Raw genomic sequence first — 72,089 nt, 5'->3', positions numbered from 1 at the left:
GAAAATAAAACACAATAGAATAAAAATGTCTCTGTGTCTTTGCACGAGGGGCGGAGTCGTGCTTTACTCTGACACACACACACACACACACACACACACACACACCGACTCAGTACAGTGTGAGACTCACATCATAGCAGAGAGAAGAACACCGTTTACTCCAGTAGATGCTGAGAACTCTGGTTGTCTCAAACACAATAAGAACATCCGTTTTTCACTGTTTCATACAGAGTTTGATCATAAGAACAGGCTAATAAATGAATGCTCAAGAAATACTATTTGTTTACATACAACAATAATAAAGCAATGTTGATTCTTTTCTTAATTAACTGTCTTTCTTTCTCACAAAATAATGATAAGGATATATTGAGAGTGACGGGAGCAGAGAGTAAAGGAGGACGGCAAGTCCCGTTATCAGAAACCGAAAATGTTTCCATTTTTAGTCGCCTTATATTAGGAGTATTTAAGATAACCAGTCTATGGTGCCAGCTCCTGCAGCCTCCACCTCATTACGTCCTGGTGTAGCTCCGTGGTTCTGTGGGACGGGGCAGCTCGACCCAGCTGACGTCAGCAGTCGAGGTGTGTGTCGTTCATGCGGTATGATTTCGCCGCCCAAGACTTCACACATTTTCTTTTCTCGTTTTTCCGTTCCGGCTCATCTTCTTCTGTCGGTTGAATCGAGTTGGCTCATTGGTTGGTGATGTTGCTGGGTTGGTTGAACTTTTCACCCCGCGGTCAAAACAACTTCCTCCCTGAAACAGATGCCTGTGGAACAGCGATATTTAAATATCACTAATTCAACAAATATCAATAATAATTAATATGTGGATGGACATTTTGCTTTTTTGCTGTCCCCACCTTTTATTTGTTAAAATGTGGTCGCTAAGGCAACCAAGGGCCAACAAATTGGTTGGTTTGAAAAACATTTTTTTAAACATAATAAATACAAATATGATTTGTCATTACATGAGGTATAATAAATAGATACATTATATTCCATATTCATTTTCTAATCTGATTCCAGGAAGGTTCTGCGTACTTTAACAACAACCTAAAAGCCAGCAGGATGCTCACACTCTTCCTCCCTCCTTCGTCTCCTCCAACGTGTTTATCAACCTGCTCCCTCCTCTCCTCCCCCCTCCCCCTTTCTATGTTTTGATCCACCCCCCCCTCTCACTGTACATTTCCCTGTCTCCCCTCTTTCTTCAAGCATACTTCTCCTTCTCATTAATTCCTTCGAGTATACTCCTCTGTGCCATTCTCCTCTCAGAGCTTTGAATCCCCCCCCTTTTCTGCTCTCTCTCTTTCTCTCTCTCTCTCTCTCTTCTTCCCCCCACCACCACTTACCAAATTGAACCCCCCTCGCCCACTCAAACACATTCCATCAGCTTCATAAACACACACACTTTGCACCAAACACTTAATGGTACTCGGAGGGGACTTCCTCGCATCTCTCTCTCCGTCCATCTCCCCCCCCCCCTCTGTTTCTCCCTCTCTCTTTTCTGCTCAAAGTCTCGGGGGGAACGACAACAAGTTGGAAAAATGAAAGTGGGGGGACAACTGCGAGGTCCCCTCTCTGCGTCCCCTCCAGGGCCAGTGTGAAGTTTTCAGTTTGATTGAAGGCCTCCTTTCTGTGGTGTGCGGTGTGAAAGCTGTCCTAATTGAATGATAAAGTGCCCCGAGATGGAGTCCAGTGAATGGCCAACAATGGCCAGCCTGTGTGTGGTAGAGGGATTTTGGTTCACATCCAGCCTCTGCCTCTCTACTCCGAGAGGGGGGCCTATTATAACGCTCTCTGCTGGACTCGGTCACGTGATGCCGCCTCGCTCCCCGCTATCCCCCAAACCCCCCCGACCACCTCTCCCCCGCCGCCCCCCCCCCTTCAGCGCGGCCTCGGCCAATCCGGCCGCATTGTCGGCCTCCTCTTCGCTCCGCCGCTTTTGGTTGGATGCTCTCATTTTGCCAGCGAGTGACTTTCGGTAGCAGCTATCTGTGTGTGTGTGTGTGTGTGTGTGTGTGTGTGTGTGTGTGTGTGTGTGTGTGTGTGTTAAGTCAAAGTGTGCACCGTCCACCGCTCCCCAGGACACCGAGGTGACTTGGGGGCGACGTAGAAAAACAGGGAAGGAATTGAAGTTTTGAAATCACCAGATTTATAATTAGGGTTAGGGTTAAACTTTTTCACTTGTGACCCATTAACCCATTATTCACCCATCTACTTGACACCTGACATCATTCGCATCAGAATAGATTTCATTCAGTGTGACGGTGGATTTCCGGCGCGTCAGGTGGAGAGAAAAAGTCCCGGAAACCCATCAGGTATCCACAGTGCCTGGACCACATTGGACAACGTGAACACCATCCTGGTTATTTCTGGGGGCGGCTCCGATTCGAAAAAGGTTGAGAACCACTGTCCTAAAGGACCGCAGGGTCCAGCACCACGGGAAGAATAACACCGCTACCGTGACGTCACCTTTCTGTTCTTCCAATCCATATGACCGAAGCAGCCAGTATTTTACTAACTTCTCTTGACTGTTCAATCCACACACAAGCGACGCGCGTCACAACAGCCCGGTATCAAATCTTCATTAGCAACTCAAATGAAGGTGGGAGGGCTCATTTACATCTGTACTCTGAGAAAAACACTCATCAAAATAATACAAAAATAATAAAAAAATGCGGTGATGCAAAAGATTGCCTCTGCCAGGCTTCATAAATACCCCCAGTAATAACAGAGATATTCTATATGTGTTTTCTTCCGCTGTATTATATGTCAACTTTATATAAGATGATTGAAATGGGCTCAATGATCGAGTGTGATGATGCCTTTTTGTTCACCTGTCCTGACGCTGCATATTTAGAAATTAATCCACACAGTTTAATGTAAAACTATTATTATTATTGTTATTATTATTACATGTATATATGTGTGTGTGTGTGTATATATATATGTATATATATATGTATATATATATATATATATATATATAAGCAGTATATGTAAACATATATATATATATATATATGTATATATGTATATATATATATATATATATATATATGTATATATATATATATATATATATATATATATATAAGCAGTATATGTAAACATATATATATATATATATATATATATGTTTACATATACTGCTTTGAACACCTACTGCTCGGTTGTTGTTGTTGTTGTGAGACTGCGATCTTCCTTCATTCTCAGTGAGATGGCAGCATGGCCACCAGAGCCCAGTAGATACGCTGTCAGTTAATCTGATATTTGGGTTCTGTGGTTCCACTGCATGGGTTTTTGGTCCTGACGGGGAGTGGCATTGAGGGGGGGGTGGGGGGTGCTGTGGTACGGGATGCCGGGCAATCTGTTAACTATTTTACCCTTCCGACTGAAACCTAAACCTTTTTCTCAGAGAGCGAGACGGAGCTTCTAACAGAGCTCCTTACATTCCCCGTGACACACACACGCGCACACGCACACACACACACACACACACACACACACACACACACACACACACACACACACACACATTTAAAGTGTTGGAGAGGTAGTGAGGTGGAAGACCACCCTCTGGCATCCTAGTCATTCAAATGAGTGTGTGTTTTTATCTCTGGGGGCTGGAAGAAAGGAGGAGGAAAGTACTGTGTTAAAACGCGTTAATGAATAACTCCTGAGCTCAACGCGCTTTCTGCAAAGAGTCCTGGTCAATTCTTCCTCAGTCCCTCCCAACAAAACCCCTCTTTCTTTTTCTTTCTTTTTCTTTCCATCTGTCTTTCTTCAGTAGATGTGTTTCACCTTGTACATCCACATTGCCTAATATAGGAGAAAACAAAGTGTTTCACTCCCAGTTTTCACTGGATCCGACACTACAGTTTAAAAAGCGGTATTGGTGGTATTGGCTCTATAAAAAGGTTCGCTCCACAGACTGTAGAAAGAAGTGGATGTAGTCATCGTGATGTCACCCATTGGTTTGTGGACTGATGTTTTGAAGCCTTGGGTTTGGCGATTTCGCCGTCGCCATCTTGGATTACGGCAGTCATCATGTTCATTTTTTCGCAACCAATGATCAGAAGTTACCATATTTGGAATGCGGAGGAGTGCTGTAGAGACGCCGTATACGTCTCTGCTAGCGTCAGCTACCTGTCAATCACAGTAGCCCCGCCCTAAAGCATACTCTGCTTTATGGTCTATTTGACTTTAAATGGACCATAATTTACTAAATGAACATCATGCTGTACTGAAGAAGACTTGAAACTAGAGATTGAGACCATAAACTCATGTTTGCAATGTTTACTGAGGTAATAAATCAGGAGTGAAGTAGAGTCATTTTCTCATAGACTTCTATACAACCGGAGGAGTCGCCCCCTGCTGGTCAGCAGAGAGAATGAAAGTTTAAGACACTTTTACATCGGCTTCACTCTGCAGAAACTGAGGTTGCCGCCTGGTTTGATGAGCAGTCAAAAAGTCTTACTAACTAGTTGAAAAGCTCCACTACAGTTTGACCTGCTGAGGACTTTCCACATTTGTTACTTTGCAAAATGAGGGATGACTTCATTATGGTATCAAGGTAGTGCCTCTTGGTGAAACTGAAGGCTGGAAAAATCTGTGGACATTGCTGTTGAGTTTTTTTAAATGTATTTTTTTTTTTTGCCGCTTTGAGCACTGCAAGTCGAGTGATATCTACATCAAACATATTTAGTTTTAATTTGTACCAAGCAGCTGAGTTTGATTCTAATGTGTATATTCAATAACCTTGTGTCCCCTAAATGTATTTTATTAACTGTATAAATTACAGTAAAAAGTTCTTTACATGCGGAGGGCGTAACGAATAAACAACACGAAAATACTCGCCTGCAAATATTAAATGTCTGGGGCTTTTATTGCGAAAGGTAAAAACAGAAGGAGTAGACTTGGTTCATGCTGCCTTTGTCATGGTTGAAAGGAGTAATAAAGTTTGTTCGGACTACGGAGTGTCCTTCATAAATAAAGGCGCAACTCAACCCCCTTTTCACACCTTGGTTGGTTGATGCCTTTATTCGCACTGCGTCAGAAAATCGGCTTACTTAAAAAGTGCGTTTTTTTCCGGTACGTTCAGTGTGAAAGGATTCATGACAAAAACAGAAAATGGCGATATTCTTTATTTTTCTTACTGTCAACAAATTCCACATAACAAATATCTTTTTCCGCTGTTCCATAGAGCTCCATTGCTGTCCAAACACACACCATTGAGCCACTCTGTAGCGCTGGGTGACATGTTCCTTCATCACCATGAACTCTTGGGACTACAGATGAAAAATAGCCTCTTGGCTAACTCTGGCACATTTACAGAAATGTTTGTATTAATGTGCGCTGTCCCTTATCAAATAAACCAATACAAAAATATATGTATTATCAGAAATATTATTTTATATTAATTAATATGTGGGGGGCTAGCACTGTCGCCTCACAGCAAGAGGGGTCCGGGTTCGAATGTGAGCGTGATAAGCAGATAAACATATTGGACGAATGGATGCTTTTTATTAGTGTATTATCGGCTGAAACTAAGAATTGTTTTGTTACTTTTATATCTACATATGGAGTCACGAGGTCCACCATGTTGTACTGTCACGTTTCTACGGAGGCCCAGAACGGACAAACTGTCTTAGCGAGGTCCTCTCCAATGTAACGTTACCTGGCGGTAGAGAGAACTGGCCCTCCAGCAATGTGTTGGGTGGAGAAGTGGGAAATTGCTGCATCCCGAAACAAGTACTTGACTGAGTTGACTGAATCGGCAACTTGAGCAAAAATGCTAAACTTAGCTGGTTGTGTGGATTTGCCGTTTTACTTTGTCACACACTACGTGATGATGAACTGAATATTTGAATTTGAAGCTCTGGGAAATTAAAACAGTAAATTATTCACTATTTTCTGACATTTTATCACAATAATCATTAGTTGCAGCACTATTAGATGTCCGTAAAGTTGCTTCACCAATTTTCTACCGCCCGTCTAACTGCAGGCCATAGTTCTGTAGCTTCCCCTTCTCTTGTGTCCCGTCTCTCGTCTGTTACCCAATAGGTGCTGCTCTGCTTCCAACACAAAGACTCATCTGTGAGCTCTGACACTGGGGAGGAGACTCTCTGTGGTCGGAGCTGTGCTGGTTCCCAATGCGATCGACTCGTGCGAAAAGCCGCCGTTCGGTACCGCTCTGGACCGCTCTGGACCGAACCCCCCCCCCCACCCTCGTATATATGTCGGCGGCTGCTGATTGCGAAAATCTGCGTTATCTGCCCTCCTCCGTCCTTTTTCTGTCTTTCTCACTCTATTCCCGTCAGCTGGCTGCTTTCTCTTCTCTTTTCATCTCGTTCTTGTTATGTTGTTATGCCCCCCCCCTCTTCATTCCTGCTTGCTTGTCACACGGCTGTCATCCACCTCGCAGAGGCCTGCAGCCTCCGATTCTCAGAACGTGATCGAGTTTCAAAAAAAAAATTCAAGGAATGCGAGCTGCCCACTGCCCATTTTTCAAGGCCCTGTTTATGCAAGAATGTTATTTTTACAAGTCTCTACCTTTTAACACCCCTTTTCCTGCAACACCCCCCCCCCCCCACACACACACACACACACACACACACACACACACACACACACTACTTTCCTCTTTTCCCTCTTCCAATACCCTGAGCATTGTTTAAAAATACACATGGAGAGCGGATAGAGAGGGAGCCGGGGGCGTTCGGCACACAAGAAACGAAACAGAGGGAAAGTTAGCGGTGGACCGAGGGAGGAATAAGGAAAGAGGAAAAAGTGGGGAAAGGCTGTGGGATCCATTGGAACCTGTAGATTTCTGTAAACAAAAGCCCATCGAACAATGCCTGTTGTTTTAAGCTGAGCTGACGTTGCCAAACTTAGAGATTGTTTGTTGCTGACCCCATCTGAATCAGAGAGAGCCAGTGGCAGCCTGGGGAAACAAAAGTGTCAGAGTCCCGGCGGCTGGATGGACTGGCTGTGTGTGTTCCAATCAGAGCAGCTAAATGATCTCTGTGTGTGTGTGTGTGTGTGTGTGTGTGTCGGTCTTTTATAGATTCATTGTTGTGAAATGCTAAGCTAGTAGCTGACTGGTCGTCTTTAGAAAGTAATACTAATAGATAAGACGACTGCAGGACAACCACCTTGTTATGGTAACGTGATGGTGACTTAAGTTCTCACTTACAAAGCGTCAAATGCAGATGCTTGATCGGCGGTCCCTCGGCGTCTGATACCGACGCACCAGCCAACCATCACCATTAGACAGTCGGAGCCGCCGACGTAGTATGAAGAGCGAGAAAGTCCATGGAGGGAGAAGGCTGGTTGAATTTTTGGGTCAAACACAGGACTTTCACCCAGGAGACTGCTGTCTCGTGTAAGTCCATGTTTTCTGATTTGAGTTTTGTTACTTAACATACGTACAGTGTGTGCTTAAGCTACGTAACGAGAGTATTTATTTTACGTAACAAACATAACTTATTTTAACGCAAACAACTATTTTTTTCCGAAAGCCTAACCCAATTAGTACCTAACCTATACGTCTCTTGTAACAAAAAAAAAATAAATAAAGATCTTCAAACTAGATAAAAAAACACCAGTTGAGAGTCTTTCAGCTCGTTGTTATATTGTATTTTCAGTCTCACGGGCCTCATAAGCATCATTTCCAACAACTAGAAAAGCGCGCTCAGTAGAGTGCAGATCTGTGCCAGGTGTGTCTGCCACTGCTGTGTTTGATTGAATTAATACAAACCACAGTTTCCCCCCTTCTATACTGCAAGTGTGTTTTTCACTCGCACGTCTCATGCCCCAGATACACTCTCATTTTAATCTACGCAGCTGTCTGTGCAGCTGAACTGCAGTTCACTGTGGAACGCTTCATGTCGACTGTTTTAACGCTTCCTCTGGCAGTCCTTCTGTGTGTTTAGTTCCGTTAGCTGTTATCTCTGTTAGCTGCGTTAGCCCCATTAGCTGTTAGCTCTGCCAAACACGCCACAGGACTCCCACCAGCTGCTAACCATAGCTCTCCTCCTACCGACATGAGAAGACGCGGTCTGTTGCAGTCGGGCGCTCAGTTCAGTTTCTCATTCACTCAGCTATAGTCATGCATACATACAATTGTCTCACCTAAATGTGCAGATCGAGAGAGGAACAATTCGTAATCCCCAGTGGAAATGGGAGTCCCTGTCAGGAGTCGTGAGGATACAGTAGTCCATTAAAACAGTCAGAACAGACTTTCTTTTTTTCAAATGTGAATCGAGGTCCTTGAGCATACAGTCACAAATGAGAACAAAAAACATGAGGCTGATTGGTCCAGCAGTATGCAAGATTAGCCGTGGACAGACGGACAGACACAGAGATGCACACCACACTCACGCACATACGGCCGAATACATTACATTACATTACAGTCATTTAGCAGACGCTTTTATCCAAAGCGACTTATAATAAGTGTATTCAAAATAGGTATTCAAGAGAACTACTAGTCATCAGAAGTCATAAGTACATTTCCTTTTTTAAACAAGCATCTAAGAGCATAAAGCAGAGCAAAAGTACAGTGCAGAAACAAACTAATACAAATACAACAAGTGCAACAAACTAATATGAATACAATAAGTGCTACATGATCTCGTGACGGAGATAACAAGCCACCGTTATATAGAACACAGTATCATTATATCACCTAATTTAGTTGATATACTTACACGTGCACATCGATAATACATGTATCATGTACAATTGTATAATACTACTTAGGTGTCACATCTGATTATGTTGCAGTTATTAATTGTCTGGTAAATATATCAAATGTTCTGGAGAACAGCCCCGTTGGACTCAATATTGCATATTCAATACGGTAAATGTTGTATGGGTTTCGTATGCATGAAAGTGAGGAGGCCCGTAGCTGTAAAAAAAAAAAAGTGTATATGTTTGTTGTGTCCGCAAGGGCTCTGCTCTTTAAACATGTCGGAGAGAAGAAAAAAAGAGAGAGGGGTGGTGGGGGGGGTGGGGGGGCCTTGGCGTGACGCCCACTGGCACCGTGCCCACATCTCCGGCTGCTGTGGAGCTCCGTGTCAAAGCCAGGACTCCCTGCCAGAAGGGCTTTCCCCAGAATCACCTCTGCACACACACACACACACACACACACACACACACACACACACACACACACGCCTCACACACACACACACACACACACGCCTCACACTCAGTCATGCTGCCCATGTGTTTAGTGTCAACATTTTGATAAAGCTCTGCCAAGCAAACGGTGTATCCTGGCTAATGGTCTGACTTGGCAGTTTTCTTGTTCACTTCTTACCAATAAAGAGAATGAAGTGCGCTTTAACGGGCGTTAATATATACATCATGAATATCATCTGATAACGCTTGCCCCAGGAACTCTGCGTTCAAGCAGATGGAACGCCTCGTGCAGATGTCTGACCGTGCAAGTAAAAAAATGTATATATATTTAGTGAAAATATGTGATCGGAAGATTGTCCTCAGTGCTTTTTTTTATTCACCGATCCCTGATAATGCTACGTTGTGCACAACAATCCCATTGAATTTTGGCATGTGGAGCGCTAGTTAACGTTAGCTGCTAGTTAACATTAGCTGTTAGCAGCCGGTTTGCGGTCCACAAACCAATGGGTGACGTCACGATGACTACGTCCACTTCTTATATACAGTCTATGGTTTTGGAGTGATCAAACAAATCTGTTAGACTACTTTGACACAAGCATCATTTTCCAGAGAATGCCAACGTGGTGATGGTGACAGAGATTCGTCTAAGTACAACCACTCACATCTGTTTTCTTTACAAATTAGCAGGGAGAGAGAGAGAGAGAGAGAGAGAGAGAGAGAGAGAGAGAGAGAGAGAGAGAGAGAGAGAGAGACGCCATGTTGGTTTTAATTTGTGGAGCCAGTTAATCTTCTAATTAGTCTCCACCAAACCCCCAATCATCGTTAAAGGAAGGATGTGTGTTACCCAGATGTCTCGCTCGATCCGACGTTAGCAGCCGCGGCCCGGAGAGAGGCTTGCAAATGATTATGATATGGATGAGAATAAAGACAGTGGTGGCTATGATGATGATGATGATGATGATGATGATGATGATGATAATGATGTCTCTATCACGGCATGTTTGATGTGGTTTATGTTGGCCAGCGTGTACACGCACATACACAAAGTGCAGGACTTTCGAAACGAAGCTGCTTGTTTTGATAGGTGCCTCCTGAACGCGTGCCGTCTGCGGCAACCACAGCGGGAGAACGGGGGGAGGGAAACGCTGAGAGTAGAAGAAGAAGAAGAAGAAGAAGAAGAAGAAGAGGGGGAAGATGAGGCTCCTGATGAGCGCGGGGCAGATTTCTGGCTGTTTGAGTTGGCACATGGGACAGAAGGGAGGAGAAGGAGTGAGGGATGGTGGCTCAAAAGGAGATGAAGGAGGAGCGCAAGCTATTATGTACTCTGTTTTCATGTGTGCATGTTTTTGAAACTGTTTGATAAGACTGAGATTTGCCGACCTGTGACTTCATGTGGGAAGTAAAGGCAAGTTCCTGTTGGTGCTTTGTTTGTGTGTTTGTGTGTGTGTGTGTGTGTGTGTGTGTGTGTGTGTGTGTGCTGTGCTGAGCTGAGCTGAGCTGGTGAGGAGGATGCAGGGGTCAACCAGGTTGTTGGGGAGGGTGACACTGAGTCCACGCTGCCTATTTGACACTGGGAATGTGTTAGTTATTGAGACCGCAGGCCACACACACACACACACACACACACACACACACACACACAGAATGGACATATTAACAACGTGTAGTGTTACTTATTCTGTACAATCTCAATAGATAATGTTGTTTAGGAGATACGAAGAAGTGTCCTGAAGCATATTTCGCAAGTTAGTCTCCTTTATTTTTTTGAAAAGAGACATATCGTGCTCAGTTTCAGGTTCATACTAGTATTTGGGGGTTTCCACTATAACACGTTTACATGCTTTAAAGCCGCTTCACGCTTTCAAGTATTGATTTTTGTTTGAAAAGTTTATAAGAAAAATATCATGTGGGTTCTTATGAATGCTTAATTTGTCCAAAACACCTGCAAAACTACAGACATTCTCATCAGCCTCGGCTGTACTTTGTGTTTCCGGCTAACTAGCAAACGCTAGTATGCTAACAGGTGCTAAATGGATGCTGTCTAAATCACATGACAATCAAAGCCTTTTTCTTTTCAGGCAACACTGTTAAATACACCTGTTTCCTGAACGTAACTGTGACTTTTGCTTAAATCCGTGGTCCAAAGTTGGTTCTATGGTTTCGGAGGTTCACATAACCCTTGAAATGCCAAATGCATGTCTTATTCTCTTGTTTAGTTTCTGCCTCTTAAATTGGACAGGAACTGGTCACATGATCCCTTAAAGGTAGCCTTTAAATGAGTGCAGAACCAGTAACGGTTAAGGTTTATTTACGTCGACTTGTCACTTTCACATGAGAGCGGGGTGAAGTCAGGAGAGGCAGGCAGCGCAGTAGTGAAGGTGTTCCTTGGTGACAGTTAGATGAGCCCTGCCCCCCCACGAGCCAGACCACAGCCTGGGCTATCTTTAGCCAGGAACACCGCTGGTTTTATGGCCACATCCCGGCTCAATGTGGCCAGGACTAACTGTCGGGATGGGTGAGGGTTTGGCATGGCAGAGCAGAGCTATGGTTGGTGTGTTTATGTGTATGCTGGGGGGGTGTTCCTCTCACCCTCCACACCCCTCTGTTCCTCCTTCCTCCCTGTGTAGAGCTTCACCGTGGGTCACAAGCAGGAGAGGAACTGAAACCTGGGGGAGGAGGGATGGAGGAAGAGAGCGAACAGCGTTGAAGTAGATGAGGGGTTTTGAGGTCTGCTTCACGTCTTTATCATTAAACTCTACTAGTTCAATGATAATTCCTTTTATACAATGTTAAATCTCATAATAATGAGGGAGCCTTTGTTCATTCTCGTCTGTAAGGGTAACAGCTGCACGCTTGTGCCCTGATGGCCATTCTTTAGCTCATTCATGATTTTCTATCCGTCTCTGGGAACACATTAGTTTGACTGCACTAAAATATCCGTCGCATTGCATTAAACCTGTAAAGAAAATTTGCTTTAAAAAAAGTTCTAATGAGAACTTTTATCAAGAAAAAACGATTTTTTTTGTAGACTTATGGTCTTATTTTTCATGAAAAAAAATCACATCAACAGATTATAAACAGGGATCGAATGTCATAATAATGTAAAAGAAATTTAAAATAAAATAATTTGTAATAGAATATATGGAATGCATAAGATAAGATGGAAAATAAAACCGACTGAATAATACTAATAATAGTATTTACATCAGCATCCTCATCTAGTTTAAACACAGTTCATGTATTTGTTTTATTTGCTGGAAATGTTTTCTGACATCACTGAGACATCACAGCGAGCTGATGGCGGCCATGCTGCCTTCATCCTCGCTGGCTTCCAGTTCCCGGTCAAAGCGCTTAGCAAAGCGTGACCGCCGCCCCCCCCCCCCCCCCCTCATCTGTCTCTGGAGTCACTTGACTGGTGCAAAGACCCCTGACTCTGCCGTTGCAAGTGACTCCATTTTTTCCCTCCGTTTTTCATCCCTCCCTCGTTCACCCCGCTTGTGCCCCCGCACCAAACACACTAAATCAGAATCAGAGAGGTGTGACTTTAAAATCCTTTTGAAAGAACACGAATGGCAACTGAAGTCAGAGCTGTCAAAAAACTATGAACATAACAATATGCCACCTCTGAAAAAGAAGATTTAAGTACGCTTGACGTAAAAGTTTTGGCACCGGCCATTTTGCTTCATAGCAACATGTGACCGCACATGTTGCACATTTTTCAAATCAAGCAACAAGTTCACACTGATGAGTCTACTTTTTCTTATCTGAATTCAGAGGTGTCGTGTCGTCTTCTTTTTCTATGTTTTGCATTAAATGCCCCCCCTCGCCCCACCACCACCACCACACACACTTCCCCCTCGAGTGCGGCTGTTGTCACCTAAGCTCCGGACGGTGAACTCACTTTCTATATTTAGTTTGTTTGTACTGTACTGTGCAGCGTCCTTCTATGTGGATCAGGGTTCTGCGGAGGCCACCAGCCTGCTCCGGGCTGGGGCCGGTCTGGATCGTGCCGCCAAGGCCACAAAAAAATCCGGCAAAAAAAATAAAAAATGAATCCAACGTTGCTCTGTATGGGCAGTGAAGGGGTTAACAGCAGTCACTCAGCATGCGGGAGCCGTGGCGGGCGGGCGGGCAGGCAGTGTAGAGGCTGACCTCTGACCCCTCAGGAAAGGAATGTGGAAGCTCTTTCATCCAGGACAGAAACCAAAGACAACCGGGCGGTTGGAAAGTGGCGGTTCAATTCTGCCCTCAACGTTTTTTGATGAGGAGAAGTGCGCAGAGGTTCCATGTGAATGCGCTGCAGAGTGCTTGTTGCAGCCATTTTGGAATGAAGCTCCATCCCACCAGCAGTGGGTTTGTTTCTCTGTGATCACCGCAGTGACGGCCAAGTGTGATAAGTGGTTGGAAATGGCTGCAGTGTGTGCTGTGTGCTGGCGGAAAAAACCCTGGTTATGAAGCACTGTGTGCTCTGACCTATGACCTACTACATGTGTGGCATGTTTGAAGTTACGTAACAAACAACGCGCTAATTACATGGTACGGATATCTCAGGGATATCTTCACTATTGATTAATCTGGTCTATTCTTCAATTATCCCCAAAAAAATGTTTTGTCGATTGACAGGTCATTACCTTTCCCATAATCAGAGTATACTATTACAAGCTAGCCCCGCCCCAAAGCAGACTTGAAACTAGAGATTGAGACCATAAACTCATGTTTACAATGTTTACTGAGAGTCATTTTCTCATAGACTTCTATACAACCAGAGGAGTCGCCCCCTGATGGACATTAGAAAGAATTGCAGGTTTAAGGGCTTCCACATCGGCTCTACTTTTCAGAACTGGAGGTTGCCGCCAGTTATTTCGAGCACTTATATTAACTTTAACTGAAAGGACTACTAAAGACCTGTAGAAGTACAATTACTAGTACTTTTTTTTTACCAGGTAGGCTTATTGACCCCATCAGAATCTAGCTCCATGTTAACTTTCGTTTCTGTCCTTTATCTAATCTAGAAATTACTGGGAATGGTCAGTAAACAAGTAAAAGCCTGTAATCTAATCAAATCTGCTGCTACTTTGATGATGTTTTAGAGTAACGGAGAATATTCAAAGGAAGGCAGTTGACACAGCTGGGACCAGCACAGGAAAACATGGAGTAGTTTATCAGAGTTTTACCTTAACAAAGAATATTATCCAATAGAATTGATTAACACATCACTGATACAAATAGCAAGTATTCTTCCTCTATTCAAAGTGGTGAAGAACGTGCTTACTGACGACGAGGAAGCACTCGATAGAAAGAGTTCACTTTGGCTTTCAAAGTGCATCAAACACGTATAAACCCTACATGACACATAGAAAGATGATACATTATCAGACACAACTGATAAAGGCTGTGAAACTACAAATGGCCCTTTAAACAAAAGGAGACAATGACATGATTCATTTTAGTAAAGCGTAAAACACGTTTTCAGTTCTATGTTTCTACCTCTTCTACACTATATTCCTCGTTTTTAGCAGTGAACAATGCTGAGAAATAACACCCCTAATTTATCAGCGTGCACGGAAAATACAAAAAAAAAAGAAGGAGGAATCAGTACATGTAAAATGGCACATCATGCAAGAGAGTTCCTTCTTGTTTCCTCGTGCAGACACAAGTCTGCACGAGGAAACAAGAAGGAAGTGTTGAGTGCATCTGGAGCTCGTACTGTATTATCAAGGTTGGTTGTTGCTGCAGACGGATGTTTGATGGATTTACTGTACAAACACAATAGTGGGGGAGAGAACAGTGAGTGAACTGAAGTGGGAGTTTTTTTCGTTCTTTTTTTTTTTTTACATGTGTGGTGGAAACACACGAGAGCAACCTCGGCCGGATTTTCATTAGTTGATGGAAACAAAAAGAGGAACATGCGTAGAGTGTGAAGTGCTGCGGAGAGAGATAAACCTCCTAATGCACACGAGACCTTGTTGTAGAAACAGAATGGTAGATTAATTGACTGATAGAAAATCAATAATGGCGCTGGTGGACTGAGAAAAGATGAGGAATACATGGTGATGTAAAAGGTAGACCACATGCCTCCATTGTAACTGAATGCTAACATGGATTCTTCCCTACAAACAGTAACAACCAAAATTGTTAAGTTAAGAAAAAGGGTTTCACGTTTTCAGGCTAGTTAGCAAACTGCAGCTTAGCAAACAATAGGAAGTTTACATGCTAATGCTTTGGCGCATCGGCTATTAGAATTTCAACTGAAAAATTAATACAGAAATTAATCCACGATTTAATACATTGTCATATGCGATTGAAAAGTAATTTAACCACACCAAATTGTGATTTCCAGTGGAGTCAAAAGCTAAGGGGTTTGTTACTGCTACTATGCTAAGCTAGGCTAACGTTAGTTCACTTTTAGCGTGACTAGTGTGGCTGTATTTTATCTACATCATGATTTGACCTAACTGAAAAGTAAAAAGTCGCCCCCTGCTGGTCAGAAGAGAGAATGCAACACTTCAGCATCGGCTTCACAAAAAATACGTCAACCCTGCACGACATTTTGACTCGTCAGACGGAAAAGCACAAGTGTAAATAATAAACTAAATGAATTCCATTTAGCTGCTTCAGTTTCAGGGTCCTGGGATTAGTAACACCTGTGCTTTTCCTACTGTGACAAGAAGCTATCTTCTTTTAAAAAAGGGTCACATTTTGAAACAAAAACATGGATATTTCCTCTTTATTTAACATAAAAAGACTTTGTGCGTCACGCAGAGCATCGTTGCTTGACGTGGTATTGATGATCAAATTGAATAACGAGTAGTTTGGTAACAAGCGGTGAGATATGATAGGTGACTGAAACATTTTAGTTGAAGACAGAGGTTTTAATGTTACATGATTCAGTCACAACACCGTTGCATAGGTCAGTCACAGACCGCTCCACATGGTCTGTCATGGTGTGCCCTTTGTGTTCAAGCTCTATTAGGTTTATTTCTATAACTTGACGGTGTGGATATTCACCTCATTGTACTGTATCTGCCCGTCTGTGTGTGCGCGCCTTTGTGAGTGCGTTTGAGCATGCCGGCTGGGTGGGGTGGGGGTGGGGTGGGGGGGGGGGGGGGTGGGGGGGGGGGTGTACATGATGTTGCATTCGGCGTGACCAGAACTCTGTGTGTGTGTTGCATGTGCTGTTGTGTGTGGAGGAGAGGGGCAGGGAGACGCGGCATGGTTCAGGCCAGGAATGTGCGATGTGGGTAGGCTGTACAATGGAGCCGGGCTCCCTGAGGGTGGTCAATGGGACGGGTGTCACCCCCCTGCACCCTCCCCGCTGGGTGATGACCACCGCACAACGCCACAGCTGTCAGGTCCTCTTAACCACCGCTGTAAACACGCATACGTTTATGAGAACAAACACACACGTGCACGGCGGAGACACGCAGGGAGCACACAGGCAATGCTGTTAACGCGTAGAAGCGATTACATAAACGTGCACGTTTGTGTGGACGCTCGCTTCCATGCACACACGGAAACACCTGCAAAAGCACTCCAAGCAGATTCCAATGTATTTGCTGCGTCTTTCTTAACTCATTGACCTCTCACACAGAACGAGTGCCATTACGTTCGGAAGGCGTGTGTGTCTGTGCTGACCGTGTGTGTGTGTGTGTGTGTGTGTGTGTGTGTGTGTGTTCTGTCACATTTGCCCACGTGTGTTGACGGTACTTCACGTAACAGGCTAACATTGCGAGCAGCGTTTGTGTGTCCGCTCAACCTTGGACTCAGCTGGTGTGCTCGCAAGCAAGGGGTCACAGAGGTCACCGAGGGTAAATAAGGGAATGCAGGGATGACGGGGGGGGGGGGGGTTCAGCGGTCTCTGTGGAACACAAGTTAATGTGGCTTAGTTTTAATAAACAACCGAGGGTCAGTAGGTGCAGTTTGGCGGCATAAACATCCTCCCATACATGCTCCTTCCCCAAACGCCCCAACCCTCTCTACCCGGGATGGAGGGGGGGGGGGTCTCCAAGGATTACAGGAGCAAGTACACACATAAACACACACAAAGATGGCTTTGTGTACCTTTTCATCTGTAGACACACATGATGACGGATGAGGCGGTGTGATTTCATTCACATATTAATAAAGGCATTATGCTGTGAGTGAGGGTCATCAACATTTTTTTTTTTTTTTTTTGCTAAACCTCTGCGGTTCCTTTCATGTCGGTCAGACTTGATGTTCAGCTCCCTCTAGTGAGCTCAGAGGAAAACTTTGCAAATGACAATCAAGCCTTTTTGAATTGAGAGGATTCATTGAGAGGATTCGGCGGTTCGATTCCCCGGCTCCGCCAGTTCGTGTCGATGTGTCCTCGGGAAAGACACTTGACCCCAAATTTCTCCCGCAGGCTGTTCTTGTGGTGTATGAATGATACTTATTGTCCACCCCTGCCATCAGTCTATGAATGGGTGTAAATGATGACATGTAGTGTTAAAGCGCTTTGAGTGGTCGGAAGACATCTTACCTTTGCTCTCTCCTTGCAGGACAATAAAAATGCAGAGCAGTCTTTCCCACTCACCGCCAACCATAGCTGTTGGGACCGGGTGAGGAGGAGAGGACAAGAGAGCGAAGGAGAGGAGCGACTGAAGCAGAGAGAGAGAGAGAGAGAGAGAGAGAGGACAGTTCTGAAGAAAAAGAACAAGTACTAGTTCAACAGGTAAACGGTTTACTTCGAAGAAAAATGTGCTTGATGTTGCCACAGACTTTGAAACAACAATTTACAATTTCTGTCTCACCGCAGATTTCGACGTACCTCGATGTCCCCGCTGGATCGTTGGCGCATTCTGTGAGCCGTCGAGCGCCGTCTTCTCCACCCCCCAACCCTCCTCCACACGACTCCCACGTTGAGCCTGCCAGGCAGGGGAGCCACGGGCGAACTTTCATGGCAGCGGCACTCTAGGGCTGCCATGGCAGCTGCTGCCGCCGATGCCTCACACCGTATTACCGCACTGACGCCGGAGGAAGAGGGACGACGGACCACCGCCAAGCTGTTCGGGAGCGCCACCCCGCTGCCACGGATAGAGAGAGAGAGAGAGCGAGAGAGGGGGAAAGAGAGAGAGTGGGAGAGGGGGGACGAAGGAGAAGGGGTAGGGAAAGTGAGAGGGAGCGAGTGTTTGGTGTGCGGGGCCCTGTTCGCCTCACAGGAGAAGCTCCGGCTCCACGCCTTGGGTCACGCAGGAGAGAAACCCTTCCACTGCTCACAGCCACACTGTCCTAAGGCCTTCAGCTCCAAATACAAACTCTTAAGGTACCGAGAGTTAATCCCATCGCACAATTCACACATGCTTTTAAATGCAATATGATGCACGGCTTTTGTATCTTTCTCAGAATTCCAGAAGATTTTTATCATTTTAACTTGTATTCAATATATGTGAACATGCGAACTTGAACTTCAGAAATTTTCCGCAGTGATTTTCAGTGTAGGAGGGTTTCTCAGCTGTTTGCCGTGGCGACACCGTGTGAAATTGCCGTGACAACGTGACCCTCACTAAATCCTTTCATGAACAGAACAGAGGAAAACCCGCGCTTCGTAAATTGCACGGCGTAGTGTACAGCATTGTTTTGCAGGCTGCCATGATTTAAGTGGGGCGAGAGAACAAAATGAATTGTGGTAGATAGTGGCGGTAGCTTGGCTATTTAAAAATGTGTCCAGGAAGACCCGTGTCGCTCTAGGACCCATTCATTCTGACCAATCAGTGGTCTGCAGTGTTTTAACTCTACCTTTTCGTATCTGCTTAGCTCCCATGGTAACTCGACGGATGGTACCCAAAAAAAGTAGCCGGTTTGATCCACAACTTTTGCTAATGGAAAACCAAAAAAGAGAGAGTCAAGTAGAGACATGCAGTGGAAAAGTCTCATAAACTCATCAACATACTAAGATGTTTGGAATCCTTTGAATCGCAGGAAGTGGCTCCAAAACCCACTTTGGGTCCTTGCTTCAAACCACTGTGACTCATTTATGTATACATGGATGCAAGAGGTTTGACTGAGAGGAATTCATGCCTCACTTTAGCTTACTGACAGACTGCATAATGAATAAGATAAGGACTGCCTAACGTCTCCTCTTCCTGTGCCCCTTTGCAGGCATATGGCCACACATTCTCCACAGAAGACCCATCAGTGTTCGTTCTGTGAGAAAATGTTCCACCGCAAAGACCACCTGAAGAACCACCTGCAGACCCATGACCCCAACAAGGAGGCCTTCAAGTGTGAGGAGTGCGGGAAGCACTACAACACCAAGCTGGGATATAAGCGCCATGTGGCCATGCACTCTGCCACGTCAGGGGATCTCACCTGCAAAGTGTGCATGCAGAGCTATGAGAGCACACCCGTGCTCTTGGAGCACCTCAAGACCCACTCGGGGAAGTCTTCGGGCGGCACCAAGGAGAAAAAGCACCCGTGCGACCACTGTGACCGTCGTTTCTACACGCGCAAGGACGTGAGACGGCACATGGTGGTCCACACGGGTCGAAAGGACTTCCTCTGCCAGTACTGTGCCCAGCGCTTCGGCAGGAAGGACCATCTGACACGTCACGTGAAGAAGAGCCACTCGCAGGAGCTGCTGAGGATCAAGACGGAGCCTCCGGATATGTTGGGTCTTTTAGCGTCCGGGTCACCACCTTGCTCTGTGAAGGAGGAGCTCAGCCCCATGATGTGTGGCATGGGTCCCAACAAAGACCCCATGATGGGCAAACCGTTCCCCAGCGGGGCCCCTTTTCCGATGGGCATGTACAACCCCCACCATCTCCAGGCCATGTCTAATTCTGGGGTGGGTCACCCGCACCCGTCCCTGATGCCCAGTCCCTTGTCTGCAGCTATGGGCATGGGCTGCCACATGGAATCTCCTGGACCTCTTCACCCACGCTCCCTTCACCACCACCATCACCACCACCATCACCACCATCACCATTCCCCTCCGCTGCCCACACACCACCAGCCTCCGGCTCCCCAGCAGCAGCACCAGCCCCAGCCATCCCCCAAATACCAGCTGGGATCTACCTCATACCTGCTGGACAAGCCCTTGAAAGTGGAGATGGAGAGCTTCCTCATGGATCTGCAGAGTGGCTCGCCAGGCCCGGTTCTCTCTGCAGATCCACATGCTGCTGCCTCACCCACCAAGGACGGACTGGAGCCCACCTCGGGCCTGGTGGATGAGCTTTGCGGGGATCACCTCCTGTCCAAGAGCCCTGTGGTGATCGCGGAGTCACTGTGTGCTGCTAACATGGACTTCTCCCACCTGCTGGGCTTCCTGCCCCTCAACCTGCCCCCCTACAGTGCGCCCATGAGCACGGGAGGGCTGGTGATGGGCTACACCTCATCTGCGACCCCCTCCTCATCCTCCTCCTCCTCTTCCTCATCTCTGCACGAGCCCCACGCCGCAGCAGTCGCCGCGGCAGCAGCTGCCGTCGCATCGGCACCTTTTACCTCTTTGCAACCGCAACCTCAGGAGCAGCAGTGCTCCAGCGGGGGTCTGGGCCTCGGACCCCTGCACCCCCACCCACCAGTGTTCAGCTCCAGCCTTAGCACCACCACGCTGCCTCGCTTCCACCAGGCCTTTCAGTGAGAGAGCCAGTCCTCGGCCCAGCCAGGACGGCCTCCACACCAGCCTCAGCTCAGCTCAGAGTGGATATTTCGGGCTGGGGTTCTTTACAGGGCCTGTTGAAGAAGTTAGAGAATTAGAATAAATAAATGAACACGTAGAAGCCTTAAATGAAAGTGCACAAAAGCTTTTGATTTAGCCTTAAAAGGAAGTTAAACCTCTTAGCGCAAAAATGGAAAAGGTGAGAAAAGAAGTTGAAGCAGCTTTTATTTGGGCGCCACCCCCCCCCCCCCCCATCCATCCTATAGTTATTACAATGTATTAACCCATCCTTTTTTATTTCCATTTACTCCCCCCTTTTATCCCCCTTCCATCCCATATTTAGTAGTATCGAGGGCAGGATCAGTAGGCCAAAAGGCGTGGTACTGCATACTTTAAGTAATAATATTAAAAAGAAAAAGATAATTTTTAGTGAAGATTATCTGTCTTGTTGTGACCCAGAAAAAAAATATATAGTTTGAAGTGGATATTTTGTTTTACTTTATTTTAATTTTCCAAATGTAAGAAAATGGTAGAACGTGTCTCATCTTTGAGTTTTGAACCACCCACTCTTAATAACCTGAACGTCACGATCAGTACAGAGGCTCTCTCCTCTTCTTCTGTCAGTGAAGGAACGAAGAGATAGAGACATTGAGTCAACGATTGAACCGTAGCTCTTTAAAAGCCTCCTCTTGATTGGGAGACAAGAGTCGCAAAAGCCCCCTCTGCCTCTGATTAAAAAAGTGCTCTTTAAACAAGGAAAACATTAGACGGATGTCCCCATTCTTTTTCTTTGAACTGTAGCTGATGTGCTCTTAGAGTCAGGTCAGCCAGAATGAAAATAGCTCACTTAAATGAAAAACAGACTCTTGATAAGAGTCCCGTTTGCTGCCAAACAAACCAGTCACACACAAGGCCACCCATTTTTTCAGGAAAAGGAAAAAGAAAAGTGAGTGAAAGTGTGAGAGTTGGTTGAAAACGATGTAATATCACGCTGGCTTTTTTTATTATTTTTTTTTACCGTTCCTAAAGAGAAGCACTTCTTAGCAGAAGGCACTTGACCTTTTAGAATTCTCCTTTGGAAACCTTTTGTCTCCTTCCTCGTGAGGTTCTCAGAGACTCTCTCCTCGATTCCTTCACCTGTCCCCCCTCTAACAGTTATCTTTTAAAGTTCCAATGAGAATTGCATAATGATAATTGCAGCCGTTACTTGGCTGCCTAACATACCTAAAATAAATAAATAAAAATATATATATATATATAAAAAAATATATATATATATATATATTTTTTTATTTTTTGGAACAAACACATCTTAAGGCAGTCTTTTCAAAAGAAGATGCATCATCATGGTAATGATGAACCCTGACATATGTGAATGGCAAAAAAAAGAAAACAAAAGATTTCAGTGACAGATGAGTAAAAATGTGTTAAAGAATGTTATTGCAGTGTACGAAATATCTCAAAAATGAATATTATTATTGCTTTTTATCTCAGTAAGGTGTATTTTAGGTAGACGTATTAAAACTTAAGTGATGATGTTTTTTGATGTCTGGCAGGTTTACATTTGTGTGTATCTTGCATTTTTGATCAAACAAACGGATGAAGTATTAGCTTTTTTCCCCCTCAAGCTTTTTTCTGTCCTATCCGATCTTTACCTTTACATGTGCTTGAGTTAGTATAGCGGAACCAGAACTGTGGATGGGAAGTGTCTATAGAAGGCTGTTAGCGCCTTAATAATCAATTAGGATTTGAACTAGATAGATTGTTGGGATGCCGACGTGGACGGTCTGCCACTCTACGGCTGTAGGTCGTCGCCCAGCGGGTTGTGTAACCCCTGTGCTGTGAGGAAAAGTCACAGCAATCAAGAGTTTTAGATCCTTTCGAACCATTCACCACCAGCCTATTCAAAACCTGAGCCCAAAGTTAACATAAGCGTCAAAGTGAAACAGGTGCTCTCGAGTTCAGTCTGTGGCACGACCAACGCAACCGGCCTGACCTCACACAGAGACGCCCCCCCCCCCCCCCCCCCCCCCCGCTATCATCTGTGATGGCTCATTTTTCTTGTCCGGAGACGTCGTCGTACCACAGGCGAGCCCCCCAATCACCATTAAGTGTTGAGTGAAAACGAAGACAAAAAAAAAAAACGGAGCACATAAAAACAAAAAATATAATACATGTTGCTGCTTTTAGCTACGGTTGCTGATGGACGACAACTGTAGACCACTAGAACATTTCAAGTTTTATTTTTTTTTTCTTGCAAGATGGACAGCGAGCTGAAAACATGCACAAACCGAACCGACAAAGTGTTCATCATCCCCGGGCCCCACCCCCTCCTCCTCTCTCAGCTGCTTTGTTGAGTCAAAGGTAAAGGGTCTGAAAAACACGGCGATACCCGGGAGAACGCAGTCACCGAATTCCCAGGCTTTGACATTCAAAGCACGGGGGGGAGGGACACATGACTGACTGCACAACTTGGAGGTATCGCTCATAGTCATATATTTGTTTTGTTTGTTGTCATATGATATATTATTTTCTGTTTGTATAAAACAGGACCTCGAAAAACAACACAACACATCACCTCATTTTTGTTTGTTTTTATTTTTTTTCTTACCAAAACCTGGGGAGAAGAAACTACATTTTTGCACAATTGCTTGTTACAAAATGCTACAAGTGTTACCTGATTTAGCTGGAACTCCTGCGCTGAGCAGCTGATGGCTCTGATGTCTGAATATTCCCCTTTGGCTGACAATTCAGAATCAGCCAGCAGTGACGCAGGAGAAGCTTCCCCACAGTCTGACTGTTAAATCACAACTCCACCGCTAAAATCCTAGATTTTATAATCCGAGTTCTGAACTAAATTGAAATTTATATTATTAGTCTCCTCCCTGGAAAGTAATTATTTTGATAATGGCTCTTGTAAAATGATCAAACTTTTTTTATTGATCCTAAACGATTTAACTGTTGGCACCTTTCTGAGAATTTACATGATATATTAAATTTTAAAAATATATTAAAATTTGTTCTTTATTATAAGCTAAAAAAAAGTAAAAAAAACAAAAAAAAAACACCCTTGGCTTAAGCCAAATTTGCAGCAATCAAATTGAGCATTTAAATGAAAAGCTTTTGGCATGTATTACGTTTGTCCTCCCTGGGTTTCTGTGAGCTAATCTGAATTCTAGCACTTTCAACCTTTAAAAAGAAAAAAAAGAAAAAAAAAAAAAAAGAGTATTTTTTTCTTTTAAAATTTCAGCTTATATGTTCATATGTTTAAAATGTGTATTGATCCTGTATATGTATGTGCCATTAGTCTGATGTGTAGACTTTATCAACCTTTGTGTATTTCTCTTCTCCAAAAGAATAACAGTATTTTTGATAGACTTTTCACTAATACCCTTTTAAATAGGAGCCCCCTGCCCCTCCTCCTTTGAAACCTTTTTTTTTGTTTTTGGGTAACCAGCTTTGCCCTCTCTCTCATAAATCTATCTAATCAAACTCTATAGCCGAGCGCTTGAAGAGAACAGCAGCAACATGTCTGTTATTGTGAGGCGGTGGGACACGAGGCCGTTGTCAGTAGAGTGTCAAAGCCACAGCCTGACCACAACCTGCCATTGAAACGCTGTTGTAACAGAGAACCATCTGCGTGCCATATTTAGACCATGTAACTGAAGGAAAAAGGAAAAAAAAAAAAGTTAGGGGTGACCCCAAAACATAGCACTTAAAGCTTACAGCCACTGAACTACTTGTCCCGTCACAACAACTTCATGCTGGTAATGACGCATGTGTAGTTTTACTAGAATAAAAGTTTGTTTTCCATAGCGAAGTTGGTAAATGACTCTCACATGTGGCTTCAAAATAAAAAAGTAAAAAGTAGTTGAAAAGTAGAATAACTTTTAGATATTTTAGGACAGAGGTGAAAAACATGGAGGCCGTACTCGTAGCTGTGAAACAGTGCCTTGGTGTGCTACCTGAGCTCATACCGGTGTTGCCAGAGTGATTCCAGGACTGGGTCATTTCTTCATAGTGGGATAGTCACTGGATTCATACTCCGATCAGTACGGAAGCCCACTTCCGCTAAGAAAAGAAAGAAAGAACAAATCTACCTATGGTTAATGAAAGGTTTGACTAACAAAGTTAAAATGAGGTACGAAATCAAATTGACTTAATAAGTCAACATTATTGTTTATATGTCAACATTATAAGATTCTAAGGCTACATCCACACTGCTACAATTTGGTTTCAAAACGCATCCCTTTTGCTGTTTACGCCTGGCGTCCACACCGCTCCAGCATTTTAGAACCCGTAAAACGGAGACATCTGAAAACGCTGCTGACGCCGTTTCAGTTTGAAAACTCCGAAGTTGCGTTTTGGTCTGCACGGAATCCCACGTTTACCACTTGATTGGTTCTCATCAGTCACGACGTCTCGTCATTTGATTGGTCACGCCATCAGCCATCAGCCTCGACTACCGGTGGTTATTTTCAACATCGATAACCAGATTCAGGCGTTGCTGACCTTGTTGTCTATGCTAGCAGCTGTCGTGCAGTTAAATTCAGCATTTTTTAATGCTACAACTACATGCTTCACTGTCTCTTAATTGACTTACTACTAGGCTTCAGTCGTGTTAACTGACAAAAAAAGGTGATTCCAAACCAGCACAACTGTGACACACTCGACATAAGATGGACGGTCCCCCGAACTCTGACGGTGATGTTACTCTGTTCCTTGGCTCGGCTGTAGCTCCATTACCTCGACCTGCACCTACTAGGGATGCACTTATCCTCACCTTTTCCTCTTTACTACTAGGTGCAGAACACAAACATTTTAAGGGAATTTGTTCATCAGTTTAACTGATTTGATTTTAATAATGCTCTCTCTTCCTCCCCCCGTCTTTTTTTTGTTTTGTTGCTTTTAGTAAAGAAACTGGGTACTGCCTGATGCAGGCGACATCCACATGTAGTTTTATATATTTCTAGCTTAATGTAAGTCTTGCATTCCAACCTCTTTGTGTATCTCGTTTAGTGACATAGCCCATTTTATTTTTATCACTTGCTATTACAGCCACCTCTGGAATAAAAAGGGTGAAAAAAAAAAAGGTGAACGAAAATAGAATATTTGCATTCACTTACACTATTTTATATAGCATGGAGTTTATCAACTACAGGGAGAATTATATAAATGATGTGCTTCGGAGAAAGAAAGAAAATGAGAAGTCTTGCTTTTTTGTTACATATCTCACATGCAATCAGTTGCTGCAATGTAGAAGTGACAGATTTGTATATTGGTTGATCCAAAGAGATGATGAACACAACAACAGAACTATTGACTTATTGTACAGTACAGTGTATCTTTGAGTTGTCATGTGTTATGTTGAAATGATTAAAAGACAAACCAGCGGTTTCATACCCTCTTTGCATTCGATTTTTTTATTGTTTATTTTGAAGGGTTTCTTCACCATTTTTGTTTTTGAACTGTAAACCACAAGAAAAGAATATATCAAGTCATAATTCATTGTTACATAAAATCAAGAGCTTTCCTACGTTGCGTCAAGAGTGTGTGGATGAAGCATTAGGTTGTTACATTTTAACCATTTAGTGCTTGGCTAGTTAGCTCGCTAGCTTGCTATTTCCACCGTGCTTTAATGCTACAGTAACAGAACACAAAAAGACATGAGCATGAAGTGCTGGGCTTGGTCGACTCTACGCTACTTCAAAATGTAGCCGGACTGTATTTAAAAAAAAATAGTGTTTATGATAACCGTCACCTGTTCAATTAGCTTATGCTTATTGCTAATGCTAGCATGCTGACCATATTGCCATATATAACCATATTGCTGTGATTATGGTAAGGTTAGAGTTCTGTAAAATGACTGTTATGGTGGAAACATATAGTATAAACTCAAAACATTTGTAATTTTGAGTTTATACTGCAAGGCTAGTCTACGTGTATGTTAGCGGTTAGCACTCTCGCTAGCGATTACACTGAGTGATTCACAGGATATAGAAAGGTTAAGAGCCACTCTTCACTAAATACTCCTCTCCTACAGTCTGCACTCTGCAGACAGGTGAGGCTGGTTTTATAAGAGGGGGCGGTTTGGGGGTGTTGATTGTGACGGAAGCTGCCTTCATACAGGCAGAGACGAGTGTATATGAATCCCACTGCACTGTCCATTGGTCAGTGCTTAGGACCTGAACAAATCCATTTACCGGGAACCTCGGCGAGCAGTGATGCCTGGCCAATCACGCTGGAACGCTATGCAGGGCGGTTCTTGCCAAGAAAAGCGGTGGAATTCATAATAACGCTACAGTTCAGAGCAGTTTCCTGTATCTGTGTCACATGGGTTTCACCACTGCTCCGCCCCCTTTTGGGGTCTATTTACTCCAATGGGAGAATTGAACACAGATTATGACCAATTATTTTGCTCCACAGTCGCCAAAGTAAACATTGAACAAGTTTACACTTAAACGGCTTTTTTTTTTACAAATCTGATACAGAAGGGGTGTATTATTACCACATCTCTAAGATTCACATATTTGAATTTAAATGAAGATCATTTACAAAATGACACAATTTAAAGCGAATTGCCAAATGATTAAATTAAAAAGATGAAAATGCCATCCCAGAATATTGCAGGACTAGCTGACTACTGGTTTTTGTCCCAGTGTTTTTAACCCTCGTACCGGACCAGGGTCTGGATTATGTCTCAGAGACCTGCACCAGTAAGCCTACATAGCATAGTGTCAAGACTACCCCTAATTATAGTACTATGGAGCTAACCTATACTTACATCAACTGAGCTGACTCTCACACATACACTTACAGGATGCCAACAGTGCCATAACTCAAGAATAGAAACTCTTTTGGTTTCGTAGAATTTTCTTAGGAGGAACTTGGAGAGCTCGTTAAAAAAAAAGAAAAGAAATGAAAGGGGAGGACCGAGACACCACAACACAGACTTAATCATTTGATTATACCCTCCTAGACTCTCAACACCTTGACTGGCGCACACACACAAACACACAACACACATCGCATTTATAGCGATGGCGAGTGGGATTTGGGGGCATCTAGTGGTGATACTGAATATTGCATCCAACTGAACCCCTACGCTCAATCATCCCTATTCCAAAACCGCTGTAACGCCATTTGCCTCACTCAGAGGCCATCAGGCAGCTGGCCTTACCACGGTTTTGCACTCTTTTCGGCTCACGTTACCGCAGTTTCACAAGTCGGAGCGCTAGGGTGGCCTTCAGATTACATTAAAACGCAAAAGACTCCCTCTAGAGCCAGAATCTGGTTTGTTGGTAGACTGCGTGAAGAGGACCCGCTCCCTATATAGATATGAAGGGCTCATTCTAAGCTAACGAAAAACAACACATAAAGATTGTGCAACGATGTCGTAAAAAGTTGAAATTTTCCCAATTTGGCCAGGAATTAGACTCAACATCATGACTGTACAGAACAAAAACAGAGAGGGCTTGGGAGAACATTTTCTTATTGAAAATGTCTCTGTATTCCTTTGGCTTAAGCCAAAAATATGTATTTGTTACTTGATACATGGTCTGAAATAAACGTTGCTAAGGTATGTGGTAGCTGAGGAAACCCGCTCTTCCCTCTTCTACCAGTGCTACCATTGGACGTTGAGGGAGAATATTCGCAAGTCTCAAAATAGTCCGCATTCACACAAGTAACGCACAAGTGGTTGGTCTGAACACACCTTAAACATTTTTTTAAACTATCTTGTTAACACATTGGAAGCTGATTTTCATATTCACCTTGTTATCACTTTATTGTTTTGCCGTTGTACATTTTGTAATTGTACATTCTGTAAAAGAAAAAGAAAAGTAACAGAAACAAGTTCCTTTCAGTCATCATGAGCATCATGCTTTTGGCTAAAACGATGACGGGATCATTACAGAGAGCGCCACAAACAGCGAAACGCAACAAATACAAAGCCGTTTCATTTTTCTATTTACATTGTAAACCCCTCGACCATACATACGCACGCATGACCCGGGCTTCTTTAAAAGTCTATGTGTAAAAAAAACTCCCCCGGCATGTGCACTTCCAACAGCAGGAGGGGAGTGTGCCTCTGCCTCGACAGCAGCCGAGTGTCAGGGCCTCGGTAACTCGTTGACGTAATACAGAGGGCAGAACAGTAAATAGGAGATGGTATCAGTGTGTCGAATGGGAGTGGAAATAAATTAAAGTATAATAGTCAATACACGAGTTCACCCATTTGAATTGAGGAAACCTCTGGAGGCTTTACCGAGCAGTGATGTGTCGTAGCGAGTCGTGGATACAACTTCATTTTGGCTCGTCTCGTGTTGGGTTGGCTCCATTACGATGAACGAAGAAGAGGACACAGGAGGAAGAGTCACTCGTTTTGCGCGATAGAATCGGGGTTGAACACCTCATTTCTTCACGTTAACTAGTGGGATGTCAGCTATGAAGACAATGATAGACTACAATAAATATTTAACCCAAGAGCCCAGAATGTCCTGCATATTTGATCAAAATGTATCATCTCAGCTTGTTGGAATTTAGTCTTTAGAATATTCTTTTGGGACTGCGATCCGGCCCGTAACACCCCCCCGTTAACTGTATTGTAATGATGTACCAGTGTTCTGCTGGGCTCGTGTTATCCGTCAAAGGGCAGCAGACAACGAGAACAGTGCTGTGCTTGAGATGTATAACAGGGTTAGGATCATGTTGACCAGCCTGTGTTGTGTTTAAAGGAATACTTTGGTATTTTAGGAAATACGCTCAATCCCTTTCCTCCAGCTGGATGTAAATATGAAGCAACCTCCAGCAGCCGGTTAGCGTAGCTTAGCATCAAGGCGAGAAGTATTGGAAAACAGCTATACTGGCTCGATTTCGTTGCCTTTGGGCAGGCCGAGGCTAGCTGTAGCGCTGTTTCCAGTCTCTGTGTTAAAGCTAAGCTGCTAGTCATCATAAATGACAGCGGTATCAATCTTGTCATCTAACTCTCAGCCAAAAAGCCAATAAGTGTATTTGAGGCGAGAGTAGAGTCCAGTAAATGACAGATACGTTGTGAAGCGTTCCCCGTTTTAAACACGCTGGGAAACCAAACGACTTACAAACCAACTACTCACAGAACTACGGTTAGGTTTAAGAAAAGATCATGTTTGGGTTTAAATAAGTCTGTGACTTAGTTACGGACTAACGTGGTTCTGTCTGTACCTGAAAATAACTCAAAGTGTCGACTCTTGGACACGAACACCGATGACCTGGGTGAAAGTCCTGCTTGTTTGACCCATCCATCGACCGTAAACTCTTTTTGTGGACTTTCCACTCTGAATTACACACCACCGGACTTCCTCGTACGCTCCAGCCATAATTGTTACAGCCACCAAACAAACGGAACAACGGGTCGTAATAAACTGCTTGTAGACGAACCCAACGGACGTGTATTCTGTGAGGATTGCTTGTGTATTTCGTAAAATGTCAAACTTCCTTTAATGTCATGATTATTAAACAATGTGGTGTGTGTATATATATATATATTTTGTGTTTGTAGCTACATTAAAATATATTGGTCGTCTATGTGGAGCCCTTAACTCAAATTGCAAGTCAAACTAACAGGTTCCACTCATGCTCTAAATGCAATTTTAAGTTTAGCTGACAAATCTGATGAAACAAACAGATATAACCACATTTGTGTCAACCCAAAAATGTCATTTGAAAAGGGGGAAAAAATTAAATAAAAACATGAGCTGTAATTCAAGAATACATCATTACTATACAGATCTATTAAGAAAACTGGATTATATTTCAATACTCTGCAACCCATGACACCCAAGCACTGAGAATCATCTACCACCGTCGGTAGAAACAAAGATCTGATGATATTATACAGAACAACGTAGCACACATTAGATTCAAACTTAAAAGAACTGAGGCATCATTTCTCAACTAAAACTGGTCCTTTGAAATAACCTTTCACAAAATGCTCTCTTTCCATGGCTGCATAGTTCAGCAGGCAGCTCTGCTAAGGCTACACTGATAGCGCGGTTAAAGAGCGGAAACGTTTCTACTCTTGTTTTTTTTGTACGTTTGGAAAAGCTTCAAACACATATTTGTGTTGTGGTCTCTCGGAAAAAAATAAAAGTTACTCCTACTTGTCATTTTTATTCCTTTTCTCCAACTCCAGTGGCTTCACCCAACAGTCCGCTGCTTTAGGGCATCGGGTTCATAGTCCCATTCAGAACCGTTCTGCATCATTGAGTGCAAATGGACCAATATTTGGATTTTTATAAGAGACCCGTTGTTTTGGGAAGCAGAAGGGAATATCTCGATTACGCTTGTGGTTAGCATGGTCAACACCAGGACATGGAAACTGGAGTAAAACTAATAGAACATTTAATTTATCCGTTCTTGTGTTACAATGCAGAACTTCCCAGCATAATTTCCATCCATATGAGTTCAACACAACAAAGTCAAAACCCTAACCACAGTTAGACTCCCAAAGACCCCCCCGCCCCCTCCCCAGATCCCCAAGGTCTCTGAAACTGAACCGAAGCGACGTTTTAAAACAGAGACAGTGGAAAGACAATGAAATAGCTTTTGCAGAAGATGATTGGAAAAAATAAGGTCAGAGATAAATCCTGCCGTGACAAAAATAAAAACCCTCCCGGATAAGTTAGACTCATAACACGAATGAAAAGACTAAACAGAAATGTGCAGAAACCATCGTCTGACAAGCTTTGGCCCACTGTGTTGTGTGCGAGGTGAAACAGCAGGAGACATGGACTGTCCCAATCGGAGGACAATTCCCTCGGAGTCTCTGTCCTGCATGGAGGAGGGGGAGGATAGAAGAGAGGGGGAGGGAGGGAGAGAGACAGCCGGTTTAGCTCGGCCACCTTGCTGTTCTTCCCCACGAGGCCCGTGGGTGGGGCTGTTGCGCCGTAAAAAGCACCCCTCACGTTCCCTCTACACACAAGTCAGTGCTTGTTTTGACATGATGAATAAAAAATATATACATAAAAAAAAAAAAAAAAAGCAGAATGTGACAAAAAATAACCGAGAACAGCAGCGACAGTGACGACTCAGTCTATCTTGACCGCAGCATAGATTTTCCTGATGAACATGTACGCTGCGTAGAAGCCGATCGTGCCCGTTAGCAGCCAGAACGACAGCACCATCAGGGCCGTGTAGCCGAAGTACAAGAGGGAGGGGATGAACTCCACGATGTCCAGCTGGGGAGAAGTGCAGAGGAGAGGAATCAAGTTCAATATGCCGTCCATGTTTTCTATTTGCTATTCACATTCATGAAGTTGTCTTCATTGATACCCATAATGTGAATGGAAGCTTTGTGTGTGTCCCACTAGCAAGCTAACGGTTACTGCTGATAACTCCATAGAAGAAGAAGATGTTAAGTTGGAGCTCTCATGCTGGAGGTAAAGTCTCTTGCTGGATTCATGCGGTTGGCATCAATGAGTTTATTTTTCTTTTAGTCCATTTATTTTCCCCTCACCGCAAAATCATTAATAGAAATTGATCTCTTCAACAACGTATGTAATGTTGCCTCACGTTCACGCTACGAGGTGCAAGTCTGGAACTTATGAGTCAAGCTCTGACAGTTTCACATTTCCCATAATGCAACTTGATAGCACACCCACTGCCTGTTAAACGCACAATATGTCATTTTCTGCCTCGCAAGGATCTCTCACTAAAAAGACAACAAAAGACGGAGTTCGGTGACATCGTGAATTAGCGTGGGATCATGGGAGTTGTTGTTTTTAGCAGAATTGCAGTCAGCCTCTCCTGATTAGGATTCCTTCAGTGTTTAATCGTGATTAAAACCGGTCACTGAATGAAGCACGTTACTCCGACATTTGCTCAGCTTGTTTCTCAAACAATTTAAAATCCAGACGTCAAAATCCTTTATCCAGTTGAAATATTGCGTTAAAAACTACCAAGACCTCATCATTCCAATGACTGCTGCTACAGTATTTCTGATTAGAAAGTACTGATCACCAGTAGAATCAAGGAGGGTCTCGTTATGTGAAATGTGTGAAACAGCCTCTGGGCTTTTTACCTTGTTGATGAAGTAGAAGATGGCATAAATGAGGACGTAGAACGCCGAGCCTCCCGACACCAGGAAAGTTCTCCACCACCACCGGTAGTCCTGAGAGTGAGGAGAAACAGAGAAAACACAGCACCAGCGTGTGTGAGTGTGTGTGTGTGAGTGTGTGTGTGTGTGTGTGTGTCACTGGAAGAGAACTTTTAGAAAACACTGGAAATCCTACTCTCGTCTAAGACATTTTAAACTTCAATCTCTTTATTCATAGCTAGACATGCCGTATATTGTATTGATATGCTGGGCCTTCAATTTTGAATGTGAACACGAGTGTGCGATTATTGTCCTTTACACAATGCTGCTTCAGAAACGTTTAGCCTCGTTAAAATATTCCAATCCTCTTCTGAATCCTAAAGACAACCAGGCTGACATAGGAAATGTACAGCTGATATGCACGCTTCATTTGTTTACTTATTTCAACTCATAGAGTCATCACAATATTTTCTGTCCCATGGCAGATTTCCCCTCACATGGTGCAGGCCTGAGTCCCACCGGGCCCCAAATGAACTCACCTCTGCACAGAGCTGGAAGTAAACCATTACGATGCTGATCTGAGAGCAGGACACCACCAAGATGATGAAGACCAGAAACAGGAAGCCAAAGAGGTAATAGAACTGATTCTCCCAGATGGCCTGTAGGTGGTGAGACACACACACACACACACACACACACACACACACACACACACACACACACACACACACACACACTTGTACAGCGCTGAAAGAGAAGGTGATGTGGCTTTGAACTGATCCCAGCACATTTAGAGCAGAGCGGTGGTACTCACGCTGAAGATGAAGAAGAGCTCGATGAACATGGCACCAAATGGAAGGATCCCGGCCATCAGGATTCTAGTGGAAAGAGAAGACAACATTTTGATAGTTCAGAAAGCTCAACTCAAAAGGTTCAAAGCCTACACTCCATAACGAAAGCCCTCCCAGCAAACAGCCAGAGGTTGAAGCGGATGGTTGGATTGGTTGCACACTCACCCTACAAACTTGTTCATGTACCAGCGCTGCTCCGGGACCTGCCGGGGGATCTGGTTGGTGCGCACTGGGTTATCGTAGGGCTGTTTGCGGAAGCCAAAGTAGTAGCCCAGGTAGACCAGGGGCATGGAGATGCCGAACCACATGCACAGCAGGGCCAGCATGGTGGTGAAGGGGACCTGGAGAGAAGAGAGCAGAGAGCAGGCTGTTTGTTTTTCTTCCTCACTGAACATTTCTACCAGCTGCTCAATACAATTGTCTGCCACTTTAGAAACGTATGTAGAATCGTACAGAGTCAGTGGTACCAGACAGCAGATATATGGTATACATCTATACCCAGCCAAGTATTACAAGTGATCTGCTACAAATCTTATATTAACGTCACTGTTGTAAAAAGTAATTAGCCTTCTAGCTAGCGTCTTAAAGTTCCATGTATCTGAGTGGTGGTACTCACGGCCCCAGAGGAGTGTTCTCCCCAGATGAAGCAGTTGAGGATGAAGCCGATTCCAAACACCACGGCGGGATACAAAGTTGCTGTCTACAGGGGAGACGGGAAAACAAACACGACCTCAGCCTCTCCGTTCACAGCAACACCAATGTACAGTACGGCGGGTACGCAGGCATGGAACTAAATACCGTATTTTCCGCACTATAAGGCGCACTTAAAAGCCTTTAATTTTCTCAAAAAACGACAGTGCGCCTTGTAATCCGGAGCGCCTTATATATGGATCAATTGGTTAATTGGTTGATCCATACTGGTTGTACACGGCGCTCTGTCAAAATGTTTCAGTACGACTGGTAAACTACAAAGCCGCACCGCTTGCAGCATTACGGCTACCGTAGTCAGGGGCGTCGCCGAAGTAATAGCGGTAAACACCGGTACTGTGCTGTAGTAGCTTCTATTCTATGCGCCTTATAATCCGGTGCGCCCTATATATAAAAACAGTTCTAAAATAGGCCATTCATTGAAGGTGCGCCTTATAATCCGGTGCGCCTTATAGTGCGGAAAATACGGTAAACGCAAATATAGTATTCAACTTGGTTTGTGTTTGACTTACACAAAACGCTCCTTTCCTCCACCGATGGCCCTTCAGTGTACGGTACAGTCTGCCGGCGAAGTAGCCGCCGAATACACTGGAGGAGACACATCCACAGATAGAGCAGAGTGAAAACAAAGAAACCGCTGACGCTTTGGGATTTTATCAGAGATGAATACGGCTCGTACCCCATGAACATGAAGAGAAAGCAAGCAGTGGTCATCAAGGCTCCTCTACTGGAGGGAGACAACATGCCCAACATGGCAACAACTATACGAGAGAGAGAGAGAGAGAGAGAGAGAGAGAGAGAGAGAGAGAGAGAGACACACACACACACACACACACACACACACACACACACACACACACACACACACACACACACACACACACACACAGAGAGTGGTTAGAGCATTTCATAGATTACAATGACTAGGAATGGGTGATATGGCTGATAAATAACATCTTGATATTTTTAGGCTAAGCTGCAAAACATTTACATCTTGAAATTTGTAGATTTTCCTCTAAGATAACATGGCTGTTTGATTGAACCCTTTTGATGCGTACGATCATCCAGCGTGATCATTCCAGTAAACTGATCTTTAGAGAGAGAACACGGCTCGTATACGATCTGTAGAAGGCTTTTGTTTTGACATCACACATCAGAGTGCACTGATACTGCCTGAGTGACACCCGGAGGTGGTCTGCTATCATTTTTGAAGTCGAGGTGACATCCAGTCGTTTTGAAGCCTGACTGCGGCGCTCTGCACTGGGTGGTATTTTAAGTGATGGAACAGATTTCTGGTAATGTTTCCTTCTATCAATGGTTTTGTGGCACACTTTGCAGAGGACAGTAGACTGGTCTGTTCCACGTCTGATTATTTGGAATTAACTCTTCTGGGCTTGGCTCTTCTCTGGGATATTAATCCATTTTGAATTGCGGTGAACTCGGTACAATGATTGACGCATAACTGGTGAGCTTTACTCAGGTTTAAATGTCCTCCATCACATGCATCATGTTGTGAATCCTGCTGTCACACAAGTTTCAGATTTATCAGCTGTTTGTTGTAAATATCAATATGGGCGTGTACGTAACCAGATATAACTTATAGTTAGGCCATTACTTATAACCGTACTTTTCTCTGAGTGAGAAACAATCGCATGAAGGACATGATGGAGGAAGACGGACGGAACAGACACAGCTGGGGATCCTTTCTTTGACTGGACCAGCTGACTTCACTCGGAGCCGATTGGCTGTTAAAACAGGCGACGGGCCTTAAGTTCCAAAACCAGCCACTGGTGACGACCTGCACGTTAACGTTAACATGTTGTCATGGCGCTGCAGATGTCACAGTTTGCTTCTGTATATTTTGGCTTTTCATATATGGTTCTTTGAGCCCCAGCACCATGAGAACACTGCTTTGACCCAATTCCACCTCATGGATAAATGACAGGAAGAGAACATAGCGGTCCGAGGAGAGATTGTACACACTGTCAGGATCTACAGGGAACCGATTATAGAGAAAGAAATAACTCACATATGACAATGAGGATCATGCAAAAGAGCTGGATCCCCGAGCCCAGCAGAGAGCTGAGGATCATGGGATAATGGGGCGGCCTGAAGACGTCACCGTGGACATTCTTCCATCCCGACTCCTCCATGGTGTCCTCCTGGTCGGACAGGAGAAAGACGCGGTCAGGTCATTCTGATCTGTACAATTTTCTCAAAGACATTATGTGTGTTATTTCCCCCAAAGACCTGCTGAGACCAAGCAAACTGTGTATTTTCTTACTATGTCATCCTCTCTGTTGTAGTTAGCAATGTCCTTCCTCAAGGTCCGGATGATGATCATACTCAGAATACCTGAAGGGAGGAAAGGGAGGGAACGAGAAGGAGTCAGCCAGCTGGAAAGACAGGAATCTCACCACCTCCCACGCTGTAATCAATCTATAGATGTTCTACGTCAGACGTCATATATAGTAGGGGTGTAACAGTATGTGTATTTGTATTGAACCGTTCGGTACAAGGCGTACGGTTCGGTACCCCTCTGACCCAAACAGCTGTGTGTGTCTACTACTCGCACAGGCAGAACAGAAATGGTGGAGCGCCAGTTATACCTTAAAAGTTTTGGCAGGTCACCAGTTGCTGTTATCTGGAGCAGCGCTGTTGTATGCTAGTTGATTTAGCCCAGTTAATCGAGCTCAAACGACCACGATTCGCGTCAAACTGAACGCCGACACTGACGCTGGGTATATGTGTGGATACTCTTCTGACATTTACTGTACGACGGCATCAGCAGAATCAAAAACGGACTGGATGGCGAGTTCTTCCCTCCAATACGTTCAAGCAGCCTCCCACTACGGATTCAGACCGTTCCAAAATAACTAACGCCGCATATCGCTGCGTATATGCGACCGCACTCGATCGTAGACGATACAGATTTGAAGTATATGGTTAAATATGTGAGTTCACATTTAGTCAGTCCGTTGTGCCTGCCTCGTATTGAAACAAGCATAGGCTACAGCCCAGTTCAGGACTTAGACACAGGTCAGAGTCTGATGATGGAGAACAGCGATCGGACGCCTTTGACAGTTGTGGAGTACAAACTCTGCGACAGTTGCGCCGAGCAGGATTTGTCAAAAATAGGACTTACCAGACAGGAAGAAGACGACCACCACGGAGTTGACGATGGAGAACCAGTGAATTTGGACGTCGCTCATGGTCAGGTAAGTGTCCCATCGAGACGCCCACTTCACCTCGCTCTCCTGCACAGAGGAGAGGAGAGAAGAGGCTCAGCTGACCTTCCTCCACATTTATCTAGCTATATTTAACCTCTCATCCTAGAAAACTCAAACAGCTGGAATAAAACTCCTGGATTTTATTATTTGTTTTCTTTACGTATGTATTCAGTGTTACGGAGTGGTCTGACTCCTCACTGAGAATCCATGCTGCAGTCACTGACCTCCCAGTGGACGGAGTAGGTGAAGAGGACCTCGTTCTCCTTGGTCGGGTCAATCTCTTGTGGGGCGGAGCCACTGGCCTCAGGCAAGGTGCACGTCCTCTCCTTTTCCACTGCCTTCAGGTCTGAGAATAAAGAAACACAGGGTAAGTACTACAAGAAGCAAAGGGTTACGATCTATACCTCACTAGGCGCTGTATACATGAATCAAGCTATTCAAAAAGAGCGTGCTGACACCTACCATCTACTTTCACACTTTGGGGTATGACCTCAAATCGCACGACCCTGTAGTTGTGGATTTCCCCTTGCTCCAGCTTCTCTTTGTGGAAGTACAGGATGAAGGACAGGTGGTTGTGCAGATAAAACTGTGGGGGAGGACAGAAGAGACAGAAATGAGTATCCTTCAACAATACAAGCAGACAGTCATATATATATATATATATATATATATATATATATATATATATATATATATATATATATATATATATATATATATATATATATAAAAAAAACACACCAACACACCACCGAGGAGGCGAGGAAAGGAATCGAGGGTGTACAAAGGAGCACATCTACCTTGTTGCTGTCGACAAAGCCCAGCCTGTAGCCGTGTTCAAACTGGACATCTTTGACCATGTCTTTCTTCTGCTCGTCCTCCACGGCGGTCTCTCTGTTGGGGTAAAACTCCAATCTGGTGGCAACCGGCAGGTTATCTGCAATACTGAAAAGCACAGGGGAGATGTTCCATTTGTTTTGGTTTGCATTTTGAACATCAAAAAATAAAATAAAAAATAAAAATAGTCTTGAATATATGATTGAGAACGGAAGAAAAAAAAAGATCTTCCAACTACATTATGCTACAAAGTACAAGAAGAGGAAATGCTTCAATCATTATGTTAGACTTATAGAACCTTGATTCACTGAACAAAAACCATTAGTCAATTCAAATAAAGTAATATAGTAGGTATATATAATAATAGCTGGAAACAACAGTGAGGAAGGGATGCTCACAGGTGCACATAATACTCCTCCTGGACTCGCTCAGCCACCAGCTTGCTCTCTGCTATGGTGAGCGTTTTCTTGTCGCATACCATCTCACATTTCCTATCCATGTTCATCTCCACATGGTAGAGGGTGTTCACAATACGGTCCCCACGCAATACCTCACCTGTAATAATTAGAAAAGAAGAACGTATACATGTTTTGAACAACAAAATGCCAGAGGACATTGCTTGTCCCACACTCCACACATGTCAGCAGCGGTCCACTTACCAAGGTTCTCTCCCTTGTAGAATACAAGGTCTGGCTTACAGAAAGGCAGGGAGTAGTATTCATAAGGAAGCTGGGTGCGAGAGCTGGTCAGCTTCACTGCCTGAAAAACAAACGATCTGACTGACTGACTGGGTCACAGATACAGCGATATGCAAAACGGTACTTTGAGTGTGGGCTTCCTCTTCCTCTTCATCTTCATCTTAAAACAAAGTAACTAGCAACTTCCAAATTACTGAATTGGCTGTTGGACACCTGCAATGGGAAATAAGTGTGTTCATAAAATGGGAAAATCTTTGTGAACATAAATCTATTTACATAATTGCATATATATATATTTTTTTTAATTGCTGAGGCCTCTCTCCCTGTGGGGAGGGACCCGACCCTCTGCTCCCAGCGCTACTATGTTTTAATAGTTTAAAAAAACTTTAGAATTTAGATAGAGCTTTGCCTTGCGGCTCAGCTCTCTTTTCGTCACAACGGTGCGGTAGAGTGACTGCAATAGTTGCTCCGATTCTCCGGCCAATCTCACGTTCCATTGTTCCCTCACTCGCGAACAAGACCCCGAGGTACTTGAACTCCTTCACTTGGGGTAAGGACTCATTCCCTACCCGGAGTGGGCAATCCACCGGTTTCCTGCTGAGAACCATGGCCTCAGATTTAGAGGTGCTGATCCTCATCCCAACCGCTTCACACTCGGCTGCGAACCGATCCAGTGAGTGCTGGAGGTCACAGCCCGATGAAGACATCAGGACCACATCATCTGCAAACAGCAGCGATGCAATCCTCAGCCCACCGAACTGTAAACGCTCCTCCCCACGACTACGCCTCGATATCCTGTCCATGAATACCACAAACAGGATTGGTGACAAAGCGCAGCCCTGGCGGAGGCCAACCCTCACCGGAAACGAGTCCGACTTACTGCCGAGAACCCGGAAACAGCTCTCGTTTTGGGCGTACAGGGATCGGATGGCCCCCAGAAGTGGCCCCCTCACCCCATACTCCCGCAGCACCAATTACATGCGTTGTAAATCCTATACTGTATGTGTATTCCTATAAGCGTCGCAACTCCACTGACATTTACACTGACATTTATACACACACACACACACACACACACACACACACACACACACACACACACACACACACACACACACACACACACACACACACACACACGGGAGAGAGACCCAACAGTCGGAGAAGTACGTGAATTCAGCCTACATTTTACTTGAAATAAGAGAACATTTATTTAGTATTAGAGTATACATATATTATTTATAATGAATCCAGTTCAATTTGAAATCTGACAATAAATATTGTTTAGGTATTATTCAATTGAACTTTCTTTATTTGATTTGACAGTCAGATGTTGGCTACATACAGACCTTAATACAACTGTTGGCTACTTCAAAATACACGGGACTAAATCATAACGCAAGTTAAGACATTATTTGGTGTTCTGGAAATTTGGATGAGGAAATTCTCTGTAACTGGACCTCGCTGAACTTTAATTGAATACCCGTGATATAGGAGTTAGAACTAAAGTTATGGGCGTGTGTGCAAATCCATGTGAAAGCGACATAATATCCATGTTTTAGTAGTGTGGGAGGTGGAGGTGGCATGAATAAGGTATGATAAGGCCACAAAGAAAGGCCAAAGTTTTGTTCAAAACCAGGACCTCCATGATGTACACCAATGGTGCTAAAAACTGAACAAACTGAACAAACAAATGTGAAATGTTGACCGCATGAACTCCAGTCTTACCTTCAGTTCTACTGTGTCCTCCTCGTGGAAGTCCCGGGGAGCCACCCCGGGAACATAGAAGGGCTGGACAACAGGTAAGAAGGACAACAGCAGCAAGGCCCACCACGTCTCCTGCAACACAGACACCAGCACACATTTCACCACACAGACACTTACAGTACATAATATGTGTAGTACGACATTTGACGGTTACAGAACATTCTAAATTAAGAGATGAAGCGGTCGATCAAAGCGGTTTTCAGCTGATCGGCCAGTCACATGCATCTTATTTTTTTGCCAGTCACATTCACACACGTGACACCGCAGCATGGCAGTTTTACGACGCACACAGACAGTAGTCACAGCCACACTCACACACAACATGTGTCGGTAAGCTCAGAATGTGTCACAACAGCAAGTCCAAAATATGTCGGGGAGGAAGAAGCTTAAAACATTATGAACGATGAACTCGATCAGACACTTATTATATTGTAATTCATTCCCATGTATGCTGTTCGGCACGGAGCTAAAGCGCTAACGTTACCGCAGGATAACGTTAGCTCAGTAAATGTTCAAATTTAATCTTCTAAAATTTAGTTTTTGGCGAGGAACTTTAATAAGTACAGATGTTTGAGGAAGACGTTTTCACAGCAACATAAGTTAAAAATCATAAAGGGGTGGCCGTGGCTAAGTGGAGAGCAGGGCCGCCTTTCAATCAGAGGCTCCTGCCTCATGTCAATGTGTCCTTGAGCAAGACACTTAACCCCAAAATTGCTCCCGTAGCTGCGTCACCAGTGTGTAGATAGATACTGAATTGTAAGTCGCTTTGGATAAAAGCGTCTGCTAAATGACTGTAATGTAATAAAAGGGAATTATGTCATAGACTGGAACATGCTGGGAAGTGCTGCCAATTATAGTTCCTAGAAAGACAATGGGCAGGTCAGACTTTAAAACCCCGTAGAGTGCCTTAGTGAAGGCTCTGAATGACTTTACGTCTCCTCTAGTGAGCACTGTTCCAGTGTATGTGTCCACGGGTCAGATTTGTGAAGGGTGAAACAGAAGAATTGAAGCAGTGATGCGCTGTTGTTGACAAGCTTGGAGTAATAAAGTTGTTGTCCTCTTGGTGAAGTCAATGGTGCCTGTGTTTTTATTTATTTATTTTTTTAAACCTTCTTAAAGTATAGACGTAACCCTGGGCTCCACAAGCTAACACAAAGGATGTCTGTGTGTTCTTCATTCTTTCTCAACGACACTCAGGAACATGATTTATTTGATTGACAGGTTAGATTTGTTTCCAGTGAGATATTAAAGTTTATATACTCTGCTGTGGTAAACAATACTGCTCTACAAACTAAATGTAGCCTTGGTGTATTTAAAATATTCCATTCTAATGCGCTTCTGAGTCCTTAAGACAATCAGGCTGACATAAGAAGATGTACAGCTAATATTAACAATTCATTTGTTTGTTTGATTCAAGTCATATCGTGCAGATATTCCTCCTATCAGGCCGGCCTAGTTCTAAACATAAACTTGATTTAACATGTCATATACAACATGTAAAAACAATTAAGTTTGCTCTAGAGGTGCAGACCCTGCTGAGCTTCAAGTTAGAAGAGAAAGAGAGGAAGGACAGTTGCTGTGCACGGACACCAGTGTGCTTCAAATGTCTTTCCTGGAATGTCTTCAGACAGGACAAACCTGATTTTATATCTAAACAATTCCCTTTCATGATGTAACCGCATATGCAGAAATAACAAGAGCAGGTTAACGCCTCACCTGCAACGGTGTTGGTTCTTTTTTGTGCGTTTACATACAGGATACATATTGGGATGCACTTTGCCTGGCCAAATGAATCAAGACATAGTCCAATATTTGTAGAGTAATGGCGGGGGATCCCTTCAAGTCAATAAACATCAACTATCTTATCTAAAGAATGCCAATAAAATGAGTACATCAAGTCAAAGCAACATTTCAAACAAATCAAAGACATTAGAAGTAACAATCAGGGAAGAACATATGAATAATTCCAATTCACAGTATGGTATTTTTCTTTTATGGAAACAAACTGTGGCACAGCTGTAAATCTGACATGGCGCAGAAGAAATCTGTGAAGATCCTCAGTGATACAGGCCTGTGGACACCAAGGATTCTTCAGTGGAACAACGCTGAGACGAGAGACTCTCTGTGAATACAACTGTTGCCCAGGTGATTCGGCAGCGGCAGCTTTATGTGACAGAAAACCTCACAGCCTGTGTTTCTCAGGGTACATCCCAAGTCTCTTAATTGTCATTTCCTCGCTCCTCGGAATTTGTTCTGCGCTGCCATATTGACGGCCGTCCCAAAGCTCTTATTTAGCTCGGAGGAGCGAGGATCGAGGAGAGAGGCGGGATCTCTGAGGAGCCATGAGCGAGGACCCACGAGAACAGGCTTCCAAGAAGTGTTATGTGAACACTGCAGCCGATCGAACTGATACGATTTTTTTTTTTTCCAACATGTAAACGCCAAAGATGGATTGCAGATTAAACTCAAGCTTTATATTTGATATGTTTTCTGATTCAGTATCTGGTTTAAATATATGTTCATTGTAGACTGAACAACAAAAGGACCACAAACAACTTTCTTATTTATTAGAAAGATTTGTCTTTTCATGATCTGATATTTCCCTCAATAACTTTTATTATGGATACAATTAAAGTCAGAGAGAGCTGGAGAGACGAAACACTTTTTACATTTCATTCAGTCACGTGAGGTTGATCATTAATGAGTTATGTAATTTAAGAGAAATCATAATCATATTCTGGGTTATTTAACAATCACATCACAGTCACAATTTCAAAATGTACAGACACAAATAAGTCATAAGACATATGACAAACGCATTCTGCCGTTGAAATCGATCCTGTGCTTAGAAACAGGACAGTTTATTAAAGAAGTAACAGAGAAAACACCTCTACAGTGATGATTACTGTGTGTCTTTATTAGTAGTATTAGTTACTATTATTAAGTACAGTGATCATGTGAGCAGACACAAACTATCAAAAGTCTCTCCAGCTGTTAAAGCCGACATTTGATCACAGCTGTGATCAGCGGCCGCCGTCATCAGAAACAGACGTCGCTTCATGTGACGCTTCAGAGGAAAGGACGTCTCATGTCTCTAAAAACATATTTCCTCGTTCCTCTCTCCTCCCATGGTTTCCTCCACACATCCCTGGTGGGAGGGACTAAGACGCATGGAAAGGACCCAAGTGAGGGAAACGGGGATGCAATTAAGAGACTTGGGATGGACCCTCAGACGATGAGTGGGGAAAATAGTTGTCGTCGTGCCTTCTGAAGTGGCTACATGGAGCACGAGAACTGATACGAGGGGAGACAAAGACTTATTTTCCAACAAGACGTCGATCCGACACACAAAGCCATAGAAACATTAAAAATGCCCCGACAACAAGAATGTTGAAGTGGGCGAGTCCTCGAGCAGGCCACCATGCACAGGGACTGGCCCAACCAGAGGGAGCAACCTGGGGTTCAGTGTTCTGGTCACTCACACTCTGACATGTGGACTGGAGGGGCTGGATACTTAGTAGAGGACCCCCTTCCACCCGCTGATCCACAGCCTCCTCAATTTGTGGCAGCACTCATGCAACTTGACAGAGCCTAAGTTGTTGTGCTAAAAGACAAATTGTCCTGATGTGCAAAGCTACAGGTCCACCTATCCAATTAGTCATGGCTGTAGTTGCTGCCAAGAGTTCCCTAAATCCTAACTCGAGAGCGGAGGGGGACGTGTGTGTGTGTGTGTGTGTGTGTGTGTGTGTGTGTGTGTGTGTGTGTGTGTGTGTGTGTGTGTGTGTGTGTGTGGTGTACTTATTGATTTACCGCAATTATTTTGTCATTTTCCAGCATTGGATCGCATAAACAATGATGAACGAGGAGCGCATGTATTCGATAGGCATTGTGAGTTATGATGCGGTAGTGAAGGAAGTTAGCAAGCGTGGCTTCTGACACAAACTACATTTACGTTATCGGACAGTGCCAGCACAGTTAAATGACGTAGACGGTTGAGTTCACGTTTTGTTCGTCTTTTGTATCTCATCTGCTGCAGTCATCTTGACATCTTTCAGCAACGTCAACTACAGCGACAACAAGCTCAAACTGACACTGTCTGGCAGAGTTGCTAACAGCTAACGTTGAGTCAAAGTTCGGCTAGCTGATTTCTCTAGGCTGTACGGCAAATGACAGTCTAACAACCGAATACGTGGCAATTTGTACTCTGTCAGCAGAGTTCCATGCATCAGGCAAATGACACAAATCGTTAATTGAGCCACGGCTCATTGACAGTCAAGCTAGGTAACGTTAAAGATAGCTAACATTAGCTAACTCCAGCAAGCAGTTAGCTAAATTGCCAACCTCCAAACAGCATCGAACTCTAATAAGTCCGTACCGAAATTAACGTTAACATGTTGTTTATCGACCAATGTAGACATTTACTCTCCCACAACTGCAACGTTGCGTCTGAGCTCATGTGGGAAGACAGTATGAGCGAGGTGTAGTTTAAAGAAAAAGAGTTCGCTTTACCACTTACCATAGCCGCGGCCGCCATTTTGAATACGTGTCACAAGTGACGTCGCGGAAGTGCTCTATGGTTTTTCGGTTAATACAGTTGTTTTTTATTTGACACACCCATATGTAGCAGATAAGTGATATCTGAACCACGGAATGAAACCACTAACCTACTTATATACATAAATAGTAATTCCTTTAACAAGGCGTTTACAGTATATTTTGTCCATTTTCCTTTGAAAGTGCAAAATACTGTGCTTGTCTGTTAATTAACTATCATAAATAGTATGCTTTCAAATCATTATGATTTGGCTCCACCTTCATGAATGCAATTAATGCATACAAACAAGCGCATTAAGTGTGTATAAAAGTATGTTAAAAAAATAAATAATATTAAACATTGCTTGCTTTTTTTTTGGAATATTTAATTTTTCCAAGTTTTTTAACCAAGCAAGAGAACGTGCAGAGCTTACAGAACACAGTACATTAAACATTACAAAAAATTACATAACACGCTAAGAAAGAAAAAAAAAACCCACAAATACATGAAATAAAATTAAGTAAATAAATAAATAATTCTCCCCACCCGAACAAACCAAAAAACAAAAAAGGTTGGTGCATAAAGTGACACAGCTCAAAGCATATTGTAACTTCAAATAATTACAGTCCTATTGTACTGTTAGTGTTGTACCCATGTACTCCAAATAAGGCTGCCAGATTTTCAAAAATAAATGATATCTTTTTCTGAGACTATATGCAATCTTTTCAGGAGGAATACAACTGTTCATTTCCACAGACCATTTGTCGATGAGAGTGGGGGAATCAGATTTCCATGTCATTGCAATACATTTCCTGGCCACACATAAAGCAATTACTGCAAGTTTAATTTGGGGCTTTGTTAAAGACCTGTTGAGAGTTGTGAAGTAAACATAGCTCAGGATCTAATGGAAAGGTAACACCTGTGATCTTAGTTATTGTATTACAAAAGTCATACCAAAAGGACCTCACCTTTGTGCAAAGCCAGGTACAGTGTAGGAAGGAGCCGACCTCTATACCACATCTGAAACACATTTCTGACAATTCAGGTTTGGATTTATGTAGCTTCTGTGGGGTGAGGTACAGCTGATGAAGAAAATTATAATGAACAAGTCTGTACCGGGCATTAACCGTTGCTGACAAGTGCTACCCTGAGCCTTCCACTTAGCGCTTATTGTTTTCATACTAGCTTGTTGCACTTATTGTATTCGTATTACTTATAGCACTAACTGTTTTTCTTGTTTCTGCACTGTACTTTGGCTCTGAGTTATGCTCTGCTTCATGCTCTTAGATGCTTGTTTGGAAAAGGAAATGTACTTATGACTTCTGGTGACTAGTAGTTCTTTTGATTACCAATGTTGATGCACTTATTGTAAGTCGCTTTGGATAAAAGCGTCTGCTAAATGACTGTAATGTAATGTAATGTAATGACAAACTGTTCTGGCACAAATCTGACCAGAGTTGTTCATCAATTGTTATATTCAAGTCTGATTCCCATCTCATCCTGGATCTGTGTAATCCTGGTTTTGGGCCCTCATTCAGCAACATGGAGTACATTTTAGAAATAAATTTATACACATTTCCCTGGTGAAGCAATTTTTCCACATTAGTTAACACAGGTAGAGTCATTCCAGGGCCTAGGTTGGTTCTCAAAAAAGATCTTAACTGGAGGTAACAAAAGAAAGTTCTACTGGACAAGTTATACTTTCTCTTCAGTTCTTCAAAAAACATGAGAAGTCCTTGATCAAAGCAATCTTCGAGATGCTGGATTCCTCTGTCATGCCAAGTCTCCAGAATCTTGTTATTTAGAGTCATGGGTAGAAGTTAATTTTGTCTTAGAGGTGTTTTTGGTGATAGTCTCATATTTAGTCCAAGAGTTTTGTGAACTTCATACCATATTTTAATAAAATGTTTCAAAATAGGATTGTCTGTCCTGCTGGATATGGTTTTGGAATTCCATTTATAAATAAAATCAATGGAGGTTTCTTCTTTCAAAGGATGAAGTGCAATTTGTATCCAAGAGGGGGCAGCACCACCGTCAAAAAATGACAAAATATATCACATCTGGGCTGCTAAATAATATTTCTTTAAATTGGGTAGTCGAAAACCTCCTAGACTATAATCCCATGTTAATTTTTCCATTGACACCCTTGGCATATTACAGTTCCATAAAAACTGCCTAATGTGTTTGTTGAGGGTTTTAAAAAAGGTTTGAGGTAATGGAATGGGTAAGGACTGGAAAAGATACTGCAACCTCGGGAGAATATTCATTTTCACACAGTTTATTCAACCAATTAGAGTAATGGGTAGATTCATCCATCGACGTAGGTCGTTCTCGACTTTACTCAGCAATGGGAGGTAATTCAATTTGTACAAGTTTCTAAGATCATTATCTGTAATTATTCCTAGATATTTAATATTCGGTAGCCACTTAAATGGGGTTGTTTGTTGGTATTCAGTGTGATCAAAGTTTGTGAGTGGAATAATTTCACTTTTTTTTTCCTTGAAGTGGTTCAATAGCCAGGACAAAGAGTCCTGGAGACAGAGGGCAACCCTGTCGACTCGATCTACTCAAGGGAAATGCTGTCGAAGTCTGTCCATTTGTGGTAATTTTGGCTCTGGGTTTATGGTAAAGGGTTTTCACCCAATTGATAAACAAATGGCCAAATCCAAACTTGCCCAAAACTTTGAATAAGTACGGCCACTCTAGCCTACCAAAGGCCTTTTCAGCATCTAATGCTACAGCGACACTAGGTTCAGTTTTAGATTTTATTAGATGGATAATATTAAAGAGTCTGCACAAGTTATTGGCTGATGAGCGTTTCAAAATAAAGCCGCTCTGGTCTGGGTTTTTTAATTTTGGCAAATATTGGCCAAGCCTGTTAGCCAGGGCTTTGGAAATCAATTTGTAATCTGAACAAGGAAATAGGTCGAAAAGAGGAACACTTTAATGGATCTCTATTTTTTTTGTGAATCACAGTGATTATGGCAGTGGAGAATGATTCTGGAAGAGTTTGAGTTTTGGATGCTAAATTAATCACATCCATTATAAGGGGGGTAAGTAAGTCCTTAAATTCTCTGTAGAATTCAGGAGGGAAGCCATCCTCTCCTGGTGATTTATTGGATTGTAGTGAGCAGAAGGCCTTTTCAATTTCTTTCTGGGTGAAGGGCAAATCAAGATTCTTTTGGTCTTCGTGGCCGAGTTTCGGCAATTCAATAGTGGACAGAAATTCATCAATCTTAGATAGATCCTCTGGTGATTCTGATGTATATAGATTTGTATAAAACTGTTTGAATGCATCGTTAATTTCTGTTGGGTTGTGTGAGGTTGCACCCGTTTCAGTTTGAATTGCATTAATTGTCCTTGAGCTTTCCTCTTTTCTCAATTGCCAGGACAGAATTTAGTGAGCTTTCTCTCCCAATACATAATATTTTTGTTTGGTTCGTAAAATGTTTTTTTCAACTTTATAGGTATGTAATGTATTGTATTTCAGTTTTTTGTTAACCAGCCGTTTGTAAAGTTCTTTAGACCCAGATTGTTGAAACTCCTTTTCCAATTTCAAAATATCTGCTTCTAGCTCATTTATCTCTGCCATATATTTATTTTTGATACCCTTTGTATAAGATATTATTTGTCCTCTTAGATAAGCTTTTAGCGTGTCCCATAATATGAAACTATTAGGGGAGGAGGCGCAGTTTGTCTCACAAAAAAAAAGTTATCTGGTCCCTAATAAACTGGCAAAAGTCTGGTCTATGAAGGAGAGTAGGGTTCAGACGCCATCTATATTGGTTTGCTGGTTTTTCTGGCATCAAAATAGATAGGGTCAAAGGTGAATGATCAGACAGCATCCTAGATAAATATTCAGATTCTAGTGTTCTATGAATTAGCTGTGTTGACAATAAGAATAGATCAATCCTGGTGTGAGAGTTGTGTGGGCAGGAGTAAAAGGAGTAGTCTCTAGTTTGAGGGTGCATCTGTCTCCACACATCAGTCAGGCAACATTGCTTGCTTTTATATAAATGCACATTTGGATAGATAATTGTTTCTAAAACAATTTATTTGAAAATGTTTACAACAGTTTCATTGAGCCAAGCATCTAACAAAACAAAATATGCAAAGAGTTTTATATTGATAAAGAAAAACACAAACATCATTCTCTATATTTGCGTTCAATAAAAAAAAAATATATTCTCTCACTTATTGTTTCTGACCAAATCTAACCAAATCATAAAATAACAACATCTTAAATATGTCAAAAATATTCCCTTTAAATTTGAAGGATCTTGGTCCACAAAATCCATTGCTATTTCCAACAATACAAGAATCACAAGGCAGTTAGGTTTGAAAAGATCATTGCATTCCAGATACACTAATATTCAATACAATTTGCAAAAATAAATTAATTATTTCACACAAGAAACAAGAAGGCCTAAAGATGTGGAAAATCTGTTTGCACTGCTTTTTTTAAATTTAGTTCCCAAATACAGAACAAAAGTTTACTGAGCCAAAAGGATCAACACACATTATCAGTTAATATAGCTTCACGTTAAACCCTATTCCTAAATAATTTGATTTATTTGCGTACTATATACACAGAGCATGTGGAATATATTATAAATGTTAAGACAGAAAAAGGCACAGTGAAGGGGTCATGCTAATTTCAAGCCAGATCGTGCTGGAACATATCTATGGAATATACTGTAAATAGAATATTTAAGAATATATCAGCCACACAGTATTCTGCACTTTGTAAAGTCCACTGCTCCCCTGCTCTCCTTTCGCAATGTAGGACACAGTACGTTTGACGGGAGGTTGACAACAACAGCTTTGCTTGCTATGTTGTTGACATCAACACATTTCAAGGTCGTACCTTCCTTTGATGGATGCACAATGTGCGCTGGAGCACAACAACTAAATCCAGTCTTTTTTCCATGCGACTGCTTTCGGGTGGCCTCGTTTGTTTGCCGATATGGCTGTGCGCTTGTGTGAAATAATATTTTGTGTGTGAGGCGCCATAGCATATACTGTACAGTGAGGCCTCCTGCATTTTACATGTAATGTAGTAAAACAACTTCAAAGCTGTTTGAATGTAAGGGACCATACACACATTATAAGAGGGATAAGGGTAGAAGAGTGGTATGGCTTTTTATCTTTTATTTTTGTTTCGGAAAAAGCTTTTTTACTGCACAGTGGAGAGCCTGTCCATCCCCCCCAAACACACTCATGAATCGCATTGTTGTAGTAAGAATAACGATAAATGTATATATTATTTTGGTGACACTTTCTATGATGCACAGGTCTATAATGCATTATAAACATATGCTATAATCTGTTTATAGCACTGTATGATTATAGTTATAAGCACTCATAAATATATGCTTTATAACAATCATGACACATTGTAAAGCATTTTATAATGACTTATAAGGTCAAGTAGCTTAATACTTACTGGTCACTCACTTCATAATGCATTATAAGCACTATTATAATGCATTATAATGTGATTGTATAAGCAACGCTAAGTGGTTATTGTATCCTTTAAGCAAAGTAAAAATAAAAAATTATAAAAAATGCAATGCTTTCTGTGTTGTTCTTGCATAGATTTAATGATATTTTTCGTCATTCTTTATTTTTCAAACAGTGTCCTCTTAGAGTAACTTATAATCACATTATAATGCATACATGCATTATAACAGTGATAATAATGCATTATAGCATTGATTGTCATGCATTATAAAAAGATTACGATGTTGACCAATATGGGAATAATAATACACTATGATCCTTGCAAAAAGAAATGTCGAGAGTGACCAACAATTATAAAGTATTATGATACCTGACCTTATAAGTCATTATATAATACTTTATAATGTTTTATGATTCGTGTAATAAAGCATTACAAATAGTTATGAGTGCTTATAACTATAATCGTGCAGTGCTATAAACACAATACAATAACAAGTATGTTTATAATGCATTATTGGCATGGGCGTTGTAGAAAGTTATATTTTGCGTTCTCTCTTTTGTGGTTATATTACTATTACTATTACTGTTCTCCCTCAAAGTGAGGAGAATCCAATGAAAATATGAATTGTGTGTGTGTGTGTGTGTGTGTGTGTGTGTGTGTGTGTGTGTGTGTGTGTGTGTGTGTGTGTGTGTGTGTGTGCACTCTGAATTGCACTGCTGCATGTAGAAACTGGACTTGCTGTTAAGTATGAAAGGAACAGCACTATAAGAGAAAAACATGTCTGTGGATGTTCAGCCTCATGGCTGCTGCTGATACTGGCTCTCTGTGGCTGTGTAGAAATCCTCTAGGACACTCTGCAGGTAATCAAAGGTAGGACGGTCCTCAGGCTTGTTCTTCCAGCACTCCAGCATGATTTCATAGAGTTCGGTGGGACAGCTGTCCAGGCGCTGCATTCGGTAGCCCTTCTCCAGGGCACGAATCACCTCCGGGTTGGTCATCCCTGAATACAAGAGCACGGGATCGGGTTAAGAGAGGCTGGATAGGCCGCCATTCACGGCCATTCAATGGTTACATTACCTTTTGCACTATAATAACATTGATGAATCGTGGTGTTGAGGTAAATATCCAGACAAAATTATTAGATGAATTGCCATGTAATTTGGTTAATGATGTCCTAACATTCGTGACCATCTGACTTTTTACTAACGCCATCATCAGGTCAAAATTGTAATTGTCCGATGCGTTGGTTTATGACCAAATACCTGCAAAACTAATGACATCCCCATCAGCCTCAGCTGCACCTTGTGTTTACAAAGCATTAGCAGACATTATCATGCTAAAATGCGGCTAGCATGTTAGCATTGACATTATGAGCACATTAAAAAATCAATTCTGAGGCGAACACAAGTTTCTAATACTTACACGTTTTGTTGAGCAAGATAATCCTCACAAATAAACACCTTTTTAATGATTTTTGAAGCATGAATGCAATCACCACAAGAAAGCTAACGTTAGGCTATACACAAACTACACCACTGTCACATGACTGCACGTCACCACCACTAAGCTAAAGTAGGACTAGTGTTCGGCGTGATGACGTTTTGTCTCATTAAGCCACTCGTTAGCAAGCACTTTTTTAAAAAAGCTTCAAAATTCAAAACCTTGTTACCGCTGCACCTGGAATCAAGGACTAACCGTAACTTTGAAAAACACACCAGAGCAGCGGCAAAGTGCGGCTGGCGACGAGCTGCTATGCAATGTCGACGGAAAGCAGTGTGAGAGTACCCATAGCCAATCGTTAATCAGAGTCCTGTGACTTTTGTGACATGTTGACCTATGTTACAAAGAATTTATTCCAACCTAAACACATGAATGTGCCTCCCGGCCACAGAATACTGTAATTTTGTATGCTGCCTGGTGCTTTTTCGTCCTAATACCTTGAGAAAAGCTTGATTGATACAAAATGATAAACTGTCAAGGACTAAGGTGATGAGTGGTTGACAATGACATAAGAAGGAGACTACAAATAGTGCTCCACACTCACAAGGTAAATCTGGCGGTATCTTTACCTAATTTTGGAAGGCCACTTTAAACCAAATCCAAGACAATTAATGTGCTCATTTTAGGTGCAGCAATGGAATAACACCTTTGCTCTTCAGAGGCATTCCATATTATAGCTGAAACCAGTGATCCACTTACCTGGGTATGGTGTACGTCCATAGCTGATAATCTCAGTCAGCAAGATGCCAAAGGACCAGACGTCAGATTTGATGGTGAAAGAGCCATAGTTGATGGCCTCAGGGGCTGTCCATTTGATGGGGAATTTGGCTCCTGGGTTGTAGGGCACAATGGAAAACAGTCAAGTAATGTTGACATTGTTAGTTCCATGCTGGACACGTATCTTCTCAAACTCTTATATCATCTGGCTCATTCAGTGAGCCAGTTGGCAAGCTGATCTCATCGTCACCCTTTACTATTTTTGGCACTCGTGTTGTAATCCGACATCTCACTCACACAAAGTAATTTCCCCAGAACTGACGAAACTGTTGACCGCTCCTGTTTCATCAGTTCTGGGGGAATCAGTTCTCCAGTTTCCTAATCACTTATGCTGATGACACCCAGCTACACAACGTGTGACGGTGAGTATCGTGCTGTACCTTCCCTGGCAGTGTACTCGTTGTCTTCGATGATGCGAGCGAGGCCAAAGTCAGCGATTTTGCACACCAAAGCCTTGTTGACCAGGATGTTGGCAGCCCTCAGGTCTCTGTGGATGTAGTTCCTCTGCTCGATGTAGGCCATACCCTCTGCGGTCTAGAGACAAATGAGTGCAAAAGAATCAAAACATAGTTGCCAATAGCAACTATCACCCCAATTGGACAAAACATACTGGACACTTCAACGCTTTTCTTATTTCCTTATTAAAAACAAAACTTCCACGCTCTCAGACATACTATACGTGTACTAGTTTTGTATACACTGCTCTGTTTCTTTCAGCAAATTGCACTGCTGTTTATAACAGAAAACCGACATTTACTATGCGTGAATGAATTAATCTGATGTATAGTTTAACATGACAAATGTGTCTTGGTGAAATTGAATCAATCCACCTCCTCTTTGTCAAGATTGAAGATTTGGTAAATTAATTTTTTCCCCGTTCCATACCCACTACCCAACAAGTTTATAGTAAAAATATGTAGCACTAAACACAGAATGTAACCTTCATTGCTACTTTGCTAGTTCTATTTTAGCCTTTGCATTCCCCTCATTTCCTCACCAACATAACTAGGAGGGCAGTCGTTGAAGGTGTTTGAACTCTTTCACTTTTTAAACGACCAGTTCATCAACAATGGAATATATTAGTCTTTATTATGTTTTCAATTGGTGTAAAATATCCTGACACTAAGAATCTTAGTGTTTCTGTTAGCTTAGACTGAGGCCTTCATATCTACATTGGGCTTTGTACTGCCACGTTTCTACAGTTGCTCAAAAGGGACAAACCAAACACTGGCTCTGACTGTATACAAGAAGTGAATGTCACCCATTAGTTTGTGGACATTCACCATCGCCATCTTCGATTTTGTCTGTTACCATCTTGGTTTTATGTAGCCAGTGAACGGAAGTGACCATATTTGGAATGTGGTGGACAAACGAGGTAGTCAGCTACAGCTGACATGTCAATCACAAGGTTGCCACGCCCTAAAGCATACCCTGCTTCATGGTCTATTTGACTCTAAATGGTCCATCATTTACTAAATGAACATCACGCAACATTGAAGAAGACTTCAAACTAGTGATTGAGACCATAAACTGAGGTAACAAATCATAGATTTCTATACAATCACACTTCTTTTTACAACCAGAGGAGTCGCCCCCTGATGGCCAGTAGAGAGAATGCAAGTTTAAGGCACTTCAGCATTTGCATCACTTTTTAGGTTGCTGCCTGCTGATACTTTCCAGGAGGTGGTGCAGGTTGGACTGGAAATTGCAAGTTCTGCAACTGGATCATATTGTCTGGGTGTAGTTTAAAGTGCTTCACATGTATGACACTGTGTTTATCATTACTACACACCATACAAACAGAGAATTCAGCTCTTGTTTTCTTACTGGTGTCGACAGTTAGGTATGCAAGAGCAAAAATAACCGATAGCACACGGTCCAAAAACATTTGAGTATTCAGCTAAGGCTTGTGCAGTGTTGCAGACACACAGATGATTCATTGATACAAAACACAAAACAACCAAAACCGATCTGGTCCGGCAAACTTGTAGAATGGAGGAGTGACGCTATCTCTCACCTGGGCAGAGAAGTCGATGAGCTTGGGGAGCTGGACCCGGTTGCCCTCATCACTCTTCAAGAAGTCTAATAAACTGCCTGTAGGCACACACACACAGATTAAGAAACGCATGCTACATGTAAAGTTCAATGTGCTACATCAGTGTTTCCTTAACCAGCCTTTTAAAATAAATATATGTTTGATAAATCACAACTTTAATTTATGCATGGGTTATTGAAAATATATACACGTGTTAAATACTTTGTAAATGAGACCAAATAAATGCATTTAGGCAGAGTTTAAACAAACAGAATGTATGCTAGCATTTCATATCAGATTCAAAGTTATAAGTAGGCTACAATTATCAGAACAATACGAACATTCACCTCCCTCATGAGGCTCAAAGGTGTACTGCAGATATGAATGTTAAATAGACGACTATGGAAGAAATTCTGCTAATCTGACTGTGCTAGACACATCCTTACCATAAGCAAAATATCTGTGACCTGGTAGTGCAAAAAAACAACCGCATATTCTTTTCAAAACATATATTGTCAAAGATTAGACCAATATTTTTTATGTTAAATACATTTTATGTAGTGCTAATATTAGGGAGCTCTAACTATTTAAACAGCTTATTAATAACATTTAGCTATCTATTTAAACCATTTATCAAGTCAAGTATTTATTACTTTTAGCTATCTGTTTAACCATTTATGAGGACTCTCATTGACATAATGCATTCCCAAGGCCATACACTAACCTTAACCATCACAACTATATGCCTCATCCCAACACTTATCCCAAACTTTACCTAAACCTGATTCTAACTTGAACCTTAAAACCAGGTCTAAACCCTCAAACAGGCTTTTGAAGGTCCATCCCAAAGTGAGGACCGGCCAAAATGTCCTCCCTGACAAAAATGTCCTCACTCTGAAGCTTCACAAGAAGCTGTGCAAGTGTGTACACACACACACACACACACACACACACACACACACACACACACACACACACACACCTTTCTCCATGAACTCAGTGATGATATAGATGGGCTCCTCCTTGGTGACCACAGCATTGAGTCGGACCAGCTTGTCATGCTGGAGAGTCTTCATCAGGTTGGCCTCGCCCATGAAGGCTTCCACTGACATGGTGCCAGGCTTCATGGTCTTCACTGCTACTTTGGTGTGCTTGTTGTACGTGGCTTCAAGCAGAAACAAACAATCAGAATTAGAAAATGAATTGCCGGCTTCACATCTACATCAGTAACTGGATTGTAAAACGATCCGGATCCAGCTCACCCATCCAGACTTCTCCGAACTGGCCGGCACCAAGCTTTTTATCCATTTTGAGTGACGATCTCGGGATTTCCCAGGCGTCTTTCTCCCACGGTTTCTCAGGTTTGGGGCTCAAACACGGGCTGGTCAGGTTTTGGCAGAGACCATCTCCCTGCTCTGGAATAAACGGAAAAATATTTCAAGAATCTTTAATTAAATGTTTTTATACAAAATAAATCAGCACAATTTTGTTCTTTATACGGGAAATTATATTTCAGCAAAAATTAAAACACTCTTCTGCTGATGCCAGTACTTACTAAAGAGCAATTCAATATATCACTTAATCGTTTATTGCAATTGCCAAGAAACAAAACCTTGTGGAATAATAATTGATCTAAAACACACTTTTTGCAAATAACTACACACAGTTATCTACATCAGCCTCGTCATGCAAAACTAAAAGACTGCGCATGTTGTTTGCTTAACGCTTCCTTTGATATACCTACAATCAATTATCAGTCACCTGCCCCCAGAATGCACCTGTGAAAACACCTGTGACCATTTAAATAACTTAGAAATCAGAGCATGAACAGTATGAACAGGATTCCAGTTTGCTGTTTGTGCACAACAATGGAGGTCAATGCTGAAGAGAGAGATGACTGTAGTTACACTGTACTGTATTTAGAGAACAGTACAATACCGTAAATATGATTGTGTCAAGTTCAGTTAAGGGGAGACACTACAGGTGAATAGGGTTAAACAATTAACCGTTACATATCACAGGGAAACTTCCCCAGTTGATTACTGAGGAAGTTTGAACTGGGAAAGTTTTGTGATGGTAATCATATTTTTTGTGCATATTTTTTTACAAATGTGCAAAGGAGTCATTATCGGTAACTTTTGGGGAATTTAGGAGAACGCAAATAGAGAACGTAGTAAAGTAAAAAAATGTGTGTGTATCAGATGTTTTTGTTTTCACTTGTCTGAAAGAAGACATGACCAAAATGTTTACGTTGACCAGTGCATGAAAAACTATGGTTTTGCCCGAAGTGTCTCGCCTTAGAACTTGTGTCTAATATTATTATGAGTATATGAGAATTGAGAATAAACCCACTGGATCTGTGTTCATATTCTGTATATACAACATGCTACAAATGACAATGATAATTGGCAGTTGGCATGAAGAATGAGCTATTCTTTTTTTTTTTTTTTGTGCAAAAATATATTTTTTGGAAGAGTTTACATAGTTTTGAAAGAAGAGTTTGCTTTTGCAAGAGATTCCATCCTTGATTCCCGAACAACAGATCGACTACATGAGTTTGTGGTTTTCAATCATGGTGCCACTAGTTCCAGAAACAGTTTCTCATAGGTTAAGGTATTAAAGTTGGCCAGTAGAGTGCGCTCTGCTTCACATTTAGTGGAGGGACACAGACTGAACTGAAGTTACTATTTTCTGAGAGCATTAAATGAGAAATATTTTGAAATAAAATTAACCCCTTACTGATTACTGGGAACCCCTTATTTGCTTCTTACACCATGATTGTAATGACAAAGCAATTACTCAACTAGACTGCTAAAACACACGGCTGTGAAGAGGTTCAAATCCTTCAGTGACAGTAGTGAACTCACTCTTGTAATGGCTGACCAGCTCCAGCAGGGTGCTGAAGGTGTTGCGTGGTGAGATGTAGAATCCTCCGTTGTCCAGCGTACGGATCTTATAATGTTTGACCGTGTCACCGGACTGGGGGTCACGGTCCCTCACAGACAAGGAGTAGCTGCCTAAAACAGAAAGAAGACAGTAGTTACCATGTGACCAGTAGGGGATTTAAAAAATAAATGCTGATACCAATATTTTTTCAGTTATACAAGCTTGTATTTTTAGATGTTTCAGCATTTTGGAAATATTTTTTTTGTATGTTTAGTATATCTTAAAGATCTTCATTCTTGTGACAGCTTCTGGGACTTCCTGCCAAGTAACACTTAAAGGGGCCCTCCAATCACTTTGTATTGCACTTCCATAAACTTGGGGAATAAAAAAAAGGAGAATCAAAATCAACGTCACAGAACCCAAGATATCTACTCACTATTATGGGTCAAGCTCCAAAAACACTGGATCCTTCATTTCCCACAATTCATCTCAATAGCATCTTTAATGGCTCTTAAATGCTAACTTCTTTCAAAAGTCACACCCCCAGTTTGTAATGTGTGAATGTCTGCTAAATGCTCCTCGATAGCCGTGTTTACACTTTTCTTTCTATTTCGTTTTCCACTGAGGATAGTACTCTCTGCAGTTTGGACGATTCTCAGCTGATCGGCGTAGCAACGCCGGGTAAAACTGCCGTGACATCATCTTCAACGGGACACTCGCTGAATCCCAAATAGAAGAACGTCTGCACTCAGTTTTATGGTGTGTAAGGCGTAGTTTTGCGGGTTGACATTTTAAAAGAATTCTGGGTGGCGTGAATAAAAAATGGCGGTGGCTACGGTAGCAAGATGTCCCGTGTCGCACTAATGACAATTGTCTCTGAAAAATCTGTGATCTGCAATGTTTTAAGTCCACCTTCTGGTATTGTCTCAGCTGATTCGAAAACCTCTTATGAGGTGCTACTGAGACACACTTCTAGTGGGGCAAAAGTGACAATTTAAAGGGATTATTCATGTATGAGTTTATACATTGTTTTCTGTTTTTGGCGGGGTAAATACTCATTGTGCCTTTAATGGCCAATTCTTAACTTTAAAGTCATCAGTATGTTAACCAAGTTTATTTGTTCATCTGGTAAAAACACAGTTTCTGCAGTAACTGCCGAGATCAAATTACTTGTCATTTTTCTCTCAATAATTTCGCATCATGACTATATAGACTGCTCCACTATAAGACAAATACTCTTTTAACTCACCCTGGGTGGTCTCGCTGTCTCGGATCATGAAGGATCCCATTTTGTTCCCGGAGGCCAGCAGCTGCCTCTCGGCATCTTTCCTGCTCACGCCCTTGAAGAACCACCTCAACAACAGGAAACAGATCAGTTAGCGCAGAAACCCTCTCAACGGACCTCAATATGCTAGCCTCGTGACAAACTGCAAAAAGGCGCCATCTAAATACGGCACATGATACTCTTCAGCAGATACTGATGATGCATATGAAAGTGTTTTAATGTACACTTACTCCTCGGCCTCCAGGGTGTCTTTGGCCACATAATTACTGGGGATGAAGCCCTCCTGACCCGAACTGATTAACTTCGCTTTCCACCACTCCCCCGATCTGCAGAGAGAGAGAGAGAGAGAGACAAGTGTGACTTGGTGAACCACATCCTTCACCAAGTCCAAAAACTACATTTTGAACAAGCAGCTAACTTATTATTGTTATCCTCACATCCGAAGCAACGACTGCTCTCTCTGTTGATACTTACTCCTCTAGGATTCGGAGCTTATCTCCCTTCTTGAAGCCGAGGTCGCCATCGTGGATGGCCTCGTAGTCGTACAGCGCCATGGCGATGCTCTCTCCTACGGCAGCATGGCCCAGAAAAACAGTGAGAAGAAGCTGGGGGCTTTGCGTCGGTAAATTGCGGTCTAGACGTGCAGTGTAAAATAAATATGTGCCTTTTTTGTGGTGTCATGTGAAAGCTGCAAGCGTGTTTACTCTCTGTGGTGGTGTTTGAAATGTGGGAGGTTGGAAATACACCTGCCTGATCTTAGTGCTTCATTAGTGGTTGGACTTTCATTTGAAATACAAATGCAAGTAGAGATTGCACTGTGTGAGTGGAGCTGCAGCAGTATGTAAATAAAAATTGTGACTCACCATCTGAAGAGTTTGCATTGGATGGCAGTTTGCTCTGTAGAGAGAAAGACATGCGGTGGTATAAGGCCAAGAGGAGTCAAATATTCATTCCCCACAATTTTGTTTATTCAAAATGACAAAAACATTTTTTTAAAGTTGCAATAATCATACATTTTTGGTTTGCTTAGGGACATAGCAACACAATCATCATATCAAGTTGTTATGGCAAACTGTTGGACTTTCTACGCCAGCTTGTCGTTAACTTGCTATAAAACGAGCCGTGGGATTGAAACAAAACTTTAAAGGTGCAGGCCAGGAAAACAAAACAATTAGCCAAAAGATGCTAAAAAAATGCTCTCTAGAGTTGCGAGCATTCGCTACGAGCAATCCCTTGCACATGGCATTTTATTTTTTTCCATTGTTAAAGTAGAAATATGAATTAGTGCAGCTTTCAACACTTTGTATACGACTTGAACGTGATAAACTTTAAAGTTGAATTGAAATTGTCTTCAATTCTACCATGTCATTATTAGATTATCTAAAGCAGTCTAAAAATATTACTTACCATGTTAAAGCAAATCAAGATTATATTTCACTGAAATAATCAATCATTGTTCTGTATATTTACATTTTTAAAGTCTTAAATTTAGCTAGAATAAAATCACAAAGAAAACAACCACTTGAAAGGAAGGACTTTGTCTTATCAACTTTTAAAAAATCAGCATGTTGTCGACAGCTTTGCTTGCAACATAGTGCAACGTTACAAATGTATAACGGGCTGAGCTGTGTAGAGACCAGACAGCAAGACAGACATACACATTTAGACATCTGAGAGATAATACAACTCAAGTTTTGTCTCCTGCCGAGTGCTCTGCTTCTGTCACTTCCTCTTCCTTCATTGGGGGGTGAAACAGTTACAGTCAGCACACAGGAAGCAGTAGCCAGAGGAACCACACTTCACATGCAGCAGCACTGCTACTTCACCGGCCAGTATGCAAACAAGCAACGGGTACATGTTTCGGAGTATATGTCGGCGCACGTCTATCCTCTCTGAGAAGAAAACCGTGGTAGTAACTAATCAAACAGTGTTTTCTTTTCTCTTTTGAACCTCGTCATACTTTCACTGCTTCTGCAATTGACACCATTAGTCTTCCTCATTGTTGTTTTTAAATGACAGGGCTCTTCTGCCGGTGTGCACGGCCATTTTTATTTGCTAAGTTCATCAACACATTTTGGTCAGATCCAATGTGGCTAAAGATCTAAATTTACATTCGGTGGTGGAAAGTAACTAAGTACATTAAATAAAGTACTGTGCTTAATTACAATATTTCCATTTGATGTTATTCTACCCCACTACATTTATTTGCCCACTATAGTTACTACTGTAAGTACTTTTTAGATCAAACTTTTTAGCTTGTGAAGAAAAAAAGCAACTTCTTGTTGGGGCCCTTGGGGCATATTTGCAACCCAGTCGCTAGAAAAACATCAAGTCAGTGTTTGCTTTTGGTTTCAAATGGAACATGCACATCTGTCTCCTGGGTGAAAGTCCTGTGTTTGTTTGACCTGTTCACCAATCAGTCCACTCGCCCTTAGTGGACTTTTCTCGCTTGTTATACTCGTTATTATACCACGCAACTTTCAAAAACGGTTGTTCGTTGCACTACGTCACTTGCTCTGCCCGAATACAAATATGTCAGCATTCGAAGTATCTGTGGTTTGCAGAAACTAAGATTTTCAAAAATGTTTCATGACGACAGGGCTGACATTTGCGATCTAAAGAGGTAAAAATCCTCCAGTATTATCCCCCAAAAGAAAAGATTAGAGAACAGTCCTCAGGCGCAGAACTTACCCATACCCCATTATCATCTTATTATGATAAGGATTAAACAGTATATAAAGTAGCTCTAATAGTCACAGGGGCCATTTTTCCTGCACAACTAATTTTACTTTTGATGTATTAAGTGTATTTTGTTTAAAATTCTTCTGTGGTTTTACTGAATCAAGATTTTGAATGCGGAACTTTTACTTGTAATGGAGTATTTTTACATTGCTGTATTGGTATTTTAAAGGATCTGAATACTTCCACCAACGGGCATGTCACAGTTAGTTGTAGAAGTTGTATTAGAAAGGGGCATTTTTGAGGAAGCAAAGTACAGATTCTCAACTTCTCTCTGTGACTTTTTATACATGTTACATTGTTACTCGCCATGTGACTTTTATCTGCCACATTACTGCTTACAGATTTGTTCCCGGAGTTTCCTGCGGTGGGGTCTTTGACGTAATGGGCCGTCTGCGCGGAGCTCTGCTGGTCGTCGTTGCTCGTCTCTTTGCCGAGAGGCTCCTGCTCCTTCTTCGAGGCCACACAGCCCATGGTTCCTTCTGCAGAAGGACAACAGAGGAGAGACGGCAGGACATGAAACAAAAATGCCCAGTTCTCTCAGCCCTTGTGTGACTGGATATGTTTTTGCTTTATATAGAGAATAGTGGCAGTCACTCCCATTTAATAAGGAACATACACTGAGTATGCAGTTGTTGAGGAAGTGTTTGTCACAAAAACACTGTTAATCATGAACAATTAAAGTAATAAATGACCTTTGAATTCTACAAGGGGCACTATACTGACACTACTGGAGTAAATATATAACTAGTACGTTTCGTAGCAACCACCACAGGAGGGCCTATTTTGTTGTATCACTTGATCACTTGTTAGCTCACTTCAGGCTGTGAGATGTGTTTCGATTATATCACAGCTATATGGTTGTTTGGTCGATGTAAAGCGGCCTGTTCTGAGCTCTGAGCTATTGCATCATTATTCCTGATTCAGAGCATTATTAAAGCGGCAAACAACTATTATCTACGTAAAAATATAGTGGTAGAGAATGAAGTCTCTCTCCCACTGTGTGCGTTGTTATCCAAGCTCCTCTGCGCTTTGTTTGTTAGACGGGCCGCCCGTGCACGCCTTTTAGTGCATGTTAGTGCATGTGTGTGTGTCCCACTGGCTGGCTAATGGCCGCCGCTCTGCACTGGGCTCACCCTCCAGTTCCTCAGGTAAACGGTAAACATCCTCCTCGGACTCACTTAGGGACGCACAGAGTTACGCACACACGTGACCAATCACATGATCCTCCAGGCGGATATAATAATGATAATGACAGTAAATCAAGTGAGAAGTACGGTCAGTTTCTCATAGACTTCTATACAATCAGACTTCTTTGTTTGAGGCACTTCAGCATCGTTGCACGTTTTCAGAGTTTTTTTTTCTTATCTTGGTCAACTTGGACCACTGGTAAAGTGTTTTCTCACTTAAGCAAAAACAAGAAAACATCTGCGAATCCCAGAAACAAAAAGGGTGCAAGGAAAAATAGGAAAACAAAACGTGGATACGAAGAAAAATAAGAGGGGAATTGTTCTCATATCGCTTCTTGCCTGAGGCCCATTATCTCTCTCAGCTGGCTGTAACTGTAAATGTGTTTCAAAATCCCCCTAATATTGGGTGGCGAATGTGTGAAAATGAACTATGACATGATATAGTTAGATATTCTTCACTTCAGGGTGCAGAATTAAAGCTGACACAGTCAGTCAGCTTACTAGATGACCATGGCTGTTATTGTGTGGATGCGTCTGCAACCTCAACATTGTCGGTGTTCATTCTGACTCAATAGTTTTCACGGATGTTGGCCACCTGCACTAATGTTTTATCTATCTATCTATTAAGATATTACAAGAATGAACACAGCAAGGTCTTTCCATCGACCGTTGCAATAAACATATGTTCACACAAGACACTTATTCATCAGTAATGTCTAGAGAATACTTTGTTTTCTCTTTCTTTCACACTGAATCTGACTTTGTGTATCCTCATGTAAATGTGAATGCAGCTATCTGGAACCAGGTTTAGGAGAAGCGAGAACAAAGAGGGAGTCTGTGATGGCAGATGGTAGTTGTGTTTTATGGCACATGTTGGCACACATACACGTGTAACCTGTCTCTCTTCAGCTCAGAGAAGCAGATTGTAATGTTTATCATAAACAGCGGAGCTGCAAACAGAACTCTTGTGATTGGAGAGGTCGCACCGTGGCATAACCAGAACTACCACAAAAGAAGAAGCATTATATCCTCAGTCGATACATTTCGAATCACTTTAACTTCAATCGTTTCTGCAAGCATCGCTTTGATGAAAGTCGTAACCAGTCATTAGCATACTGCCCTGCTGACACTCACCGCTGTACAGTGGTAAGCAGTGGAAAATGTTTCAGACACAGGAAGTTCCGGTGTTCTGGAGGTCAAAATTAACCTATTTGCTTCCTTTTTTTTCTCTCTGTTTCAAACCTTGTTCCTCTTTAGATGTCTAACCTTAGGAGGCTCAGTTACGGCTCCCTGTCATGTTTCTACTGATGGAGGTCAGCATTAGGCTGGTGGTAACGCATTGTCCTAGTTTAACTCTGTAAAAAAATTGCAGCTGTCATTGATTCATCTCAGTCGGTGACTAAAGCAGCTACAATACATATCAAATGAAATCCACAATTTCACATAGCCTGAATGACAGTGTAAATCAGCTCACATGGCAACTCTTGAACTGAAAGACTGCTTTTCTCAAACTGTGAGTGCAAGACAGTGAGATCCATTGGGACTCAATCATGGAGACCAGCAAACCAAAACACTTAAGGCAAATTAAAGCTTTCTTGAAATGATGAGATGTCTGGGAAAATACATTAGATTAGAAGAGTATGTATTATTATATTACCTAAATATGGAGCTAAGGCTAGCAGATGCTAAGCTTACCATAAAAACCGGAATCAGGGAGAAACAGCGAGCCGGGCCCCAACAACCAGTATTCCTGAAGCTCACTAAAAAACATATTTTATCAAAGACATCACTGCTCCCTACGCGTGACTCCCAAAACCACAACTAACTGTTTTTACACTTTTTATGTGGATTGAACAAATGGCTAACGTGATGATTAATAAGTGTTAAAGGTGCAGGAAGACTGATTTTGTATAATGCATGATGTTTTAACCTTTGGACAGAGCCAGACTAAACTCGTCTCAACTCTCAGGAGGAAATCGAACTACAATATCTGTGGAATCAGCTCTGTGTTAGTTTGACAAGAATGTCGAAAGAAAGATCAGCTCTAATGCTGGAAATCCCAAATCTATCTATCTATCAACTCAGTTGTTCCTAAGTAAAAAAAGTCTGACATTCTGAATTCTATCAACAACTATCCAACACACTTTGGAAGACAAACTCTCTGGGAAGTTGATAGGAATTCAGTGGTAAGCAGGAATGTGTATTTTTATGAGCTTTCTAAGGAAGGATGAAAAAGTGTCTTGCGTAAGTTCAGATCATATGAATGATGACATTATTTCCCATTACCTCCTCGGTCACACAACAACATGAGCCTCAACATGGCCAAATAAGTCAATTGTGGAAATCCAAAAATCTGAAATATGCTTCTTTGTGTTATATGAGAAGATTGATATCACTGCAATACGCTTGATATAAGGCCAGGATCAGGTTGCCTTAGTTTAGCACAAAGTCTGGTAACAGTGGGAAACAGCTAACATGGCTGTGTGCAAAGTTCACTTATCATAACCTCTACAGCTCACTACTTAACAACATCTTTCCTGTTTGTGTAATCTGTAAAAATCTAGTTTCATGGAGGATTATGCGCCGGATTATTTCTCAGCCAGTAGCAGTGACTTGTTGGAGTCTCTGATTTTTCCTGGCAACCTAACGTTGACTAAACATGCTAATGCCCATCTAACACAATGTTTAATTTGTCCGTTCTGGGCACTGTGTTGCACTAGAAAAATGGTGCAACACAGCGTGTGATATGGACCATAGACTGTATATAAGAAGTGGATATAGTCACCGTGACATCGTCCATTGGTTTGTGGACTGCCATTCTGAAGCCTCAAAGTCGGCCTTTTGGCTGTCACCATCTTGGTTTTTTGAAATCAGAAGTAATACGAGAAGGTGGAGCTAAGCACAACTTAAAGCAGAATAAGACATTTTTAAGCGACCAAAAATGGTTACAATACACTTTCATGAACTGAAAGCACACTGTGAAAGGATTAAAGTTGTAAGAAGAAAAACATGGACAACTCCCAGACCGGACAACGCCGTGTAGCAACCTGTCAATCACAAGGTAGCCACGCCCTAAAGCATAAACATTTGCCACCATAAGCTAATTTTATTGAAAGAGGAAGAATGTGTTCTTTCTTCTTTCAAAGGTTACATAGATTTAAAATGAGAACTGTACTATTCAAGAGCAGTGCTAATGTCTAAAACAGGACCGCCGTTATAGTCAACCACAAGCCTTTCTGTTGCATTAGTAGTAAGTATTAACATAATATACATTAATAGTAAGTATTAACACTGAGTTAATTTACTATTTCAACCATTTATCCATTACTTTTGGATAATGATTTCAACTGTTTATTCATTATTTTTTAACTAACTTTTTCCAACTGTTTTTGTTATAATTTTTTTAATTCTTGATCTATATCTACTTGAATTGTTTCTGAAAATCTTTCCAACACCGTTGGATCTTATATATTTTCAAAAAAAGTACTTGACTGCTCCAAAACCCTAATCAACATATAATGTTGCTGACCCTTCTATCACACTGTACCTCTAAGGTAAGTGTTTGTTTAAAGGCCCCGTACATAATTATCCAACCATATCATACCATGCAAATAAGTACCACTGCAAACATCATCATAGCCATGAATCTGCAATACGACAGACAGCCACATTCAGTGCAAGCTTTTAGGATACGTGGACAGAAAGTGTGCATTGAAACTTTGTTAACTTGAGCACAACAAGAAACACACTTCGACATTATAGACTTGTATCTGCTGCCTTAACCCTAGCTAGCTCAACCTTACATCCATCTGCACCGATAGCTGCCCAAGCAGTGAGCATAGTTCAGTTCTTGAAGGGTACTTCAACTGAATGCCATGATTACACTATAAGGCTTTTAAAAAACAACTATATTTAAAAATAAAAGTATTAAAATAGTATTAGTAAAAAAAAGGTAAAAGTTATCAATAAAAAAATAAATTAAAAAAATCTCCGCTCATTTGCCTATACCGCCTATGCCGAGGGCCGGCTTTGAGGAGTATTATCCTACTTGAAAACTAGTTGAACACAGAGGAGCCTAGAGTCTCTCAACAGATGGGAATAATTCATGTATTACATAACATATATTCTGTTATGAGAAGTGATTTTTTTTTGAGCAGATGTACATTTTGTGGGTTGCCAGGCTGTGTACCTGTTTCGAACTGCCTCAGGCCATAACAATATCACCTGCCAGCCTGGCACACAACCGGCAGGACGACATAAAGAAAGAGAGAAAGAAGGAGGCACTTGCATCGCTATTAAGTAACTTATCAACAGGAAAAGACTCCGGACTGCAATCAGCAACTATTTTGATGTTTGATTTTTTTTCCTCTCATTTATATGAATCATCAAGCCCCAAATCCTCTGGTTCCAGCTTCTTAAAGTTTGATGTTTTCTATCATTGTAAAGTGAATATCTTTGAGTTTGTTGGATAAAGCAAGACCTCTGAAAAATTTCATTTAAAACAATTTTCTGTCATTTTATAGACCAGACAGTTAATTGAGAAAATACTAAACAGATTAATCCATAATGCAAATAATCATTAGTGTCAGCCCTATAGGTAAGATATATTAACTATATATTGTTATTGTACATAATGAACCATTTTCTATGTTATTTTTTTAAGCATTTTGCTCTTCTAAGAGGAAGTTGGTTTTGTCTAAAAATTCAAATTCTGCTTCTCTGTCAAAGCAAGACAAACTCAAGCGACCAGTCTCGGTGTTGTGTCATTTGAAAATGTGGGGTTGCGATAGCTCTTAACTCTCTGCTTTACAACATTAGGGGGATTTAACAACTAGCATGATGCAACGCTGGCATTTCTGCAGTGTACATCGCACACATATGTTTCATGCACAAAGTGTAAGAAATTGAAGAAATTGTAACAAAATATACGTGGAGTACATCGATGCATTTAAAAACCCATGTCTTATCTAATATTTAAAATACATAGACATGACAAATGACCTGTTTTAACAAACCTAAGCACTTATCTTGAAGGGATACACTCACTAATATCACAAACACATGTCCTCACACACTACAAAATACATCTACAGTATATCTGTTGTTGTTTTGTTTTTGGGGGGGGGGGGGGGGGTCTATGATCTTAAGACCACTGGACATCTAAAATGAAAGTTAATGCACATACACAAGTAACGGAACAGAAACTAGTCTAGTTGCTGCTTTCTGGTTTGGACAGTCTAAAAATAGCTCTCTCACACGCACCCACACACAAGCACGCGTGAGACCCCTCACCAGAATGCATACGAAAGTGGTGGGAAGCGCTGTAATACAATTGTTTTGTTTCTTTCACTTCACTTTAGACCATTTTCATATTTCCTCTATGTATAATTTGTGGACAGTGACGTCTGCAGGCGGTGGTTGTTTCAACTCAAAGACTGAAGTTCCTCTTTTTGTTGTATCGTTTTAGCATCCTTGTTGTAAAAACTGCATGCCAAAGCAAAACTTTCTTACTATATTTCCGACACATTTACTTCATGATCTATCTATCTATCTATCTATCTATCTATCTATCTATCTATCTATCTATCTATATATATATATATATATATATATATATATATATATATATATATATATATATATATATATATATATATATATATATATATGTTGTCTTACGGTCATCGTTCAGTCTGTCTACTCCCTGTCCCTTCCTACACAGGCGAACGCAGATCAAGAGGACACTTACCGCACTTCGACTGTTACTTCTGCGCTTTGTATATGTGCTCTTCTAGACTCGGGTGACCGTGCAAAGCATAATCCTCATTTCGTCTCCGTCGGCTCCATCCTTTCACAGAACTGTTTCTTCTCTTGCGGTTCTGGCTGAAGATGCGGACGGGTCGAGGGGGCGCAGCGCACTGGGCTTGTACAAGGAAGTTCGAGCTGTGCGCATCTGACTGAGCTGGTGAGAAGAGGAACAAGCTGTCACACCGCTCGTACTCTCGGTTTCACTGTCTGAAATAGCCGGCTGTCATTATTTCCCCCCAGCTGCTTATATGGAATGGAGAGGAGAAAGCTGCGTTGTGCGTCAAAACGCAGAATTAAAAAAAGCTTTTAAAAAATAAAATAATCATTGTGTAGAGTCATAGTTCACCCACTTTTTTTTTTTGCCAATTTGTAGACTGTTGTGGTACATCATTGCATGTTATAAATATGTACAGGACATTTCTTTCCCCTAATCCAAACTTCCCAAAAATGTATATGTTGATGCCAAATTCTTATCTATGCTGCTATTTTTGATGTTGGAGTGAATGGCTAGAGGGAAGAATGGAATAAATGGACGGATGCCATCGATGGGTGGACAAATGTGAGGGACACATTTGCATGGTATGCAGGACACTCTAATATGTATTCAAATGAGTGTGACAGCCATCATGCTCACTGCGTCCTCTGGGCGGAGGCAGCAGAGTTGGAGGCGTGGGCGGCTCAGCCCCGGGGCCCACAACAGCAGCTCGGCAATAACACATCAGAGAAAGCTCCCTGCTCTCCAGATGTAATCCTTAATCAACAGTCAGGATTAGAAATTGAGTTCCCTCTGAAACCCAGGCTGCAGTGAGGGAGAGAGGGAGGGCTGTCATAAGGAGATGAGGACAAGAATGAAATGAATTAGATCAGTAAAAAAAAAAAGAAAAAAAAGGTGGCATGTAAGAGTTTTAAAAAATGGTGAAGGATAAAAAAAGAAGAAAAAAAAATCCCTGCATGAGGGATAAAGAGAGAGAATTGGTGTTTAGCAGCTGCTCAGAGCAGCAGATGACCATGACGTTGCTGTGGGTGACATATAGGCCACAGTTTATGGCTCTTTAAATTCAAAGTTCAGGGGGAAACAAGTTCCTCATTTACTACGTTGAAGATTCACAGATAGATTAATTATTATACAGGGAATTACAGCACATGTGGGTGAGAGACTACATACTTTACTGTTTTGGACGATGTGTTTTGGCTAACAGGGAACAGAACTACAAGCTTACAGAACTACAATTACATACACCGCTGAGTTTGTCGTCGTCACTCAGCTAGCTGCTATGTGGGCAGACAGCTTGGTGAGTTTTACTTTGTTTGGTATGACGTATCTCATACTCCTGGTGGAAATCTGCACTTGTGTATTTTGTGTGAAATGTAAGTAAATGTAAATATTTGTAAGTAAAACAGTCACCCAACAGCAAGTTAATTTGATTCAAAAACAGTCACCAAACTTGGTGTAACTTGATTGTGCGTTAACACATTGTCATGGGACTTGTTCTTGACTTGGGACTTCTTATTGTCTTCGGACGTGTTCTTAACTTGGGTATTTTTCTTAACTCTGAACCTGTTTTGATCTTGGGTCTTGTTCTTGACTTGGGTCTTGTTCTTGACTTTGGATCTTGTTCTTGACTTGGGTCTGGTTTTTGACTTCGGCCTTCTAGTTGACTTGGTATTTATTGTTGACTTTGGTCTTGTTCTTGACCTGGGACTCCTTATTCGGACTAGTTCTTGATTTGGTATTTTTCTTGACTCTGGACTGGTTTTTGACCTGGGTCTTGGTCTTGACTTGAATCTTGTTTTTGACTTGTGTCTTGGTCTTGACATGGATTTTGTTTTTGACTTGTTCTTGACTTGGGTCTTGGTCTTGACTTGGGTCTTGTTCTTGACTTGGGTCTTGGTCTTGACTTGGGTCTTGTTCTTGACTTGGGTCCTGTTCTTGACTTGGGTCTTGGTCTTGACTTGGGTCCTGTTCTTGACTTGGGTCTTGTTCTTGACTTGGGTCCTGTTCTTGACTTGGGTCTTGGTCTTGACTTGGGTCCTGTTCTTGACTTGGGTCTTGGTCTTGACTTGGGTCTTGTTCTTGACTTGGGTCTTGTTCCTGACTTGGGTCTTGGTCTTGACTTGGGTCTTGTTCTTGACTTGGGTCCTGTTCTTGACTTGGGTCTTGTTCTTGACTTGGGTCCTGTTCTTGACTTGGGTCTTGGTCTTGACTTGGGTCTTGTTCTTGACTTGGGTCTTGGTCTTGACTTGGGTCTTGTTCTTGACTTGGGTCCTGTTCTTGACTTGGGTCTTGTTCTTGACTTGGGTCTTGGTCTTGACTTGGGTCTTATTCTTGACTTGGGTCCTGTTCTTGACTTGGGTCTTGTTCTTGACTTGGGTCCTGTTCTTGACTTGGGTCTTGTTCTTGACTTGGGTCCTGTTCTTGACTTGGGTCTTGGTCTTGACTTGGGTCCTGTTCTTAACTTGGGTCTTGTTCTTGACTTGGGTCCTGTTCTTGACTTGGGTCTTGTTCTTGACTTGGGTCCTGTTCTTGACTTGGGTCTTGGTCTTGACTTGGGTCCTGTTCTTGACTTGGGTCTTGGTCTTGACTTGGGTCTTGTTCTTGACTTGGGTCTTGTAGCTACAGCAGATGTGTGCTACAGGTCCTGAATACCAGAATCATTATTACAAATAATAACATTTTAGTATTAATGTTCCACAACATGCGATTGGCATAATTATAGTCCACACAGAAATAATCAGCAAAAGTCAGTTCACACTGAACAGTTTAAATTTCCGTCAGTCACTTCCTGTGGGCGGAGATGTGACCATACATCAAATTTCATGTGAGCAACCAGAACCAATCTAAGACATCTTGAATAGAGTTGATGAAATGCTCTGCTCTATTGCAAACATGAATAGATAATAACTTTACCTAAAAATCTTTCCTTCTGTAAATATAATCTGTG

General features: G+C 42.1%; 3 protein-coding genes across 3 annotated transcripts; 1 reads left to right on the top strand and 2 right to left on the bottom strand.

Moving 5' to 3' along the window:
- The first annotated feature begins 18,298 nt into the window (after positions 1-18,298).
- Positions 18,299-22,773, top strand: plagl2 (pleiomorphic adenoma gene-like 2). The gene is made up of 2 exons (XM_068733621.1): positions 18,299-18,431; positions 19,268-22,773. Exon 2 carries the CDS (start codon positions 19,272-19,274, stop codon positions 20,745-20,747), a length of 1,476 nt encoding a protein of 491 aa, XP_068589722.1. The 5' UTR covers positions 18,299-18,431; positions 19,268-19,271; the 3' UTR covers positions 20,748-22,773.
- A 5,759-nt stretch (positions 22,774-28,532) lies between these two features.
- Positions 28,533-45,486, bottom strand: tm9sf4 (transmembrane 9 superfamily protein member 4). The gene is made up of 18 exons (XM_068733620.1): positions 45,446-45,486; positions 40,891-41,001; positions 39,124-39,223; positions 38,863-39,019; positions 38,428-38,572; positions 38,090-38,213; positions 37,852-37,973; positions 37,543-37,654; positions 36,682-36,752; positions 36,427-36,559; positions 35,077-35,158; positions 34,910-34,985; positions 34,306-34,389; positions 33,855-34,030; positions 33,653-33,716; positions 33,378-33,497; positions 32,824-32,913; positions 28,533-31,981 (listed from the first exon to the last, which is right to left on the bottom strand). Exons 1-18 carry the CDS (start codon positions 45,461-45,463, stop codon positions 31,832-31,834), a joined length of 1,935 nt encoding a protein of 644 aa, XP_068589721.1. The 5' UTR covers positions 45,464-45,486; the 3' UTR covers positions 28,533-31,831.
- Positions 45,487-49,499: 4,013 nt separating this feature from the next.
- hck (HCK proto-oncogene, Src family tyrosine kinase) lies at positions 49,500-69,313 on the bottom strand. Its single transcript, XM_068732784.1, has 13 exons — positions 69,089-69,313; positions 62,492-62,631; positions 60,274-60,307; positions 59,885-59,978; positions 59,641-59,736; positions 59,375-59,478; positions 58,107-58,256; positions 56,502-56,654; positions 56,222-56,404; positions 55,222-55,298; positions 53,585-53,738; positions 53,127-53,258; positions 49,500-51,927 (listed from the first exon to the last, which is right to left on the bottom strand). Exons 2-13 carry the CDS (start codon positions 62,621-62,623, stop codon positions 51,725-51,727), a joined length of 1,512 nt encoding a protein of 503 aa, XP_068588885.1. The 5' UTR covers positions 62,624-62,631; positions 69,089-69,313; the 3' UTR covers positions 49,500-51,724.
- Between the last annotated feature and the right edge of the window lie 2,776 nt (positions 69,314-72,089).

This window comes from Cebidichthys violaceus, unplaced genomic scaffold, assembly GCF_023349555.1.
Source record: "Cebidichthys violaceus isolate CVI_PGR_0920_01 unplaced genomic scaffold, fCebVio1.0.p SCAF_6, whole genome shotgun sequence".
NCBI lineage: Eukaryota > Metazoa > Chordata > Actinopteri > Perciformes > Stichaeidae > Cebidichthys > Cebidichthys violaceus.
The sequence above is the reverse complement of the archived record's forward strand: the minus strand, read 5'-3'. Positions and strand labels throughout refer to the sequence as shown.

Bases quoted from the DNA above. Each gene is read 5' to 3' on its own strand.
- hck (XM_068732784.1), bottom strand. From the start codon at position 62,623: ATGGGCTGTGTGGCCTCGAAGAAGGAGCAGGAGCCTCTCGGCAAAGAG. The intron at 59,737-59,884 runs GTAAGTATCAAC...CTCTCTCTGCAG, and splicing joins AAGCTCCGAATCCTAGAGGA to ATCGGGGGAGTGGTGGAAAG. The intron at 53,259-53,584 runs GTACAGCACGAT...CCTACAACCCAG, and splicing joins CGAGTACACTGCCAGGGAAG to GAGCCAAATTCCCCATCAAA.
- tm9sf4 (XM_068733620.1), bottom strand. The intron at 37,655-37,851 runs GTCAGTGACTGC...TCCTCTGTGCAG, and splicing joins CCTACTCCGTCCACTGGGAG to GAGAGCGAGGTGAAGTGGGC. The intron at 36,753-37,542 runs GTAAGTCCTATT...TCCTCCCTTCAG, and splicing joins GGTCGTCTTCTTCCTGTCTG to GTATTCTGAGTATGATCATC.
- plagl2 (XM_068733621.1), top strand. From the start codon at position 19,272: ATGGCCACACATTCTCCACAGAAGACCCATCAGTGTTCGTTCTGTGAG.